Source organism: Vicugna pacos, chromosome 11 (assembly GCF_048564905.1).
Source record: "Vicugna pacos chromosome 11, VicPac4, whole genome shotgun sequence".
In the NCBI taxonomy this organism is placed as follows: domain Eukaryota; kingdom Metazoa; phylum Chordata; class Mammalia; order Artiodactyla; family Camelidae; genus Vicugna; species Vicugna pacos.
The window spans coordinates 27979757-28050975 of NC_132997.1; the positions used below are offsets into that span (position 1 = coordinate 27979757).

Here is a 71219-nt window from a genome sequence, read left to right on the forward strand (position 1 = left end):
GGAAACTACACAGTAAATGTTCATTTGGGGATGTTTTTCTACATGTTTTTATATCAGGCATCGTGAAGTTTAGCTGGTAATCACCACTCAACTCGTTCAGTAAACATTCACTGAGCATCTTCTATTTTGTTAGATCCTGTGCTAGGTGCTGACTGGGCCTCCCTCCCGAAGCCAGCACAGAGGCACACCAGCTGTGACCTGCTACCTGTTTTGTATGGCCTACAAGCCAAGGATGGTTTTTATAGTTTTAAATGGTTTAAAAATTTTTTTTACCACATGAAAGTTATATGAAATTCAAATTTCAGTGCCCATAAGTAGAATTTCATTGGAACAGAGCCACACTCAGAGCAAGAGAGACTATGGCCTGCAAGCCAGAGAGTCTTCCTCTCTGGCCCTTGATAGAAAAAGTTTGCGGATCCCAGAACCAGTGAAAACACTTCAAGCGTTCCTCACTGCTTGAAGGATGTTTAAATTGCACTGAAATTTAGAGTTAACTCACAGAGTTCCATTGCCACGAGATAAGAACAAATGGATGCTTTGCTTAGACTTGAGAGCTACTGCCCTACACTACCCTTTCTTCTGGATTTCTAGTGTAAATGGCCACACTGGATAAAATAAGGTAAAAAGGTCGATAAGGAAATGGTAGCCACCAGGAAAAGGTGGAACCCTGGGGGGGAGGGGGTGGATAAAGAGGCACTTACGCTGCCCCAGGGCGTTTGTCGTCCATATCTTCTCTTCCGCTTGCCTCCATCATACACTCCAGGAGGTGGGCTGCCAGGGACTGTACTCTTGTCCTCTTCCCTCACACTCTGGCCTCCGCAGATGGCTGGAGGGCAGGAGAAGAGTGAGGTCACCATACTTACAGCCCCAGTCCCCTTCTGGGTAGCCATGAGTTGGCTGCATCTCCTGACCCAAGGCCACAACTCTGGCAGGTGGCCCTTTATCACAGGTTCTGGTGACGCCTTCCTTTCTTGGCCCATCTGTTGTTAGAAGTCTCAGGGCTCTATGCAATCTCTGGCAGTCCTTTATTAAACTCTCTTTACCCAGCTGGAGGGTGCTGTTCCCTCTGGATCTTGTTTGATAGTCTGACAAAGCCATCATGGGCCTTATTTCCCCCGTTTCCCCTTCTTTTAGTCACTTGAGGTTAGTTGGCTTGTTTAAAGTCCTTGGAATGAACCAAGCTCTTTGCTGCTTCAGGACCTTTGCCTGAGGATCTGCTTCAAGCGCTCTTCCTCCTATTCTTAGCCTGGCTGACTACATGTCTTGGTGAAGATGTTCTTTCCTCTCAGAGACCTTCATCAATCTTCCCCAAAATTAGGTACTCCAGTCATTCTCTGTCAGACACTCTGCTCTTTTCTTCCATAGTACACATTCATACTACATTTGAAGTTGTGTACGTAAATTTGTGTTCATTTGTTCAGTACCTGTCTTTCTCATTGGCCTGTGATCTCCAAGAGGGCAGGGCCCATGTCTGATTTATTTACAGTTAATAAACCTTAGCACTTAGCACATAGCCTGGCACATGGTAGGGACTCAATAAGTCCAGAATGAATGAGTGACTCATCGTGTTGTGTATTCACCAGCCTTCAGTATTCATACTCAATAGTCAGACTAAAGGGAAGTTCCTTTGAACACAAAGGTGCTGGCGAGTTGCTCCAGCTCCTGCAAATAGCAACTTTTATAACTGGATGGTGGGCAAACTACTAACCAGTCCATCAAAGCCCAAGAACAGATTTTTACTCCACAAATACCTTCTTAGACACAGCTACTCTCATACCCCGTTCCCTGGGTAAGAATGAGACAAGGGGGAAATGCACTGGGCTATAAAAGCTATGACTCAAAGATGAGGTGCAACTTTGGGTTATAAACCCAAGGGGAAGGAGCAAAGCGGCTTCCCTGTGTGACTTTGATGAGCTGACTGCCCAGATGCTGCTAATGTGCACAAAAGAATGGCTTTCCTGGGTAAACACCAACAACTGACAGCCATATTGTGGTCTCCCACATATGCACATGACAGTGTTTACTTAAGGATTCTTTATTTCAACAAATATTTAATGAAAGTCTATGCACCTGTTACGGTGTGCACAAAGGTAACAGCTGTTAAGACCTTCAAAAGGAGCTATGTGAGAGACAATTATGTAAACAACTATCATGCAGAATAAAAATATTATAAATAGCCCACTGGTAGGGGCACAGGGGGCAAAGGATAAAGGGATACCTCCCTGTGGAGGGCTTCACTGAGAGGGCAGCACTGAAGGAAGATTTGATGTAAGAGGCAGATGCTTGCGGGCAATGTGGGAGGGACGGCAGTCCAGGCAAAAGAAGTAAGTGCAAGGGCACTGGAAAGGGATGTGGGTTTTTCATTCTTGGAATGTCAAGTTCAAGTGAGAAGTGTTGCAAGTAGAGGAAGGACAGAAAAGGCAGCCAGAGTTAAATCGTCAAGACCTTCTGTGGGAGCTTAGCAAATTACATATGGGCAACGGTCGCCTACCAGAGCATTTAGAAGCCCAAGAGCAGCTTCTGGTTTGCCTTAATTCAGGATGTTGGCGGTGTTGTAAGACTAGATAGAGGCAAGGAGACCAAAGAAAAGAGGCTAAAAGTTGTGGGGGGGGGGGTGGCGAAGGGAAAAGGTGAGCACCTGAATCAGTGTAGAGACAGTGCAAATGTAGTTTCTACTAGAAATACTCAGGAGAACAATGTACCAGGACGCTACAGCGGACGTTAAGTGTGTAGAATGACTCTAGGAAAGAGCTCTTCTTTTTGCCTTGGGCAATTGGCCAGTTTTACCATTGTCAGTTTTACCAAATGGGGCAGGTGTCCTAAAGGAAAACATGAGTTCAGCTTTTAACGAGTGAATCGTTAAGAGTCTGCAGGACATCGGGTGAAAGCAACCACTACGGAGCTGTCAGAAGCCTGTGGGTTTTGAGCAGGATCTGAGTTAAAGATACGGACTTGTGGCATCACTTGCATGGATGAGGCTGTGCAGAGTTGAGTGGGAAAATATCTAGACAATGATATATATAACACTGAGTGTGAAAACCGCTGTCAGCTTTAGTTTTTCTCCCTCCTCAGCTTGGACCAGGGAACGAAAACTTTTCATTTCCCCAGAGGCTCTGGGAAGAGCAGCGTACACAGGCTTTGCGTTCAAGCTACTGGAGGGCCAGTCCCGCCAGCCGGATTGGAGATGGGGACGTGGGTTTTCTGGTTTCACTTTCCTGGGAACTCCGGACTCCTGCCGCTTCAGTCTGGGGTCCACCTGCCACAGGCCTCTGGGCCCCTCCAGGGACCAGCGTCTCGACCACGCCCCACGGCCAGGCGCCGCGCTTTGACGTCATCACACCGCACCCTCCCCCTTTACGCTGCCGCCCGACCACGCCCCACGGCCCGGCGCTACACTTTGACGTAATCACAAAGCGCCACTACTTCCCGGTAGCCTACCGCTCCGACCACGCCCCACGGCTCGGCGCTGCACTTTGACGTCATCACCGCGCATCTTCCCGCCCCTTGGGTGTTCAAGCGACGCGCGCCGGCCGCGCTGCATCCCGGAGTTGGAGCGTGCGTTCCTTTTCTTCTCTCCCTTGCGTCATGTTCCCGGCCGTCTCTTCTCCGCGGACCCCGGGACCCGGAGCCCGAAGGGGGCCTCTGGGCGGAGTCGGGCCTGGCTCCACGCCCCGATCGACAAGCAGGAAGGGCCTGGCCCTGGGGTCTGTAGTGAGCTCCCCGGCGCTCTTCTCGCCGGTCGGCCGTCGTAGCTCGCTGAGCTCGCGGTAAGTGCTCGTCCCAGGTTGGGTCACGGGCCTCCGGAACCCGCCGGAACCCGGGACGGCGCCGAGAATTACGGAGTGTTAGTGAAATAGACCTCCGCCACCCTTGCGTGTTGTTATTTCATCCTCTCTGATTAGCTGAATCTTCGCGTTCCACTTTTCATGAGATTACCTTTGTGTAGAGCTGAAGAACAAATTGGGTTTGGATTAGTGGTTACCTGCCTCACTCTTAGTACCCCTGTGATCTTGAGTAGGTCACTCATGACTCTTCATCTATGAAATGGCGAGGATACCTGACAGAAGCCTGCCAAAGGAGTCAACGTGAAATGCCTTGATGCAGTTGTAAAGTGATGATGGGAAAGAGGACCTCAAACCCTGCAAAGTCACGTATACCTAACATACTAACTGCCATTCTGCCATTAATACCTGCTGATTGATAAGGAAAGAGATTTTAGCTACGGAAGTTAACTTTGGAGCTAAATTAATAGGGAAAAGTCTTTCTATAATGAGTGAGATAAGGATAGTAGTTTTGTTACAAATAAAAGCGTGGCCCAACCAGTCTACATCATTCGGGAAACCATGCTTGTCGTCTACTCTTTCATAATTAATCTAGATATTAGAAGGAGCTAACATGTTTCTTGAGTGGTTTCCTTTGAATTCCTCTATCAAAAATGAATTCTCCACAAGGAACTATATTCAGTATCTTGTAGTAACTTATGCTGAAAAAGAATATGAAAACAAAATGTATGTTCATGTATGACTGACGTATTATGCTGTGCACCACAACACAATGACACAAACATTGTGAACTGAGTCTGCTTCAATTAAAGAATACTGATATGTACACACAAAGGAAAAATGAATTCTCTTCTGCAAGAAAATGGTAATGTTGGGTTTTGAACTTATAATTAAGGTGTATATAGAAGTTAGCAATACTTTAAAGGAGAAATGATTTTTTAAGAAATACACTATCCTTGGCTTCTGCATTTTGTAACGTGTTCTTCAAATGGTGGTCTTGTCATTGTTTTCTACTCGTTTTGAGAAAAGTCAGTGGATAAAAGGCATACTTTAAAAACTTGTTTTCTTCTTACTTTTCGATAATTTAAAGAAAAACCTTTGTTACAATACTGTCAGGAAACAGTGCTCTCATCCACTCTGTATGTGCATCTCATTTAAAAGATAGGATAATTTTTATACTAATAAATTTACATTGTTTCTCTGAATGTTAAGAGGAAAGTGAGAAGGAAACGTAATTTCTACTGCTATATCTGTTATTGAAGACCAGGTAATAGCACGTACTCATAATTCTATTTAATTTCTTTTTTGATTGTGTAGATCTAGTAGATTCTTATAATTCTACATCTGATGAGAGCTTAGAGATAATCTAACCCAATGCTTATAAAACTTTTCTGACCACAGTGTATGTATGATAGACTATATTCTGTTTTATTTTTCCAAAATGTTGATTGAGACCCTCAAAATGACCCATAATTTGAAGAACACTGATCTGTTCCAGTCTTCTTATTTCACAGCTAAGGAGGGAGAGTTGTAAAGAGCCTAAGTGAACAGATCATGCGTCTAATTACTAGAGCATAAGAGTCTGAAGCCAAGTTTTCCTGAATCCTATCAGTCTTTTTTTAATGAAAAATAAATTTAATTACCCAATGTACAAGAGGCGGAGTTTTTTTTTTCACTGTTATACTTTGTCTTTCTTCTTGTTTATCAAAGAACTTTTCTTTATTGTGAAAATATATACATAAAAATTATAATGGATAATGGAAAATTTTAAGTTCCAGGCGAGATAACATGATCTCATTTCTTTAGAGGAACACCTACACGGATCTTCCCACACCACTCCATAACTGAGTCTGTGAACTATGATGTGAAAACGTTTGGCTCTTCTCTCCCTGTTAAAATCATGGAAGCCCTAACATTGACTGAAGGTGGGTGTCATTTTCCCTTTGCCTCTATTAGCAATTAAAAACGGAGCCTAGGTCTGGCATCGAGATTGAAATTTGTGCTTTCTCTGGTATATCCTCACGTAAATGGGGTAGAAATAGGTAGCCTATTTGGTTTTCACTGTAATTAATTGTGAAATATGATACATTTGAGAAGCAGAATGAATTCATTTTAGCACAATTCATATACGCGTTTGTGGTTGTAAATACTGTATATGCAAAACTCGGTCCAGTTTCAAAAGTTGATGGAGTTTATTATGTTTAGCTTTTTAAAAAAATCCAAAAAACTATTGCCTCACATTATTTGGTTTAATAATACAGTAAAGTCAAGTCTTACCTCCATTTCTGGATCCTCTGTAGTGTCCCAGAGGCTCTATGCATGAATATATGTTATCGGTTTGGTGTGCCATTAGAAGATTCTCTTGGCAGAGAATTAGAGTGGAAGCTTGGGAGGTGCAGTCAACACAGGCTTCAGAAAGTTGATGTTAAGGATTAGTTGGGGTGACTAGAAAACAGAGTTCAGTGCAGCCTGTGATCTTCTGGAACAGTGTTTTTCAAACTGCAGACAGTGATTGAAGTCAGTTTAGTGGTTCATGAACAGCATTTTTAAAAAATGAAATAAAATAGGTTGTAAAATATCAAAGTGCTTCTCATTGTGTTTGTTTTATTTAAATTGCATGTGAATGCATCATGACATAAAATGTCTTTCATTACTATGAATGACAGTCAGAAAAGTTTAAAGTGCTGCATTCTACAAGAAGGAATATTTCTCATCAGTCTGAACTAGCACATCTTGCCTATAAGTCTAGGAGCTTCAGGTATAGTTGTTTCCAGACACCTAAACTTCCACTAACCTCTGTCATCCATTGTTCCTGCTTTACATACATATTGTATTTTATTATCCTCTAACAATTTCAGCTTAGATTGCATTTGAACCTTTTGACATACTCCTGGTTCATGCCACCAGATCATGTTAGCAACAAATAGTACACAGCGTCAGGAGAGAGCATCTAGAAATCAGGATGTGTAAACTGAAGAAGTGTGTAAACTTGAGAATTGTTCCCCACGTGGAGTCGAGCTGGGGTCCTCAAGGATTCACCAGTAGAGGATTTGGAGCAGCTGTAGTGCTTTCAGGAAAAGAAAATACTGAGCAGATAATCCAGTTCAGCAGAAAGCCCGCATTTAGCCTATGTGTGGGTTTGATGTTTTAGCTTGTACATTGTCAGTGCCTTTCATTTTGCCCCTCTAGCCTACCCTTAAGCGAAGAGCAAAGCTCAAGTTAGTTAAATTTTAGGACTGTTAACACATTTATGCAGGTTTACCACCAACACGTACAACAACCATAGAGTAGTCTTCTTTTATCCATGGGGATCTCTTCCAAGACCCCTAGGGGATACCCAAAACCACGGTTCGCACCAAACCCTGTGTATACTGTGATTTTTCCTGCACGTACTCGTGGAAAGTTTAATTTTTATAAATTAAACTTATAAAATCTGCTCAATAAGAGAATATTTATAAATTTATAAAATCTACACACTAGGAGAATATCCAAATTGCCAGCATCACTTCTCTGTGCTTTATGGCCATTTTTAAGTAAAGTGAGCATTACTTGAACACAAGCACTGTGATACTGTGCCAGTGAATCTCATCACCTAGACTGCTACCCAGTGACTAATGGGAGGGGCTGGGCATGGTGTGGATACCCTCCCCATCAGAATGCAGCAGGGCAGTGCAAGGTTTCATCACAGACTTATGAATTGTTTACTTCTGGAATTTTCCATTTAACATTTTGGACCACAGTTGACTATGGGTAACTGAAACCATGAAAAGTGTACCACAGATGAGGAGGGACTGCTGTATACTTACTTAGTTTTATCATTTTGTGCGGAATGTTACCCTTTATGTTGCCATATAATGAAGTAATTTATCATACTTTCAAAGGGCTCTTATTTGAAAAGCTTGTTCTTTTAAAGGAACATGATTTTTTCCTTGAAATATTTTCTTTATTTAATGAGAGGGTTTATTATTTGTGTTGCTTTATCAAGATAAAATTACAAATGTTACTAAATGTTATAAAAAGTAAGATACCTGTTTACAACAAAAGTAAGAAATATTAAACCTAGGCTCAAAATCTACTCTTTGTGTTAGATATATTTCTATAAGTGGTTATCAAAGTTAAATAAATCTCTTGCTTTGGATATTAGTAACTGTTGAACTATTCAAGAGTATTTTTCATTGTGAATTAATCTCTTGCATGTCTGGTGATTACTTTTTTTTTGGTGAGGAATCTGGCAATAAAGAAGATTTTAGTATGAGGAATTTTAACAGTTTTTCTTACCTGTGCCTCGCTTGTTTTCTTTAGTTGATGATCAGCTGACTGTTCACATAGACGAAGGTGGATGGGCCTGTCTGGTCTGCAAAGAGAAACTCATTATTTGGAAGATTGCTCTGTCACCTATTACGAAGGTAATGGTTCTTTAGAGAGCTGGAAGGAGATAGAAGATTCCTAATTGGCTGTTAATTTTCACCCTAAATTTTTAGAGTGGATAGAGGACAGTAATTTGAATCTACTGAAGCATTATGGATTTGCATGTTTATAGTAAGATGAAATACTGAGCCTGCATACACATTTGTGTGTTGGGAAAAAAAGTTTCTCCCTTTATAATAATTTTAAACAAGATCCATTTTATTTACATTTGATAAAATTAGAGATATTGACATCTTTAATGAATGCATGCTAATCAGTCTGCTTAATGAAGTCTAAGACTAAATGAGCTGAGTTTATTTCTAAGAAAATAGGAATGTCTTTCACTGAATCTTTTTTTTTTAATTGGGATCATATCTGATATATTATTTTATATCCTGTTTTTCTCACTGTATATATTGTGAACTTTTTCCATGCATTAAATATTTCTACAGCAACATTCTACATAGTTGCATGGTATTTCACTGTGTGAATTGTTTTTTTGGTCTTATTTTTTTTAATTGAAGTGTAGTCAGTTTATAATGTTGTGTCACTGAATCTCTTGGATGATGCTTAATAAAATAGGAAAAAAATGATATCAATTTTACAAGTGCTAGTTTAACTTTCAGTTGTCAGCTTCTCACCTAGGGCTTGTCATTTGTGTGTCTACATACCCTCGGCATCCTCTTTTCGTGTGTGCTCCAGATCAGGCATTGTCTCTTGCACTGCCTGTTCCACTGGGATTTGGGCTCCTGCTTACCTAAATCCTTCGTGTCTGCTGGCCTCTGCACTGTTGCCGCAGAGAGAGCAGTGTCTGTGGTCAGGAGCACAGGTGAGGGAGGAGTCCTGCGGGGGCATCCGGAGTTAGCAGAGGAGGCCTGATGTGTGACTGAGTCTAAGAAATGTTTTCTAGGCAGCTTGGTACACTTACTCTGCAGTGAAGCTGACTTTAAATGTCAAGTAAACAGATCAGGATTAAACTGGGAAGATTCCTTTGGAAGCCAACACACTTCTTTCAGCCAGTGGGCTTTTTTGGTCCAGGAAGAGATGGGCTAGTTGATATTTAAGGTCTCGTTTAGCTGTTGTTTTCCTGATTCTGTATCTCCTAAAAATTTTTTTCAGTTTTTTTTTTTTTTTTTGGTGGTGGAGGGAGGTAATCAGGTTTTTATGTGTTTATTTATTTGTTTATTATTTTCTTTAATGGAGGTGCTGGGGATTGAACCCAGGACCTCGTGCATGCTAGGCATGCACTCTACCGCTGTGCTACACACCCTCCCCCAAAATATTTTGTTTTGAATTCACTGAAAATGATGATGTAAGCCTGATCAAAAAGATGTGAGAAGAAAGAATATCTGTAGAATGGTATTTCCAAGAATGAATTAGAATCTAAAGTATGCAGAGAAAGGAAATAGTGAAGTCAGATGCATATTCAAAAAATTGGATTTGAAAAGAAAAAATAAAATAAAAAACTAAAAAGAAAAAATAGATTTGCTATGAAAGATTGTTTTGTTTGGCTCTGTTCTATAGTTATCTGTTTGCAAAGAACTTCAGCTGCCGCCTAGTGATTCCCACTGGAGTGCTGACTTGGTGGCTCTCTCTTACTCTGCTACCTCAGGTGAAACACTTTCCACTCAGGTAGGTGACTTACATGCTTAACTGAAATACATTTTTTTTTTTAAATAAGGGAGTTCTAAAGTTGGAGGAATCATCCAACCTGATTCTGAGATATAACTATAAAGCTGCAGGAATCAAGACAGTAGTAATGGCAAAGAGATGGACACACAGGGCAAACGGAGTAGAGAGGACAGATATAGACCCACACGGAGATGGCCCTGTGTCTTTGACAGAGGTGCAGACGCAGTTCAGTGGAGCAAGGATGCTCTTTTCAGTAAATGGTATTGAAATCATTGGCCATCCTTATGCAAAAAGAAAAAAATTCTTCTAAACCTCGTATGTTATATAACGATTAACCCAAAATGGATCATAGAGCTAAATGTAAAATGTAAAACTAAAAAGTTTATAGAAGAAAACAGGAAAAAAATCGTCGTGACCTGGGGTTAGGTTACGAGTCCTTAGAAATCACCAAAAGCATGATTCATATTGGACTTCATCGTAATTTAAAATTTGGCTCTGCCAAAGACAGTGATAACAAAATGAAGAGAGAACTACAGACGGGTAGAAAATATTGTAAGTCATGCATCCAGCAAAGGGCTTGTATCCAGAGCATGAAAAGAACTCTCAGAGCTTATTAAAACAAACCACCCAATTTAAAAATAGGTCATAGGACTGGAACAGACACTTTACCAAAGAGGATATAAGGATGTCAAACAAGCACATGAAGAGATGTTCGCATCATTAGCCATGAGGGAAATGCAAATTAAAACAAGTGAGGTCCCACTACACGCCCATCACAGTGGCTAACATGAAAAATACTGACACTACCAAGTGCTGACAAGGATGTGCAGCAACTGGAACCCCATACAGTGCTGATGAGAATGCAGGATGGGACACTACTTGATGTTCTCTTCCTTATAAAATTAAAATACACTTGCCATGTGACCCAACAATTCCATTCCTGGCTATTTAGAGAAATGAAGGCTTATGTTTGCACAAAAACCAACACACTAATGTCATAGCAGCTTTGACAGCCAATGGTGGAACCAGTCCAGATACCCTTTAACAAGTGAATACACAAACTGGGTCATCCACAGAATGGAATATTACTCAGCAGTGAACAGATGTGAGCTACTGGTATATGCAGTAGCCTGGATGAATTTCAAAGACATTATGTTAAGTGGGATAAGCCAGTGTCAGAAGGTTATATTTTATATGATTTCATTTGTTTGGCATTTTTGGAAAGACAGAACCATAATGATAGAAATAGTGGTTGACTATAAAGGGAAAGCACAAGGGAGTTTTGGGTGTTGTTGGGGCTGTTCTGTACCCTTACTGTGGCAGTAGTTACGTGAGTCTGTGCGTGTGTTAAAATTCATAGAACTGTACAACAATAGGGGGAAAAGGTCAATTTTGCTATATGGTATTTTTTTTGCATATGAGAGGAAGGACTTTTTATTTCTGATTTCTGTTAATCAATAGTAAATTGCCCTGGTCTCTTTATATCAGCATCATCAGACTCCCCGTTTTGGGGTCCTTCTTTTCTTGTGATTGTTGACCATCGTGGTCCTGTTTCCAGGCTGTTGCCGTCATGATTGCCACCAGAGAAGGATCCATCCGCTACTGGCCGAGCCTTGCCAGTGAAGATACCTACACAGAGACTTCGCTAGATTTGGGAGGTGATAAGACTTACAGCTTCCTAACAGCAGTGCAGGTACACGATGGGTTATAGTTGATTCTTTTATATTAGAAAGCTATGATTTGGCTTGAAAGTGGGATTTGAATGACTAAAAATTCAGGATTTTGAACAGAACATACAGGCTGAGGGGGATGAAAAAAAGTAAGAGAATGGAAGGATCTAGGATTCAAACACACAGAGCGAAGCCCTTCTCCTGGGACTCTGAAATATCTGTGGTGCAAGGAGCCAGTGGTGTGCATTTCTTTCAGAACCATCTTGTGAGAGTGACTTTACAAACTCAGACACTATGCGGAATGGTTTGCCAGTACATACCCTGCAGATTTACCAAAGATCTAAAATCTGATACTTGATTTGTTGATCCTGCAATATGGTGAACCTACAACTTGAACATCAGAACTTAAAAAAAAATGTAATTAAAAAAAACTGCAACAAAGTTTTTCTATGTAGAATTAGTAATATTAAGTCAATATATTCATAAGTAAAGTGTTTTAATAATGATAACAGTTCTTTTTTTATTCTCTTAGATTTGTTTTAAGGTACAAATGATGTCCCTCTGTATCAAAACAGTTTGTGTTAATTTTCTTTTCTTATTCTTACATGCTTAACTAAACTAATTTCACAACATTTGTTCACAGGGAGGAAGTTTTATTTTGTCCTCATCAGGAGGCCAGCTGATTAGGCTGATACCTGAAAGTTTAGGAAAAATTCATCAGCATGTCCTGCCTCAGGGGCAAGGCATGCTTTCAGGAATTGGACGGAAGGTTTCTTCTCTTCTGGGAATTCTATCTCCTAGTAGTGATCTCATGGTAAGTGGATAAAATGACTGGTTCACACGCTTCTTTCTTAGTGAAATCAGGTTGGAAGTTCCCTGTGAAGCTGTTACTGCCTCTGTGTGAATGGCAGTGTACATGACATGAAACCTTTGATCTTTTCAGTGAAGCGTTTAGATTGTGATGATAAATGAGTTCATACTAACCCTCTGGCATACCCTGTAACATGAATATTCTTAAATCACACAGATGATCTTATGAGTACATGTTTTGAATTAAAACTGCGATGTAAGTGATGAGTGTGGTGAAGGACTGATTTTGCTTTCTGGACTTAACCAGAAGCGTGTCCTCCACTCCCACGACTCCAGCTGTCTGAGTGGGTGGCTCGGATCTGTCCTGGCTGGGCTTCTGCCTCCGTGTCCGGAGCACATGTGGAGCTTCTGCTCTCTGCTGGGTGCCCCGTGTTTGTTACCTCATGGAATTATTAGATGGCCTGTAATGTAGAGAGCTTTCTCTCCAATTCGTAGGGGAAGAGATGGCCTCAGTGAGGCTGCTTAAACTGCCTAAGGTCACAGAACTCCTCAGCGGCACATTCCCGCCCAGGCCTGTTTGAATCAAAAGCGTGTCCTTTTCTTTACTGTGCCATTTCCCTCCAGTTTGAGGTTGCTCTCTGCTTCCTTAAATGGTTCCTTGAACCTAAAACTTACCATGTCTGAAATGAATGGCTCATACTCTCTCCTCTCCTACTGACCACACGTTAAACTACAAAACTTGTTTCTCTTTTGACCTGTCTGTTACTATTGGCACTGCCCCTGTTTTTCAGAGACCCAGGCATAAAACCCTGATTTTTTTTTTTTTGGTGTCTCCTTCTTCTGTAGCAAATTATTTACCAGGTACTGTAGATTTGCCTTCTGTCATCTTGTCTCACTGCCATCCCCATCTTTCTGCTTCCATTGTTACGCCCTAATCTACACGCTTGGTAAATTTCCCCTAAACGTTTAATGCCTGTTGACTTTACTCACTTTTGGCCCCTCCTATCCCATTAGTGGCCAGAGTCATGGGGACAGGAGAAATGGAGACAGTTAGGGTTTGAACTTGATACAGTCATGTATACCCAACTTAAACACATCTGTACTTCAGAAGCAAGTTGTACTTAAAAGACGAAAAAATGTGCCCATGTATAAGTACACACATCCCTGCCAGATTCCTTTTCCTGTAACACAGCCCATGTGTTCGAAAGCCAGTGAGAATATTTCTCTGGCTTAATAGGTTTCTAAACTCACATTCTATACTCTGTGTCCCTCATTTTTCATTTGAATCTTACGTTTGCTTCTTTTCTTGTTATAATCTCAGTTCCAGTAAAGCAGGACTGCTGCTTGTTCTCTGAACACCTTATGACCTCCCCACCTCCCAGCTCTGCTCTTTGTGGACCCTCTGCCCTTATATTTCTGCCTTTTGAAATCCTCCTGACTTTCAAGGTCTGTTTCAGGGTCACTCCTTCCCTTGAATCCTAAATGAAGATGGCTGCTAGGATTACCAATCAAATAGTTGTAAAATAAACATGAATTTTGAACTTCAGAAACATAGTTCATTAACATTAGAATTTAATAACCTGTAAGCTTTTTTCTCCTCTTCATACAGCTTTCAGGTGTCCTCTGGGATAGAGAAAGATCCAGCTTTTATAGCCTGACAAGTTCAAGCATCAGTAAATGGGAATTAGATGATTCTTCAGAAAAACAGGCACATAGTTGGGATGTAAACAGAATCCTGAAGGAGAACGTCACTGATGCCATCTGGGTAAGGAGCGGTGCCACTCATCTCTGCAGCTGGCGCTCATGGCTATATAAGGTTGCTAGCTCCTTTAGTTGCTTTGTGTAGAGCACATGTGAATGTAATATGCAAACAGAAAGCTTTAGCCATCAGACAAGCAGAAATGGAGTGTTCAGTAATTGGAAATTTTGGAACTCACTGCTTTAGTTAGTGTTTCAGAGGCATAGATTATTCATTCAGTAGCTGAGCTGCTGGGGATGATGCACTTCAGAAGGTGCTGGGATATAAAGGTGGAAAGAAATGATTCCTGTGCTCAAGGCGCTTACGTCATTGATGTTTTCATGCAGGGATCTGAAAGTAACTATGAAGCTATTAAAGAAGGGGTCAACATTCGGTACTTGGATTTGAAGCAGAACTGGTAAGCAATTAATTTGTCATAAAGAATAAGGGTAGTTGTTTGGAAAAATAAATTGATGTTTATTATACAGCGATGAGCAAACTTGCTATCTGTTCTTCTTATGCTAATCTCAGACTAGTACACCTTACCAAGTGGTTTTGTGTTATCCAGTGATGCTAATTCATTTGAGAAATATAGGCAGTTCCCAGCCTTCGGCTGTGTATCACGTTAGTTTCTGCCCAGTTAGGGCTTCCTCTCTCCTGCTGTCACAGCTGGAGCCGCTCTTCCCTCACTGCTAACAGATGCCTTCCCTGCTGCTGTGGGGGCCCCGTGCCGTCATCTCCCTCATCTCAGTGGAGATCCCAGGCTCTCTTCGCCAGTGCTTTTTCTGCTGCTGACAGAGCTTTAGTAAACCTGTGTTTGTGGCTGTATTGACTATACAGAGGGTGGAGTGAGGCTTTGTCTTGGCAGCACAAGGTAGAACTCAGTCATGGCTTGTACATAGAATTTCCTCCTAGAGACAGCGCTCTTAAGTGGCACTTAAGGTTCCCAGGTTGGGGGGAGGGTAGAGCTCAGTGGCAGAGCTCATGTTTAGTGTGCACGAGGTCCCCAGGACCTCCCCTAAAAATGAATAAACCTTATTACTTCCTCCCTGCCAAAATTAAAAAAAATTAAACAATACAATAATAAATAAATAAATAAGTTTTTAAAAGGATCCCAGGTTAGTCTGATGAAGCTAACTTATCCCATATTATTTAGCTTTGATACCAAAGGTCATAAGGAACTTAGAAACCATTTGTAACATGGCTTCTATGACAGGATTCATAATGAGTACAAATGCATTATTTGTAACTCTTTCAAACACAACTTATCCGAAGTCAAGGATGATTTTTATGTGCTCTAGAGTAATTTAGTAGAACAAGTTCTGTGTTTTTCTGGGAAGGACACTGCAGTTCTGCTGTGTAATTTTTCTCTTGGGCTGTTGAGATTATCAGGATCTTCCCTTACAGTTTCTGAAAACCTTATAAAAACTATCAAAGAGGTAAAAATAATAGTATATATTTTAATTTCCAAAAACAGTTTAACTAAGTACAGTTTATCTTGTTTTCATTTACCTTTAATCAGACTTTCATGAATTTAGAGCTGCTGCCGGGACACTGTGGGCATGTGGCATGGACATTTTTTCCACATTCAGTTTTCAGAATGGAGATATGGGTTGAGAACAGAGAAGAGAAACATGCTTAGGAATTGCTAAACCTAGGTTTTTTTTAAACATAAATATTTTTTTATAAGGGTGTCAAATGAAGCTGGTCCAAGCATCACTCCGTAAGGAACCCTATCTTCCAGCTGTGTCTTCACTACTCAGTGGGCACCTCTTGTCACACAGTGATTCAGTCTTCAGAGTAATTTCAACACAGAGCCTTATAGGTGTGACTGACCTCGCTCGGTTCCTTCTTACGTGCCATCTGTTAGCGCTTTAGGTCACTGCCCGTGTGATCCAGGCTTGGGCCCGTGTCCTTGAGTTCTCAGGAATTCCGGTTGGGGAGCTGGGGGAAGAGAACAGTGAAGGAAAGTGAGAGCCACGTTGGGACTGCTTGATTTGAAGTGGCGGGTCGTTTAGTCACTAGCTTGGTTTACTATTTTTAATTATCAGTAGAGTTTATTGTTTTTAGCTTTGCCACCCTGTTAATATGTCTGAGACTTGAATGAAAGCTGCTGAATGTTTTGGAGGGGTTGAAATTAGGCACCATTTAATTCTATGTTGGGGGCAGCAACTTTGATAGACTTAAGAGGAGCATACAGACTTGAAGGTGGAGAAGGGTTTGTTTTCGCATAAACAGCAGCAGTTCTAGAACTGGTTGTTAAGATTAAAAACAAAACGTTTTTCCTCTGGACAAAAGTAAGCTTTATTTATTTTTGTTTGAGGGGGGTGGCAATTAGGTTTATTTATTTTTGGAGGAGGTACTGGGGATTGAACCCAGGCCCTTGTGCATGCTAAGCATGTGCTCTACCACTGAGCTATACTTTACACCCCGCCCCCCACCCCCAGGTTAGTCTGATGAAGCTAACTTATCCCATGAGTCTGGCTTCTCTCACTTAACGTGATGCATTTGACATTCACTCAGTGGCTTCTTCCTTTTTACTGCTGAGTAGTGGCCTGTTGTATAGGTTTACCAGGGTTTGTTTATCTGTTCAGCAGCTGAAAGATTCCTGTTTCCAGTTCAGGCGATTGTGAGTAAAGCCACTGTAAATGTTCACACACGGGTGTTCATGGGCACACAAGTTTTTCTTTTTCTTGGGTAAATATCTGGGAGTGGGATTGCTAGGTCATATGGTAAAGTGCGTGTTTAACTCTAAAAGAAATGGCCAAGCTGTTTTCTAAAGAGGCATCGTGTCTTTTTTACTGGTTAGTGACGGGCTGCTGATTTTGGCAGCAGCGTGGCACCCCGCAGACAGCCCGTGTCTCATCTACTACTCTCTGGTAACAGTAGAAAACAATGGCCACCAAGTGTCAGACGCAGTCACCGTAGAAGTCACTCAGTATAATCCACCTTTTCAGGTAAGATTCCTGTCGCCAAGTTAAATTACAAACTGACAGTAACTTACTGAGTCTTTTCCTCTGACCATCGCAGGATCAGGTTCTTTGCGAGACTCATCTGCGGGGCTTGGAAACTTACTTCTAATAGCTAGTTTTTAGGTGTTGTGTTCTGTTTGTCATCTCAGCCTCCTTCGTTTGCTCAGCCTTAGCTGAAGAGAGCTGAGAGTGACAGCAGTGAGAGCTGGTTTCTCCTACTGCAATAACTCTGTAAAGGGCATTTTTCTTTCTCTATCATTGAGTAGGAAGGAAATATTGATGATGAACTGCACAGTGAAAAATAAGGAAGACACTTGATGGGAATTGGGCTTTGGTTCTGAGCCCTGTTTATTAGAGAAAAATCCCCATTTTGCTTAGAGGATTACCTGTGTAGGCAGCCACATTATCTACTCAGCAAAGTTCCTGTAAACAATTAAAAGATCTAATTTTAAGCTTCCTAGTAGCAATTAAACATTTTTAATAACTATGATGTTTATGAGGAAAGGCCTTAACTGCTGTTAAGTGATTTCATTTAACCTTGTACAGTACCTAATTCTGTTAAACGCTTACTCTTAACACAACTCATGTAGCTGAATGCTGTAAGGAAATCTTGTAATTTGGTCTTTTATTTGTGATTATACAAGAAGAACATGGTTAGTTCTAAAATTTTTCAGGCAACATGAAATGGTATAAAGAAAACAGTGTAAGAATTAAAACCTCATGGGAGTCCACTTTTAATGTTGTGTTGGTAAAATTCTTTTTAATAACGAGCAGTCTATCCTTTTAGCTTTTGCTGATTTTGTCATTTAATTAGGTCTTATTTCTGTCTCTGTTTCTCATTTCATGTATGAACAGATTAACTCAGTTTTCTTGTGCTTGATATCTGGACAATAAAGTAGAAACTAAATGTTTATCAGGAATCATTTATAAAGTATTTGCCAATTCTAAATTAAATCACAAATTAATTATTTTATTTTCTTTCTCACATTTGTTATAGGCTTTTAGTTAAAATCTTGTGACCATGGAAGTGTTTTCAAAATTTGCTAATTATTTGCAACACAGCAAATGATTTCTATAATTGATGTTTATAAGCTTATTCTGTCATGTTTTATAAATCATCTCATGTTTAGGTTTTCACAAGGACAATCAGTAAATTATTTTTTTGTTTTTATGAGACAGTATTATATAAAAGTGTGCATTATAAAATCATACAAAGAAGTATTTCTGTTTCAATTCTCATTGATTGTAATCTTAAAATTAATTTTTAGTCTGAAGACTTGATTATGTGTCGGTTGCTGGTCCCAAACTTTTCAAACCAGACTGCCTATCTGTATACTGAAAGTGCTGTCTATGTGTGCTCCACTGGAACTGGAAAGTTTTCTCTTCCTCGGGAGAAAATCGTCTTTAATTCACAAGGTATGGCACCAGTTTTAGAAACCAGGATTAGTGAACTCATTAGTCATTCCTAGCGGTTTTTGTTCTCTGTCCGTAAGTGGTGCTTCGAGCATGATACCTACCTGCAAGGGTTACCGCAACACCGAATATCACACATACGGTAACTGAAGTCACAACTCTGCTGAAAAACTGGAAGGGAGATAGAGCTCCCAAGCTGTTACATTTATGAGCAAAAAATAGTGATGATTTTCCAAGAGGGAAAGAACCGATGCTAAGAGAAGTGATTGATTATTCTTAGTAAGAGTGGCTTGTTCTGAGCTGATGTTCTTGAAGCAAGATTGTCCAGATCCCTGGGTAAGAAGCACCCCAGGTGCTGGACTGCTGCATGGGGGCTGGGGGGCAGGGGAGATGGGGCAGGCAGCCTCATCAGGATATTATTTTAAGGGTTGGGCAAAGGGCAAAATCCAGGTGAGGCAATAGGATGGAACCTAGATTTTCTAGTCCCAGCACAAGAGCCTTGACTGTGTGGGTAGGATGCTATTAAGGCACCGAGCAAGCTTAAGCTTTTTTCCTTCCCCACTGGCTTACACCGTACGTGAAGCTAGAATTGAGTAAGAGGACTCCGTCAGATTGAAAAGCTGTTATTCTGAGTTTTGCAGAATGAAAAATGTTCATTTTTGGTTCACGATACTCAACTGCTCTTGCAAAGACTAGTTTTGTTGTCCTAAAGCTGAAGGGTACAGCCTGCTACTTGAAACAGTGACGAGCTCTAGACCTCTGATCTGGGATCACGAAGCTGAGTTCATAGTAGGGGTAATACGGTAAAGGGGTATCGGGGATTTTCTGCTTAAGGAGGTGGATTTTGAAAAGTCCTTTTTTGTTACGTGTATTTGTGCGTTTTCCTTTCTCTTAGGAGATAGTATTTTAGGAGCCGGATCCTGTGGTGGCGTTCCTATCCTTTTTTCTAGAAACAGTGGATTGGTGTCTATTACTTCAAGAGAAAATGTGTCCATGTTAGCTGAAGACCTTGAAGATTCCCTAGCATCTTCAGTTGCTGGACGAAGCAATGAGGTAACGTGGTTCCATAAGATTTAAACATTTTTATCGGAGTATTTGCCGCAAATGTTTAAAAGTCAGACAGTTCTGAGAGTTGCAGTGAAGGCATCAGTTCTTTTATCTCCCTCATCTCCTTTGTCCTCTTGTTCAGAAGCAGTTGCTTTTGGGGGAGGGTGTAGCTCAGTGGCAGAGCGTGTGCTTAGCATGCATGCGGTCCTGGGTTCAATCCCCAGTCCCTCCATTAAAAAGTAAATAAATAGACCTAATTCCCCCCTCCGCAAAAACAAAACAAAACAAAACGAAAACAGAAGCAATTACGTGTAAGTCCTTTAGTTGTTTCTTTTGGTATTTTCCTTCATATTTCTAAGTAATATGTATATGTTGTTACCTCTAATTCACCAGTTTTAAACATTTTTTGATTTCCTGTTAAAGAAGATGAGGACTGGGGTCTCTTACGCTCCTTTCTCTGCCTTTATCATCCAGTATAAATTTTTCCCTTTATAATGACCATGTGAAGATTGCTTACAGTCCAGAGTCAAGTGGTGCGCTGATTATGTTTCCCTTAGTGCACAGCTTCGTGTGATTCTTGGAGTGTGTGATGGACTGATTTTGCTTTTGCTACTTTGATACCTGGCTTAGTCTTCCCACCCGCTCCAGCAGCTCTGTAAATGCTTTTCAGTATAGCCTTCCCCACAGTCAGACCTCTAGAAACCCTACACCGACTCCCATCCTGGAACTTCCCCTCTCATCGTCCTCGGATCCTCATCAGAACCTGTCCCTGCACCACACAGGTTTGCCTGGTGTGCTCCCTGCTCTGTCGCTCGTCACTCCTGGTTTCCATCTTGGTGTTGTAGTTGGAACAACCGCAGGTGTTTGGGTGGTTGTGTTGCTTTTTCTGGTTGTTCTGGAACAAGTTTTGAGGGGAAAGTTGGATAAAAATCATCAATTTTTTTTTCTGTCCTCTTGAAACCCAAAAGCCTCTGACCCATAAGATTTCTATCATTCTTTTATAGGAGACTAAAAATTAATACTGTTTGGGGGTAATTTTTTATTTGAATAGTATGTGAAATACATGGACTGCAATTCTAAAATGGTTTGGTACAGTTTCAAGAGAAAGTGACTTTTTTTACTTTTATTCTTTTGTAATCATGTGGTTTTTGTAATACCGCTGTATATTCTGGAGCTATCTGACAGTACTCCATTTCTTTCAAGTTTTAAATTTTTCTTTAAGCTTGAAGTCAATCGTTACGCTTAGAAATATACGTTCTGATAAGTTGCGTAAGAGCAAACCTATAAAAAGGTTGTGTTGGTTGGGATAAAATCCCCAAATGATTGTGCTCACGATATAATCCCTGAATTATATGTGTGTTTTCTGTGGTGCTTCATTTGTCCTCTGGGGTGTTTTATCTTGTTTTAATAAACGTCTTAAATGCATAGACTGCTGGTGTGGAATACGGCAAACAGCGTGTGTGTCTGTGTTGTTGCCACTGTGGGTGAGCCCAGTTTTTAAAAGTCCAATAATTGGAAGTTTTCTTACACCTTCGCCTCTAAATTATAGTTTGTTATTTCACAGAGCGTGGTTTCTGAGGCCTCTGCAAAGAACGAAACCATTGCCCAGGAAGACAAGACAAAGTTGCTAAAAGCTGCTTTTCTGCAGTACTGCAGGTATAACAGATTTTTTAAATTACGGCTTACTTGATGTCCTAGGGCACGTTTTACTGACGTATGCTCCTCCGTGTTGGCCAGTGGGAGCAAGCCGGAGGGGGGGGCCACCCAGGAGGAAGTGTTTTCCTGAGCTTTGGCACTTCAACCAACTTGTTCTGAACTTGGTGGCCACAGGTGGGGTCCAGCTAGGCTCGGGTCACAAGGTACTGTAACATACCCTCTCCACTTAACGGAAACAGGGTCCCATTGTAAATGGCAATCATGAGCATAGCTTGCAAGCCTCTTTTCTGTATAACGTGAAGGCAGTTAAGTTGCATACAAAGTGTTATCATCGGCGTTTTAAAGGAATTAGACTTAGCCTGTTAGTTGAGTTTTGATGCATAGAAGTCACCAAAGAACTTAGTGGCTTATTCCGTGTAGCTCCTGGATCTGCAGGCTGGCTCTCTGGGGTTGGGTCTGGGTGATGGCTTTCCCTGTTCCCACTGGGCTCCCTCGTTGCCTGTGGTCAGCTGCCGGCTCTCTGGCTAGACTTGCTCCCGTACTGGGGCTTCCATCTGCTTCAGGGGGCTCCCTTCATCTAGCAGGCCGCCCTGCCCCTTTCCGCAAATCTCGGGGTTCCAGAGGTGACAAGACAGTAAGCCTCGCTGCACAAGTGCTCTTCAGGCCTCTGCTGGGGTCGCGTTTGCTCATGTCCCGCTGGCCAGAGCGAGGCACAGGGGTGAGCCCCCGGGGATGGGTGCTCCCGGGGAGAGTGTGTATGGGGTGGGGGGGAGAATTGTACTCAGTCTGTCACACTTGCGGACCTGTTACTTCTGGTTTTAAGGCAAATTCAGTCATTTCAGTTTGTCCTACACATATATTCAGCATATTATGTATCTGGTACCTTCCTTAAAAAGTGCAGTAAATTTGTATTTGAATGAACACTCAGGAAGACTGTGATCCAGCCCTTTGCTCTGCCCCTATTAACTGTGTGAGACTTTAGACTTGCTCACCACTTCTGGAATTCGGGGTTTTCCTCCGTGAAGTGTTGAGGGGGCTGGCAGTTGGAGAGCGTGAAGACTCATGAGTTTATCTAGCAGATCTTCGTTTTGAAGAAATATTCAGACTTTACTGCCTCCGTTTCCCCCAGTTCTCAGCTCACGAGCCTGCAATTCCACGCACAGTGTGTCTGATGCGGAGCAGCGCGCTCTCACGGAAAAGGCAGCAGGCTCTGCGGTGCTTTGCCGTTTGAAAGCTCTGTGAGCATCCACTGAGCTTAGCTGCTTGTCCAGGAGAGGGCACCGTTTGATAAGTGTTTCATTTCTGTTTTTAAATAGTAGCCTTTAAATCTGTTGCCTGGTGTTCAGCCTGGCTGCCGAGATTCAGATTAATACCGTGATTGTGTCTTGTATAAGTTTATCCTTTGATGAACAATTCTGTCAGATTTGTGGTACCTCAAAGGTTTAAGTGATAGTGGGAGTCATTGTGTCAGTTTCCTGGGCTGCTGTAACAAATTACCACAGGCTGGGTGGCTTAAAACAGTAGAGAGGTGTTCTGTCACAGCTCTGGAGGCCGAATGTCTGGAATCAAGGTGCCAGCAGGGCCACGCTCCCTCCGAAGGCTCTCGGGGAGGATCCTTGCTTGCCTGCCTCCTAGCTGCTGGGGTCGCTGGCACTCACTGGCATTCCTTAGCTTGGATATGCATCAGTCCGGATGTCTCCATTGCCACCTGTCTGTCTGTCTTCACATGTCCTTCTGATGACGATGCCAGTCAGTGGATTTAAGGCCCACCCTAATCCAGTGTAGCTCCCCCTCATAACTTAACTGATCATATCCTTAAAAACCTGTTTCCAGGTGAAGTCGCATCCTGAGGTTCTGGGTGGACATGGAATTTGAGGAAACATTACTCAGCCCAGCGTGGTCGTTTCTAAACATTTTACTGGGGAAGGTTATGAAGGGATCCCCGACCTTAATGCCGAGTGTAGTAATCTCTTAGGAGCAGTGTCGCTGGGCCTCTAACATGGCTCTGCCTTCTCCTTACCCCCTGTAGCATGGGTGAAGGACCATGAGGTTAACAAGTAATCATTTCTGGGGGCCTGTCAACCAGCAGTCTTAAAGAATTAGACTCTTCACAAATGGAACTGTGGTACCTTTAAAGCAGCATTTCTCAGCCTTACCACTGTTGACATTTGAGGCCAGCTAGTTCTCCGCGGTGGCGCCGTCCTGTGGTTTATAGAGTGTCTAGCAGCATCTCTGGCCTCGTCCCATTTGATGCCAGTAGCATCCTTGCCCCCAGTCTGTGACAACCAGAATCACTTTCAGGCATTGCCGGATGCTCCCTAGGGGTCAGTATTGGTAGATAGCCCTCTAAAGTGTTACCCGTTTAGTTTTTGGCTAAGGTAATGTTACCATTTTTATAGCATGGTTTCTTGGAAATTAATTTCTGTATTTTTATATTCATTTTACATAACTCAGTATAAATACGAAATTCACTGTTCATGAGAGTTTTAAGAAACGTGTTCTTTTGATTGAAATGATTCATTATTGACTGATCTTGCCGTAGTCCACTTTGTATTCCCACAACTGGTAGCGCAGCGAAGATTCCAGCTTCGCCTTGGTCTTTAACACTTTCCGGCAGGTTTTCTGTGTCTCTCTGGTCAGCCCTGTCTCCTGTTCTGAGGAGACCGTGTCAGCCCGCCTCTCGGCTCCTCCACCCTCCCATTTCTCTCTTCCTCTCCTGCACTGAGCAGATCACTCAGCCTGTTTCACAGAGATAACAGAAGCCATCGGATGACAGGTCCCTGTGCTGCCCACCTACAGACTTGCCCGCGTCCCAGCTCCTTTTCCCCTTTCCCTCCCTGCAGAGCAGGAAGAAGTGCTCCTCCTCCTGAGACCAGTCTCTCTGTCTTTGTTCTGAGTGCCGCTGTCTCCCGTTTCCTTGGAGACTGTACTCTCAGTTACTCCTCTCCTTTGTCTCTGGCCTTTCTTGAGCTGGCTTCTTCTCATCAGCCATTAATCGCACTTAATGTGCCATTTAAAAAAAATACCAGTCTTTGACTTTGTGACCCCTTTTGAGCTAGCACCCCTTCTGTTTGTTCTGTTTATAGCTAAACTGCTGGAGAAGCTGTCTACATTTGCTCTTGTCTGCCATGTTTTTCTCTCTCCGCCCCCTGCACAGTCTTTTCTCCTTCCTTGGCTTCATTTGTTGAAGAAACACAGCCCTTCCATACTCTGGGCCGTTATATACAAATGAAGAACTTTCGAAAGCAGTTGTACATTCCAGGAGCCCCTCGGTTTTAACCTGTCCGAAACTGTGCCTGTCTTCTCCAAGGCTTTTCTTTCTTTTCTACCTCCGTTCCCGTGACAGGTCCTACAGTCCATATTCATTTGTTCAGAGCAGAAACGTGGGAGTCATCCCTCTATATTAGATCCAGTCAATTGCCAAAACTTCCCTCGTGGATCTTTCTCAGACTTGTCTTGTCTCCTCCACTGCAGCTATTGCTAATGGAGACTGCCGCCACCCCCACGTGCCTGGATTTCTGCAGTCACTTCCTAACTGGATTTTTCTCCCTCCTGTCTGATCCCCGATCTTTGTAGCATTCTTAGAAGGAGCATTAAAAATAGAACAAATCATGACATTTCCTTCTCGGTGTCTTTCCACCATCCTTAGGATTAAGTTCAAACTTCATCACATGGCTGACCAGACTTCTTATACTCTCCCCTTTAGCTGGTGGCGTTTCTAAGCAGTCTGCCCTGGACCCTTTCTTTCCTCTCCTCCCTGGGTGTTTCCTCCCCTCAGGGATTCAGTTCTCTCCTGAGATGTGGGCATCCTTGCTTACAGGTGTGACAGGTGCTCTCTGTGCCACTGTGTGCCCCTTCCCGTCCTCCCCACACCTCTTCCTCCAGGAAGTGTTCCCTGCCCCCCGATGGCTTTGGTTTCCCTTCTGTGTGCTCTGTGGCCCTTTTATTCTCCTGTCATAGTGTGTGAGTAACTGCTTGTTCAGTTGCCTGACCCCTCAGGCCACTGTATGCTTTGTGAAGTCTTGGGACTGTCTTCTGATTTTTTGTTTATTGTTCTGTCTCCAGTGCCTGCATATTGTAAGTATTCAGCATAGATTTGTTGAATTACTGAATGCATAATGGTCCTCTCCCGTTTAAATAAATGTTACTAAAAATGATCAACTTGGGGCTAATATATGGCACTTTAATTTCACAGTCAACTTCTTCATGGTGAGTTTAATATTTTTACTTCTAATACTTTTGTTTTCCCATTTGATTTCAGAAAAGACTTAGGTCATGCGCAGTTGATAGTTGATGAGCTGTTTTCTTCTCACTCTGATTCGGATTCTGACTGTGAACTAGACAGAGCTGTTACGCAGATCAGCGTGGACCTGGTGGACGACTACCCAGCTTCTGACCCACGATGGGCTGAGTCTGTCCCCGAGGGTAGGGACATCCTCATTTTAATTTTATGGAATTACAGGGAGGGTGTAGCTCAAGTGGTAGAGCGCGAGCTTAGCACGCAAGAGGTCCTGGGTTCAATGCCCAGTCCCTCCTCTAAAAAGTAAGTAAATAAATAAATGTGATTACCTCTTCCCCTCCCCCTCGGAAAAAATAATAAGTTTAGTATTATGGAGTGAGCTGTCTTGAGAAGAATGTTCTGATTCTTTTATTAAGGCATTTCTCAGTGCATATTTTTTGTTTTCTGGAACAATTTTGTATTAATCCAGTACTTTTTAAAGGTTGTAACTTTCCTTGTACTAGATTTTTTTAAAGGGCTCAGAACAGATCTACACAGCAGAATAGAAACTGGGGGAAATTTGGAACAAACCCTGCTTGTTCTCTCTGAAGCAGATTCATCAGCCCTGCTGAGCTTTCTCAGCATTTTACCTCTGCAGGGAAATTGGTGGCATAGGTAGGCATTTGGCACTTATTAGACCCATATTAAATGCTGATTTTTACATAATTACTGTATTTGGCTAATAGAAATTATACATTTCTGTAAGAGCAGCAGCAATCACGTCTCAGCACGTAGAAGCAGGCACATTATGTTTTCCCGCCTGCCCTGGGTGACTTTTCCTCTTACCCGTCCACGCAGCAGCGTCCGGGCGCCCTGGGGACTCCCACGTACCACATACCAGGGAACTGTCTCCAACATTCGTCTCTGTCCCTGATTTCCTACCTGGCAAGTAAGCCTCGTTAGAAATTCAGGAAGAAATCATCAGTGCTTACCTTCTTTCTTTGACTGATTCTTTTGAGCTGTCAAGCTTAGAATGATGAAAATGATTAAGGTGATAACACCACATTTGTGTTTTGAGTAAATGGGATATGAATTGTATGGAATCCCCCAAATTTTCCTCTAAATTTTTAAACTCTTGGGTAACATTATTAATAACTGCATTGAAAGGTTGGTACTTCCCTTTTGTATAGATTTTTCTTAACTTTTTGTCTTAATAGCAATAATTATTGTAAAGCCAGTATGTTACTATGTTTACATTTTGTTACTGTTTCAACAGAAGCCCCCGGGTTCAGCAATACGTCACTGATTATTCTTCACCAGCTGGAAGACAAGATGAAAGCGCACTCTTTCCTTATGGACTTTATTCACCAAGTAAGCATCCCAGTCGCTGTGAACAGGGCTGGTCAGGACACTTGGCTTTGCTCTGCCTTTTTTCTCTCTCTCCAGGCCAGTGGGAGGTCCTTTCTCTCTTACTCTGAGGTGTTTTGTTGCGTGGGACCTGACTAGTGTTGTCCATTTTCTTTGCTGACTTAAGGTAAGTAATTCCAGGCCTGTGTGAAGGCCTGTCACTGTAAGAATCAAAGCTGCATTGACAATAAGATAAAAAGAAGAAAATAGTATATTTCAGCAGAAATATTGTTTTAACTTTTCTTGTTACATGCTATGACGCCCTGCTTTTCATTTGGATTCCTGGTGTGCTTCTATGTAAAACTTGGATTTTCATGAGCTGATTTTGTATTATTTAAGCAGGACAGTGAAGAGTCTGAAGGTGATGACAGGGTTTTGTTTGTGGGTTTTTAATTTTGAGGTGCCATTAGGATCAGATACTCACTTAAAGTGTTCTTTTTCATTAAGGGGTGGGGAAATCCCCATTTATATTAAGCCTAAAATTAGAAAATGTTTCTGCTGCTCGACAGAATTGGTACACAAAATCACCCATCCTTGCCTTGTCGATCAGTTGTTGGCTCCCAGGCGTAATTCAAGTGAATTAATTTAATTTCGTTTTTGCGTATTTTTTCCAAACTCAGTAGCACCTTTGTGTTGCACAGATTCTGGCCGGCGCTGCCTCACGGGACTTTCTGTGGCGGTGGGGAGGTTCTGTGTCTGTGCCACCTGGAATGGCAGCCCCTGGGCCCGTGTTGCTGCAGAGCCCTCGAGATGTGCTGGTGCAGCTGAGGAACTGAATTTTTTTTTAAATTTAAATTTAATTAGCTTACGTCACCATTTTGTTGAATAGTGGCTGCCTTATTGGATAGGGTAGTTCTAGGTGATTCCAGAAATATCTTGATTGTTTCCAGTCCTGAGTTCTGCTTCCATTGTAATGCACGACTTGCCTCCCGTCTATTCCTGTTGTCTTGGTAGGAGAACTTCATTCGTTCACTGAGTCTGTCCTTTTTTAGTGTTTTAAGGAGGCTGCAGATTAACAGGGGAAAAACACAGCATTTTCTCCTGATGTAACTGTGTAATCAGTCAAGTGTATCAGTTACCTGTTAACAAACCACCCCAAAACGTTGTGGGTTAAAACAACTGTGTGGGCGGTTCTTTGCCGATTTTACCTGGGACCACGCCTTGAACTGCACTTAGGGTGGGCTGAGCTGGAAGGTGCCCAGCTTCTCTCGTCTGGCTGGCAGTCGGTGCTGGCTGTCCACTGGGCCTCTTGGTTCTCCTGTTAGTCTCTCATCCTCTGTTAGTCTGGGCTGGCTTCCTGTGGTCTCAGGGCAGCCCTCCAAGGGAGCAAACTTAGAAGCTGTAGGCTTTTTAAGGTCTCACCTCAGACATCCCATAATGTCACTTCCACCAAAGTGACATTGGTCAAAGCAAGTCACAAGGCCAGCCCAGATGAAAGGAATGGAGAAATAGATTCTGCCTCCTGGGGGAGGAGTGGCAAAGCCACGTCGCAGACGGGTGTGCATGCTGGGACGGGGGGTGTTCGTGGGCCCGGTCTGCCCCAGGGAGGAGATGCTGATTTATTGGAGGATAGAGGGTCTCGGAGCTTGAGCAGTCACAGCATGTCTCAGCACAGCCTCCCTGGGCCTCAGGGACCCGCATGGAGTCACCCAGCTGTTGGCAGCAGTGTCCACTGCAGGGTAATGTCTAGCTAGACCTGAAAATCTCCTCTCTTCCTGTGCCTTCCTACTTCCTTTAATATTTACAGCTGATTTCATTGAATAAGTTGCATTAATAATCAGGGAAAGTGTTAAACTAGTTCCTGGCATCTAAGGAAACAGTTCTGCATAGAAGGCTCTCCTCCTCAAGCCCAGCTCAGCGCCAGCAAGGCCATGGCTTCGTTCTGAAGCGGGCCAGAAGTAACATCAGTGCCTCAGGGCAGCGTCTTTGCCTCTGGTTTCCTAGTCTCAAGGAAGGCCCGTGTCCTCACCCGTAGCATAGAGAGGCGGAAGCAGGGCATGCACGTGGTCCTCTTCATTGTGTGTCTAGAGTGATCGTAATGTCATTACCGCTTCACGGCAGTGCCACCAAGCAGGCGGTCCTCACGTAAAACTACACTCGACAGTGTTTGCGAGGGGTCCAGGAAGCGAATTCAAATCATGGAAGCCTATGCAGCTCTTATTTTTAAATAACCAGGTGAACAGGTTGAATAAATTAAGAGAGACTGATTCAGGGAAATATTCCATGGTCATTTAAAACCTAATTAGAGGAATATCTAAATGCGTGGTGAAAAAATAAGATGCTATCAAAACAAGGAGCAGAACAATATAGATAGTATGACTCCTTTGTGTTTTAAAAAAAGGTATCTCCTAGCACATAAATACCATAGCAACATAAAGATACGAAGGAAACTTAGCTGCAGCTGTAGTAGGGAGAGTAACGGGCTGGGGCCTGGGGACTGTCACAAAACCCTCTACTATTACCTTTCTAACTATGTGCATTTTTTACTCATATCAGTAGGAATTCTCTGGGGATTTGAATTACTGTTCATTTTTGTTTTCTGTGTCCTTTTCTATATTTAAAATAAACCTTAATATATAAAAATCAGGTCACTTATTAATGAATTATACTTAAAATGTGGAAGAATACTCATTATTTATGCTTGTCTATTGACTTCTTCCTAGTTCAGGTTATTGTAATGTTTTATCAAGTGAAAAGGCTTAGGGAAACTTCTAGAACCTAGCAACACACCAGAAATGGGCATCAGGCAAATCAGAGGACCAGAGACTCTCCCACCCTCCCTGTGGCTTTAGGGTTCTAGAAATCAGTCCTTGAGGACGGAGACTGCTGAGTTTCTAGTTCCCAAAGGTCTGGAATCTAGGGGAGTTGATTGTTGTGATAGAAAAGAACAATTTTACAATTTTGAGAGCCATAAACAATAATTTGAGAAATAAAATAGGGACCACAGTAGCTGAATCTCTGGGAAGACCCTAATCTCAGAACAGGAACTTCTGTTCTTTCTAGAAGCTGTCAGTGACCCTGGGTGAATTGTGTGTGTGTGTGCGCACGCGTGCATGTGAACATGCACGCGCGCATATTTGCGTATGTGTGTTTAGAAACGGCCCGAAAGAGAGACAGGGGAGGTCTGTCCTGGGTAGAGTGAGGGCCGGTGGCTCTGTACCCAGTGTGCTTCGGGTGAAAACGTAACTGCACTCTCCCGTATGTTGCTGGAGGTGTTTTCCAAGAACGTGTGTTTGTCTTTTCGCAAGGTTGGCTTATTTGGACGTCTCGGCACTTTCCCAGTGAGAGGGATGCCGATGGCAACGCGACTGTTGCTCTGCGAGCACGCCGAGAAGTTGTCAGCCGCGATCGTGCTCAAGAACCACCACTCACGGCTGTCTGAGCTGGTGAACACGGCGATACTGATTGCCTTAAACAAGAGGGACTGTGAGGTCCCGTCCAACCTGACCCCCGCAGACGTCTTTTTCAGAGAGGTAAGATGAGTCCTCTTCCTGCCCTGAGACGTGGCTCTGTGGAGCTGTGCCGTTTATTGAACAGGCCCCAAGGAGGAAGGGATTGAGGATGAAAGACTTCACTGAAATCTTAAATCAGACTCCTTGTTTTCTGGGTGAAAGTGTGACTCGTCTGTTACTTTCCCTGTGAATGAGGGCAGGGGAGGCTAGAAAGCCTCCCTGTGGCGTTCTGGGTGTTTCCTTTTGTTTCTCCACACCGCTGGTATTTTGGGGGATTTTCGGGTTTGTTTTTTCACTGTAATCCTAGATTTAGTCAACACAATCCTTTTACTCTACCCAACAAAGTACAAACACAACATTATCTAATATGCTACAAAGTGAACTCAAAACAGAAAGTTTATAGTACTGACTGCACAAGAAAAGCAACGTACGTGTGGCGCGGGGCCCTGCAGGACCACTATGAGTGCCAGCACAACAGAGGGTCCTGTGATGGCCCTGCAGGGCTGGCTCTCAAGCTGCTCACTGATTTCAGGGAGAAAGGGAGGTGTGGGGCGGGGGGTGTGTGCACGCACATCATCACGTGTAAAAAGAACCACTTTGGGCAAGTAATGGAGTGTTTGATCCTCAAGGTCAGAAAAGGACTCAAGCAGGTGAGCAGGACCAGGCTAACAGGAGCAGCAGCTGCAAAAAGGCACAGCCTTTCCTGGGGAAGCCTGCAGGCCAGCGAGTTAGAGCGTCACCAGGCCACCACATTATCCCCAGGATGTGCTCCACACCACTCTTGACTCTGTCCTGGGAGGACAGCCTTGCAGTGAGCTCCCTGGATCTCTGGCTTCCTGCTGGGTTTGACAAAGGGGAGGCACTATGAGGTCAGTTTGGTGCCTACTTCCACCAGTTTGTTGTGCCCTCTGTCAGGGACCTTGGCTTCTCTCTGACTGCCCTCTCCACTTTTCCAGTAACCGCTCCCTCCTGGTACCTCTTCAGGCCTGGACTTAATTGTGGCTCCCCTTGTGGCTGGGGGCTAGTGACCCCGGAGGCTGCAGCATCCCTCATTGGTCCCCATACTCCTGCTCACATCTTTGTAAACAGTCCCTTCACCAAACTCTCCTCAGCTGGAATCCTGCTCTACACCTCACCTTTAAAGTCAGATTTATTTTCAGAGAAAACGAAAAACCTGCAGTAAACTTGGGAGGGGAGAAAAGTTAAGGTGCTGGCCCGCTGGTGGCAGCTGGCCACTAGTAATAGTACACAGCTCTTGTGCCTGTGCGATGCCTCCTTACCTCGGGAAATGGCAGGGCAGACCTTCCTGCCTCCCTTTGCAGGTGCTGATGCTGGTAAGACTCAGAGGCTGATTGTCCGAGGTGAGCTGACGGACTCTGGCTCTGAGCCGGTGTTAAGCGCTCTATTTCGGACATACTGGCAGGTTGCTTCCAGAGTTCGTAGTCCTTAACTAGGACTGTCCTCCCTCCGTGGCACTGTTGCGGTTTAGGGACAGTGCTAGCTCTTCTCCTGGCTTCGTGAAATTTGGAATTGTTTTTGGCGTTTGGGAAACTTCTGTTTGGTGCCTCTAGTTTTATTTCCTTCCTCCTGCAGTCTGGCTGTCAGCTAGCATCGGATAGCCTCCGCCAAGAGACTCTCTTCCTTCATATTTGATGTACTGTAACCTGAGAATATTTAAGACAGGAACTGTTTCCAGTTCTGTTGACTCCATAAATATATGCAGTTTGAAGAAGGCCTCATTTTTATACATTTGAGGTTTTTTCTAGGGAATGTAAGGCAAAGCACTTTTTCGCTTCATTTTGTTTTTTAATGTAGGAAATATGCCTGAAATCTGAATGAAAACAAGGAAGTTCACCTCAAATTTCATGATCTAACCGAACTGTTGTAATTGTTGTCTTTTTTTGTCTTTTTTTATACATAACCTTACATGATAAAAAATTTTTTTTTAATTTTTTTTTTAAATTGTCAATGACAAATTGAATTGAGCAAGAGCCTGGTTCCTTTTTCTGCATTTGGCTCAAAGTGCAAACCATACTAGTTAATTAAGTTTATGTACGTTTTCTAATAACTGAAAAAAAAGGAAGGGTCTGGACATTATCAGTTGGATACATAATTCGTGAGTAGTGCCTCAGGAATATGATAGGAAAAGAAACTGAAAACGTGATTGGTTCCTCAGAAGAATGCTTCATATGGAAAATGGTAATCTTTAAGACTTGTGTATATGAAAACGAATATGTGTATGTTCGTGGATGACTGAAACATTGTGCTGCACACCAGAAATTGACACAGCATTGTAAACTGACTATGTTTCCATAAAAAATATATATGTACAATAAAAAAAGCTGTTTACATCACCATTTATCGTAATTTCTCATTACATTTACTGATCTTAAGCTTCCTTTGAGTCTCGTTCTAAAGGCCCTGCCACATGGCGTAACCATAATAAAAAGAGAGAGCTGAAGAGGGAATGCGTGAGTATAATGAGAAAATATATATCAATATATATGTATATATACACACATATTTTTTACCTGTCCATCCACTGGAGAGTAGCAAATTATGTTACCGACAGGCATTAGCATTTTACGAGAAGAGCTGGTTAACCCAAATTAGCCTCTCATTGGTGGGCTGTGGAGGGAGATGTGATCTGGCAGCCCTTGACAGACACCGCCCCCCCACCTTGCCTCCAGTCTTGGGTGGAGCCGCGCCCCTCCTGGAGCTCTGTAAAGCGAGTGAACTGCTTCAGGAACAGGCCTTGATCTGTGCTGGGTCAGCTTATGAGCAGTGTTTGAAACCACTGAACACATAGCTCACATGGTAAGGGTGTGTAGCAAGTGTTTTGGCATTTTATTTGCTTTTATTTTTTCTGCCTTTCAAAATAGCAAAATATGCTTCGTTATCTTTTCCCATTACCAGCATAAACAATTCTTCCACATTAAATGTGCCAGAGGTTTCTTGCTAGGGCTGTTAGGATGCCTTTGATTGGCATCAGAAATACAAAAGGAAGAACCAGTTTTGCGAGACAGAAGGATTTTGTTTGGCTACATTGTGCATGTGTGTACGTCCTATTCCTTCTTCTAGTTTGTAAGCTCCTTGAGGGCAGCAAATCTGATTTCTCTTTCTTCTCATCTTTGAGGGCCCAGTGCTATGCAGACTCTGAATACTAAGTCAATATCCACTTGAGAAATAAAGGGGAAAGGCTTAACTGTGGGCTGAAACTGGAAACAAATATTTCAGTGCTTAACATTTTTGCACAGTTACCATCGTGTTAATGACAAAAAACCAAAAGCAGCAGTTAGAAGTTACGTGTTTAGTTGAGCTTGTATGTAGCGACTGCTGTTCTCTGGACATTTCTGCTATGTGTGAAGAAGAGGGGTTCCTCAAAGAAAGAAATGAGCAAGTTTATTAGTTTGGGTATTATTTTAATACACTAGTTCATTAGTTTAATTCATTCCTTTGAGGTCTTACGTTGTGATGGGACACCGTTTGTAACCTAGTACTATTTGAAGGGGACATTGAACACTAATAACAATAATAAACAAATATTTCAGTCACTTGATATTTAAATAAAAAATCTACCAGCTAACAATCCAGAATTGCTTGTGTATCAGGCTTAGTTATTTGGAGTCTTTCCCTTTTAAAAGTTAGGAGATTCTAACATTTTTTGATTGTTAAATTTATTTTCACCACCAACTATTCCTCTGACTCAGGAGCAGAGAATGACTTCCTGAGAAAAGCCCACTGAGTTGAGTCTAGGGAGTTGTAACTGTCACCCATCCCCATGATTTGTTACACAGTGGTTGTCGTCTCTCTGCTCCCTTAGGTGTCCCAGGTAGATACCATCTGTGAGTGTTTACTGGAGCACGAGGAGCAAGTCTTAAAGGACGTATCATTGGAATCGGTTGAATGGGCTGAGGTGGTGATCAACGTGAACAGTATTCTCAAGGTACAAAAATACGGCGAAGATTTCAGCAAGTCAAAGGCCAGACTGTGGACATAGGATACAGTAGTGTCCATATTGCTACCTTGTATCACCAGTAATTGGTAATGGTTTGACCATTTGTTAATTCCACAGCGTTAGGAAAATGTCAGTCATGTTATCAATCAGCTAAACATTTTGAGTGTTTGCCTTGTGCATGTTAACGATTTCTGTAATCCTGAATTCTGTTTGGTAGAATAAACGTTTTATTTGGGGAAGGATATTTATATCATTGCAAATGTATTAATGTTAGTGTAACTGTCTAAATAACGCTCTACTTTTTATTGCTCAGAAGCTCACTGCTTGCATATTATTGATTAAAGTGTTTTATTTGATTTTCGCTAATGGGCTTTATAGTGACGGTTTTTGTACTTCTGGTTACTGTAGTTTCCTACGGTTGAAGGTAAATGACGGAGTCAAACAAAGCTCACATGCAGAAAGAACCCGAAAGTAACCCTACAGGCCTGTGCCGAGTGGTTTTTTGTAATAATAGACTTCGATGTTTCAAATTATCTTAGAAATCCCGGGATTCACCACTTTCTGCATGTGATAACATATTTCCTTTTTTCCCAGGACATGCTGCAAGCTGCTACTCACTATCGACAAAATAGAAGCTCCTTGTACAGAAGAGAACCATTAGACCAAGAACCTGAGTATGTTCCCTGGACAGGTGAGATTGCAAGCACTGAGCCCAAACATACTGATTTGTTAGCAGTTGTTCAAAATATATTTCTAATCATCTATTATTTTTGGAAGCCGTCTTATTCCCCTAATGCAGATTTGTAAGTGAAGTCAAAAATAACTCAAGTGCCACCTCCCGAATGAGCAGTTCTTGTGAAATTCATGTTATTCCCTTGGAATACTTTGTAGATCTCTCTATAATTTATTTTTTTAACCGGTACCTATGCATCAAGTAGGTTTTAGTACATACAGTTAGTCACAGAAGCAGGCTCTGGGGGTATTGACTGTATTTTATGTTGACTGAATACAAGAAATGACGTGGAGTAGCATTAAAGGAATTTAGAAACAGAAAGAATTATGTTTCCCTTTCTTTGCCGGGGACGTCTCCATAGAGAAGATGCATCCTTTGCACAGGACGTGGAGAAGTATCTACTGAACCCCTACTTGATTTCTTTTTCCAACAACAGTGCAGTGATAAGATTTTTAGGCAGTTGGTTTTTCCTGTAGCCATTATGGAACCCTTATTTACCATATTACATGATTTCACAGCGACGAGTGGCCCTGCTGGCATCCGAACTGCAATCGTGCGCCAGCATGGCGTTGTCCTGAAAGTGGTTTATCCCCAGGCAGACAGCAACCTCCGAAACGTTCTGACAGAGCAGCTGGTGGCACTGATAGATTGCTTCCTGGATGGCTATATTTGCCAGCTGCGGTCTGTGGACAAATCCAGTGATCAAGAAAGATACACCAGTCTGGAAGTGGAATACCTACAGAAAAGATCGGACCTCTTGTCTCCACTTCGTAAGTTCGTGGTATTTAGCAAGGGCTGTGGTTCTTTGAACTCGCGGAATGGATAAAGGAGCTAGATCATTCACGCAGTATGTCACTCAGTGTAATGTCACTAACCCGCTGTAGCTCAGGACTTAAAGCAGAGCTCTGGTCTGCTTTAAGACCACAATGAACACAGCTTTCTGTGTTCATTCATTCAGCCTCGTTGTCATCACTTACCAGGTACAAGTGTCCTAGACGATGCTAAAGATGATTTAAAAGTGAATAAATAAACAACATGTGGAGACTGCGCTCAAAGGGCTTATCAGGACCTTCACAAGGAGTAACTGGACTGCAAAGTAGAGCAGATAAGGGCCGTTAGATTGACTGCGTGGCTGTCCCGCAAAGGGCATGTGACTCTCACAGCCAGGATTAAGACAAGTAGCTTGTCTTGCTGGTACGTGATGGAAAGGAAATAGCATCTGAGGTAGGCAGTGATGGACAAGGGGCCGCATTTGCATCTGTAATGAGTTTATGTAGGTTATGAAGCTAAATGCCAGTAAACTGGAAAGGTTTCCATTAATTATTTTTAGGGTACAATATGAATAAAGGTAAAATTTTGAGTAATATTTTTTATTGCATATTAAATTTTCACCAACAGCATTTTTTTCCCGTCTGCTCTTATCTCTACAGTCACACTAGGCCAGTATTCATGGGCTGCGTCGTTAGCAGAAAAATACTGTGACTTTGACATCTTAGTACAGTTGTGTGAGCAGACTGACAACCAGACCAGACTCCAGCGCTACATGACCCAGTTTGCTGATCAGGTAACGAGCATTGGGATGTAGGCAGTAAGTCCTTTACCATTTCAAATCTTGCTTGGAGCTTTTGCAGTTAACGCGATCCTAATTTGTACACTATGTTTCTTTGTAAGTTGACAGAGAAGTCTTTATATAAACTTAATATAAACATTACTGAAAGATTCTTTGATTTGTGAAAAACATATTAAGGCTTTTCGTTTCTATTCATGTATTTTCAGATATAATTAAAAGTAATATATGATAGAAAAGTAATACATAAATGTGGGTCAAGAGTTCTCAAGTTTGAATGATGATCTTGGGAGCACAGGATGCTACTTTCAGAGAGCTCAGATTTTGATGCACCCGAGATTCATGTTTTCCTTGTTTGACATGCTTCTTTTTTTTTTTAATGCTTATTAATTTTTTAAAAAGTATCCATTATGACACTAGGTGAATTTATAGTTGTTCCTTAAAGCCAGTTTTATTCAATCAGTTGATCTTTATGTAAAAGCTGATTTTTTTTCTTACTATAAAAGTAACATTGCATAAAATCAGGAAACCACTGTAAACAAAAAAGAAGATTAAAAAAATCATTCATAATTCCATCACCCCAAAAGAACCCTTTTAAACATTTGGTTTACATTCTTGTCTTTTTACTCTACATTATTATAGATGAACATGTTTTGTTGACTGCTTATTTCACTTAATACATCACAGGCGTTTGTCCGTGTCATTAAATATCACACAAGTGCGTTTTTCATGGTGTTTTGCTGTTTCATGGACTGGCTACAACCTACCTGATTTGATCAGTCCCTGATTGTTGGACTTGGCTTATCTAGTATTTCACAGTAGCGCTAAACTAAATACTTTGTGCTAGGCATTTTTACTCTTTTTGAGGATTCTTGTTCTCTATATATTTTTCCACCCACTTTTGCATTTAAAATTTTTTCTCTAATATATTTAGTAGAACCGTAAAGATGGAAATCAATGCTCTTATTCCTCCTTGGAGGCAGATGAGAGGCAGCTAACTCAGCTCATCAAGAGCAGAGGTGGGCCAGGGCTTGGTTGCAACTTCTGTTACATTCATTTCATTCCTGGTTTCAGAAATCTTGCGGGACTGATGTGTTCCTGGCAGAATCTCCCATTAGTGGGAATACCTCTGAAGTACCAGACTGCAGGACACTTCTGTCTTCCTTTCCAGCCCAGCCTCTCACGCCACCCCAGCATCCAGCAAACTGTGGGGAAAACTGGCTGGATGTTTGTGTCCTCTCTAGATTCCGATTTATCATGCCAGCCCACGTAGCCACCTGGCACACAGTTCTTGCCCTGAGATCTCTCATTCTTGAATGACAGAGTCTCAGTACTGTCCAGTAGAACTTTCTGTGATAGTGGAAATCTTGTGCATATGTGCTCTCCCAAACAAGAGCCTCTGGCCACGTGCGGATGATCATTGAGTGCTTGAAACGTGGCTGGTGTGCCTGAGGGACTGAATTTTAGATTTTAAATTAAGTGTGAACAGCTACATGTGACCAGTGACTCCATATTGGACAATGCTAGATTCTGCGTGCGCTTGAACCTTGAGCAAGATCCCTTTTCTGAATCTAAATATCCTTGTTTGTCAAATAAGGTGATTGAATTAGGTGATTTGAGGACCGTACAACACAGGGAGTTAGTGCTTAAAATAGGATTTCTTTTCTGGAGTCTAAGATCTTTGCAAGAAATTTAGTACTTTATTATCAGAAATGTATTTTTTAAACTATTACTGAGTATTATTGGATTCTTGGCTGTGTTCTTTGTAGAATTTTTCAGACTTTCTCTTCCGTTGGTACCTGGAGAAAGGAAAGCGAGGCAAATTGTTGTCTCAGCCCATTTCTCAGCATGGACAGTTGGCAAATTTTTTGCAAGCTCATGAGCATCTCAGCTGGTTACATGAAATTAACAGCCAAGAATTAGAAAAGGTAAGAAGAATTTCAGTTATGTGGAACAGATTTAGGCTATTTTTTTTTATTGAAGTAGAGTCGATTTATAATGTGTTAATTTCTAGCGTACAGTATAGTGATTCAGTTACACGTGTGTGTGTATATTCCTTTCCGTATTTTTTTCATTAGGCTGTTACAAGGTATTGAATATAGTTGCCTGTGCTGTACAGTAGGACTTTGTTGTTTATCTGTTTTATATATAGTAGTTGGTATCTGCAAATCCTGAACTCCCAATTTATCCTTGCCGACCCTCTCTCCTCACTAGTAACCATAAGTTTGTTTTCTATGTCTGTGAGTCTGTCTCTGTTTTGTAAATAAATTCATTTGTGTTCTTTTTTAAAAATTCCGTATGTAAGTGATATCATGGTATTTTTCTCTTTCTGGCCTACTTCACTTAGTATGATGATCTCCAGGTCCGTCCATATTGCTGTAAATGGCATTTCATTCTTTTTTTATGGATGAGTAGTATTCCATTGTTTATGTGTATATATACATACATATATGTATATACACACATACATATGTACACACACACACACACCCATATCTTCTTTATCCAGTCATCTGTCGATGGACATCTAGGTTGTTTCCCTATCATGGCTGTTGTAAATAGTGCTGCTATGAACATTGGGGTACATATGTCTTTTTGAATTAGAGTTTCCTCCAGATATATGCCCAGGAGTGGGATTGCTGGATCATAGGGTAAATACTTTTGATAAACATGCTTTTTATTTATGATGTTATTGCCATTACTTGTTATATCTCAGTTTTTTAAAAAAAAATGGAGGCTATTGTATTTTGACTGTTATTACACTAAAATAAAGCACAAAAACTTTAATGTGTAAATAACAGTTGGCCTTTTTTTCATAATAAAAATGTTCAAATTGCCAGTGAAAACAGTACATGAATTAAAGCTTGTCCTGGACAGGATGTTGAAGTGCTCGTGTTTGTTATAGAGCAAATGTTTTATACATATCTTTTCCCAGTAGTTACTGTGGGTGGCTGATATTTTATTGTGTAATTACTTACAAAGTATGGTACTGTTCAGTTTTTTGCTAATGATGAATTGATCTTTCATTGGTGTAAGTTTGGGTTGTACTTAACTTTTATTTCAGTTTGAATCAGTACCCAGGATCTTACCCCAGTTTTCGTATTTTGTTTATTGTAGGCTCACGCAACACTTCTGGGTTTGGCAAATATGGAAACTTGTTACTTTGCAAAGAAAAAAACCCTTCTTGGCTTGAGTAAATTGGCTGCTTTAGCTTCAGACTTTTCAGAAGATATACTGCAAGAAAAAATTGAAGGTGAAAGATGGTATTTGCTGTGATGTGCCTTAGGGAATTTTCTGTCATCATTTTGATGCCCTGTAATTTGACAGGGGTCTGTTAAACTAGTGTCCACTTTTATCTAAACTCACAGAAAGAAATGCTTAATACTTGTGTATGTCACTGTATATAAATAGTACTTAAAATGTAAACAAATATTAAACTCGATAATGATTTTTAAAAAAAAGTATCTGAACAAGAAGGCATACAAATCAGCTGTGCTATCAGTGCACTCTCAGCATGCGTTCCCATTATCCGTCACGGAATCTGTTAGAAACAGGAGCATCTCTCCTTTAAGAGGGGTGCTTTCTATTTGGTGTTCTTAAACAATTACTCAGTTGTATAATTAGGGTTCTCTTTTTATAGTAAAGTAATCTGTGCTTTAAATAAGAATTCGTAAAGAATAAATTCAAATGATTTGAACAGAGTACTCTGATTACACCCTTAGTGACTCATATGCTAAGAACAAGAAGAGCTGCAAAGAAATCTTGACGTTCATTCGGTGGGTTTGCTGTAGGTGGTGGTAATTCTGAAACTGTTGATTTTAGGATTCAAAACTTTCTGATATCGTAATAGTGAAACTATTTTGTGTATATTGTAGATTGGGAAAATGATAGACTATATTGTTACTTTTGAGAACCAAGGAGAAAAGAGATACAAATATAGAAAGATGATGAGGAAGAGCCGTGTAGTATTGCATGTGAACTAAAGATATCAGATGGAATCATGATTGTTTAAAAAATGTGTTTCTTGGCTCTGTCCCCTGGAAAGACCTAAAAGCAGTGACACTCTGGTAGCATAAGTATACCTAATCCTGTATTTTGGTTTCAAGCTACCATCTCTTAGCAAGAGGAAATGAGGGCTTACCGAAGAAATTATCTTGTGGAGTCTTGTTGGGTCAGAAAGCAAGGTTAATGTCGAGATGTCAAACTGCACAACTGTTTCCACTGTCCAAATTTAGGAATAATTTGAACACCAAAAAGAATGATATTGGAGGATTTTATTTCACAGGTTCAAAAAGAAAAATCCATAAATCCATAGTGATACCCAAAAGGGAAGGGGTCAGTGAAATGTTTCTTTACAAAAGAAGAACCCCAGCTAATAACTGTAGAAAGAGTGACTGATTTGGGAAGTCAGCATTTTGCAATCATGAATAACTGGTCATCAAAGGGCGCTAAAGCCATTGAGCTTACAGGCTGGGGAAGAGGATATCATTACACAGATCTAGCAGATCCCATCGCCAACAGTGAGATAAACTCACGTTACATACTTCCTGGAGCGATGTCATGTGCCAGATACATAATAACCACTTGTGTTGTATTCCTGCCAAAGACGTTCAACTTGAATCTAATTACAACGGAACAATTAGATATATCCTGATATGGGGCATTTTACAATACATGTAATCAGCCCAGTCTCTTCAGAATTTAGCAACGTGAAAAGCAAACAAAAAAGACGGGAGCTGTGTTAGATTAAAGGAGCCCAAGAGCCTTGACAGTGAACTGCAGTGTGAATTTACTGATAGGCTCCTCAACCATCCCCCAAATAACCAAAACAACTATCACAAACATTTTGAGGATGGCTGGGGAAATTTTACCATTTGATGTTAAGTTCTTTGGGCCCATTAATGATATTTTGGTTAAATGTTCTTCTTAGGAGATACAGGATGAAGCATTTAGAAGTGAAGTGTCATGATGTCAGCAACTTTTGTATGGTTTAGGGGGGAGTAGGCAGATAGAGCAGAAGTGACAGATATTAACAGTAGGTGACCAGTATACAGTGCTGCACATTGTATTCTGCACAACTTTTTGTGGGTTTGGAATTTTCCAAAATAAAAATGAGAGGGGAACCTCGGCCATGTGGTCAGAGGTGAAGTGTGTGTAAATATGGACATTTGGCTGTAAGGCTTAGCCACAGAGTCCAGCCTTGTCTTATACATATTAAGTACTGAAAGCATGGGATTAGCATTTAACACTTATTATTAAAATTATTTTCCACTGTTTAGGAAGTCTCTTCCTTCAGTCCTTTATTTTTGAACACTAATAGTACCTGTTGTTCTAGAGAAGTGTGTATATATTCTGCAAGGCTGCCTGGTGATCTGAAAGGGGAGCCATATTTTAACTTGGCCACCAAAGATAGATCACGTTAATCAAAATATTTTAACATAAGGTTTATTATTTCTGGATTCCCCTACTTCAGATCATCATTTTGCATTTGATCACTTCTTAGCCTTTGCTTTCTTAACACAATGGGAGTATTTTCAGGTCTCAGTAATTTCCTACAGACTATTATTATAGTGTAAATAATTGAAGGGAGTAGGTTTTTAAAAAGTAACTTTCTATTGGATATATAAATAATTCCTTATGGAAATGTGTGAAGTATAGAAAAAATACAACAAAAAAATAAGTTGTCTATAATCCCACTGCCCCAGAGATAACTACTATTACTTTTTTGTGTATCCTCCCAGTCTGTTTTCCGAGGTATGGAAATTGCACAGAAAGATTTTATTTAATTTTTACAAGATTGGGATCAAGTGAAATGATGCTAGTATTTGAATGAGCGTATCTGTGCTGTGGTCACTCCGTTTTTCTGTGAATACTGTGTTTTTGAAGCTGCATGGTAGTTCTCAGCCCTCTTCCCCTGCAACTCACCTCACTCTCATAGGCAAAGCCAGGTAATGACCTGCAGCCTGGATCGTTCATGCAGCTCAGGAGCCCCTGTCACCTCATCCGATGGAGACCATCATTGCTAGTAATCGGTTTGGTGCACGATGGTCTGGGTTTCGTTTTTCCTGGAATGTATTCATGGTGGCTTTTAAATAGATCATTGCCCTTAGTAAATGAAATTAAACTAGAAAAACTCTGGTAAAGCAAAAAGAAGTACTTTACTGAGAAACCTTAAAATGGGACTGAGAGACCGCTCAGGTTTGGGCAATTTGTGAATCCTCATGAAATCACCATCTGCTCTACAATTGCTTCAATCACGAGGTGTGTTTTTTTAAGCTCTTCCCTGCCTTCCTAAATATTTCTGGTTGCTGTGATAATTCATGTGACTTGGATCAAACTGTGCATGTTTTTAATATAATTAGGAATAAAGATGAGAATTAATAACATTCTGAGATCATTGAATAGTGATGAGATTACCTTTAGAGTTCCTTTTTATTTATTTGTCTTTTGATTGAAGTCTCCTTGATGTACAACGTTGTGCTGGTCTCTGATTCAGTTACACACACGCATATACGTCTGTATATACAGAGAGAGTTCCTTTTTAAATTCTGATTTGTTTTATGACAGAGCAAAAGTGAAAGTCTCCCTCTCCCCCATGTTGCCTTCTAGAAATGGCCGAGCAGGAGCGCTTCCTGCTGCACCAGGAGACGCTGCCTGAGCAGCTGCTGGCGGAGAAGCAGCTGAGCCTGAGCGCCATGCCCGTGCTCAGCGCGCCGGAGCTCATCAGCGTACGTGCTCTTCAGATCCTTGCGCCGTTTCCCGGTCTCAAAGCAGCCACAGTGCTTCTTGGGCCACGTGGTACAGCTCCTAGAGTAGTCATCTTTCCATTTCCTCTTCTCCGATGACTTTCCCCTAGAATGGGTTGTTAGAAGCCGCTTGGGGGCAGGATGCCGGGTAGCAGAGAGCAGTGGATCAGCCGCTGCCTCCCCGTAAGTCCCCGCCTGCTCCTGACGGTGCTTATCCCCGTGACTCGAGGAACCTACTTGTGCTTTACATACGTAGGACGGATACGTACTGTGAGACATATTTCAAGTTCTTCTAAAAGAAAATGATCTTAAGAACTGGGTTTACAGAGCCTGTAAGTGCCATCCTCACCATTTTCCTCTGCAGATTCCTAAGGACATAGCTAGATTATGGTGATTCAGTTATACACGTGCATGTGTGTATGGAAATAAGAGTGTTCTTTTTTAAATTCAAACTCGTTTATCTGCAGCCCAGATAAGATGATTTTGTTGTTATGCGTACTTGTAGCCTTAACTCTGTTTCTCTCTTTTCCTTTCAAGAAAGCATTTCAAATGCAAGGGTGATGTCATAGGATCAGCTTGAATTTACTCCAACTGTATTAATGAGAAAGCAAACAAAAAATAAATAAAACAGTAAAAATTAAAAAAGAAAAAAGGAAGCAAACAATTAAACTTCAGTATTTTAGCCATTGTTTGTGACAGATTTCCTATAATCTCACAGCAGCCTCTCCTGATTTAGGATATTTAATTAAAAAATCTAAGAGGCTTGTAAGACTCACCACTACTGGTAAGAAAAAGAAATGGTGCCAGTTTTACTGGTACACCATCAATTTTAATACCACATTCCAGTTTCAGGGATGTTAATGCTGTGGAGAAAAAAGGATGTTCAGAAACAATGAAATAAAGTATTGTTAAGTGTTATAAAACAAGGACATGCAGATAGCGTTTTTTTTTTCTGAAATGGTTTGAGTAGTGTTTTTGATGTTAAAGGATTATGTACAGTGTTTACAAATGAAATTTGTTATGCTATAAATAGTTTTTGGGAAAAAATAGGAAAATTCAAATTGATATTTTTAATAAGGTAAACATTTTTCTGATTATAAAACTACTAGAAATTTATGATTATATAGTCAGCTATGAGCTAGCCAACCACTGGTAACTGTCGGTAACATATTGGTGTCTGTTTTCTTACCTTTTAATTAAACTATAGACCAACTGCAGGCTTCATCATAGGTCTCAATTTTTTAATTGCCTTTCAGGGCAACATTTCAAAAGCATTATATCCAGCTTAAAAATGCAAGGGCAGCAGTTTATTGCATAGTATGCTCAAAAGAACACTGAAATGTGTGTTATCTTGAACTTAAGAATATAAATTTACTGACGTTTAAGAAGTATATACACAGAGTTATACAAATGAATTACTGAGTGAACATAGGCACGTTTTAAATGACAGTTTATTGTGAGGTAGACAGTGTAATTTCCAAATGTGACACTGTTCTTTACTATAAAAATATCTACCACTTACTTGAAAGACATAATGACTTCTCTGTAAATCTCTCTAGTCTTGGTTATTTGATTACTTGAAATGATCCTCGACCTTATTTTAACTTGCCACAGCTATACATCTGTGAAGAAAACAGAAGAGCTAATGAATATGATTTTAAGAAAGCTTTGGACTTGCTGGAGTATATTGGTGAGGTAAGTAAAATCACTTGATTGCAGGCAGGTAACACAATTTGTGTATGGTTTTCTATAGAACCGAATACAGTTTGAAAATGTGTTATAAAAGACTCTCTGGTTCAGCTGCCCATACTCTGGGAATACCTACAGCTCTTTACAAAAGCTGCAAGGAGATCTCACTTCCTGATAATTCTCACACATTTCCGGGTGCCTTTTTCCCTGCACAAGTAAAAAATGCTGCTTTTCAAAGTCCTGACATTTTTTTCTCTTTTGTTTATTGAGTAATGACTCAATAGTTAGTTCTTCAGACTGATATGTCGCTCTGTTGATTTATTCTTCATAGTACTCGCCCTAAGAGAAACTATTTCTCAGCCTTCTAAAAAAAAAAAAGATTATAATGATAATTCTGTAGGGCAAGTAGTCAGCCTGCAATTGAAAGCAGTTTGGTGGATTATAAAAACATAACGTGTTGGCTTTTATGTTACTTTGTTTCAAATCTTGAGTCTCTGAAGCTTCCTGATAAAATCAGATCATCTTAGAATAATCAGAAATAAATTTGCACAACGTTGTTAATAGTCTTACTCTTATGAATAGTATTAACATCTTAGGCAGAATTAGGAATTGACATAACTCAAATTAAAACATGTATTTTTTAAAATCAGAATTTAATGAGGATTTTGTTTTGTTTTGCTGTGAAGGAGGAAGATGTAAATATAAATGACCTAAAACTGGAAATCCTTTGCAAAGCTCTTCAGAGAGATAAGTAAGTTCTCATAGCATGAATCGAAGATGCAGTCTTGGAAAGGGCTCTTTAGGAAGACTATGATATCCTGCATCAAATGGTTTTGTAACCTAATTGTATTGTCACGTATGTTATGAGAATGTTATTGGTTGCACTGGTAATCCTAATTTTTATTCAGTAATCAAGGAATTGCTTAAGGATTTAGGACCACTGGTATAATAAGTCTTTACTTTTGATCTTAAAATGTAGACTGTCAGTCTGCATGAAAGTAAAATGTTCCTTATTTTTGCAAAACTTAGGCCACTTCTGCCAAGCAAGACTTTTGAGGCTAGATTTCTTTTTAAATAAAAAGTGGTTATCATTTGAGAATCACTACCCTCTTCAAAGTTGTTGCTTCCTCTTTTTCACTGTAACCTCCCTGCAGGGGAGGATTTCTGTCCACTGAAATGATGCTGTCAGATTCAGTGGCAAAGAAAGACTGCGAATAATCAGTGGTAGGGATGGACTTTCCTGGGAAGATAGTTTTAAAGAGAGCAAGACTTGAGTGCTAAAGGCCTTCTCTACTCACAGTTTTTCTTTTCCTATAATGTTGAGAAATTACAGTAGAAACTATTTTTACTAAAGTATTTCCTCCTCTGGTCACTCCCAAACAGTTAAAGTTGTTGTGAAATCTGGTCTTGGAAGTCATCCTCTGAAGCATCTCACTCTGCCTGTTTGATTCACCTTCCCGGTCATAAAACATGTGTTAGGTCACTAGACTGTAATTCCTTGTTTTGGCTTCTTGTTTAAAAACTTCAGAGTTCCATGTAGGATATATCCATTTATTCCTGCAAAGCAGTGTTTCTGTGTGTGTGTATTTCAATAGTACATAATCTCAACTAGATAAAGAAAACTTCTAAATGTTACACCAGACACTAGTTGCCATTTTACTTTTATGAAAAATAGAATGTAACATATTCTAGCTACTGCCTGTGCTCTGGAAAATCATACTTTAGGCTCTTTACTAGGTTTGTTAACTTACTTACAGAATTTTCTTGGGAAAGATACCTCACTTCTTGGTTTTGACATCCCATACATGCTGGTTATATCGGGTGAAGAGCTACCTGAGTGTAGCATCTTATATCTGATATAAGACTGGATGTGCCCAACATTTAAAGCTCCTTTATTTAAATAATTTGCAACAGTATTACAAAACTCAAGATTCTTCCCCCTTCCCACCAAACATCAAACAAATCCACATTAGCCACATTAGCAAACCAGTTGTTTATTTCAGATTGTGTCCATGATTTCATTTTATCCTCACAGTGATTTTGTTTTCTAGCTGGTCCAGTTCAGATGGTAAAGATGATCCAATTGAGGTATCGAAAGACAGTATATTTGTGAAAATCTTACAGAAGCTTTTAAAGGATGGTAAGTGGTTTGTTAATATTGGAAATTACAGTATCACTCCTCAGTTTTAGAGTCTCAGAATAATGGGGATTTGCCCGGGTGTCAAATGCCAGGGGGCTTAGGGTTAAACGATGTGGCAGTTAGAGAGATTTGTGTAAAATAAAGGAAGGGCTTTTTCTTCCCTCTCCAACCCAGGGAGCTTTTATCATGGTGGTGTCCCGTCCACTAGGGTCCTGGGTGACTGTAGTGAGCAAAGTCTCCATGCTAATTCAGGATGGACGAGGAACGGTTACAAATGTTGGCACGACTCCAAAAATCTGTACTGAGAGAAGTAATCATTTCCTTTCATTTTTCAATTTGTGAAGATTTGAAACTTATGAAACTCTTGTGAAGATTTGAAAACTTGAAATGAGATATAAACTTTTTTTTTTGATATATCGTGTGCTAAACTTGACCATACTGTGCTTAAGAACAAATTACAAAGTGTTTTTACCAATCCATTTTGGACGTTAACACTCTAAGGTTAGTTTTAAGAACAAAATAAAAGGAAACAAGAAGGGAATATGTTTCATATGTTTTATACCTAAGACAGTGAGCAAAATTCCATTTGCTGATCAAGATGCAAACAGGTAAAGAAACTTATGGCTAAATGTATGCTATGAAAGTAAAGGGTGAATTAGAGGATACTTAACTTTGACTTCCTTTCATATTATTGGAGCTTAATACATGAAGAATGATAGACTAGAGATGAGAGGTTTTGTACATTTTATACATAAAGACAACTGTGACTCATATTGTAGAGTTATTAAATCAGAATATATGATGCTAAATCCAGGCAGTGTGCAAAATAAGCTAACTTAGTTTTTATCAATCTTTTCAAATATAAGGACAATCTCTTTAATAACAACTGGAAAAAAACACATAATGACAAAAAACGTATAAATTCAGCAGCCTTTCTAGATGGATGTGAAATTTATTCATAATGCTGACATTGACACACATTTGGAAATTTTCTGTAATGTATCTGCAAGATACATCATTTAATCTGCATAAAACATGCCCAACCCAGCGCCTGGCACGTAGCAGTCACTTAGTAAACATTTGTTCTCTTAATGCCTAGAATTATTTTACAGATTCACAGCCCCAGGTCTTCTGTACCAGATTCCACCCTGCAGTCCTCCATTTGAGGGTCACTGACTTAACTGAGTGAAACGAGGGGGGACCTCTGAGCGGGACTGGAACTAACCGCACCGACCAACGTTGTGAGGCGAAAGGGATGCAGACCCTCTCAGTGTTTCTGCGCCAGAAGCTGTCACTTTAGATGGAGCCTTTCTGCCTTGACCTCCTAGCATTACTTCTCAGATTTTCTGTCTCCTTTTGTAACTGATCAAATGTAAATGCAATTCTGTAACTTGGAACTTCCTCAGAATTGACCTGGTTTTTTATTTATGAAGAATGCATACTTGATTACCTCACACTGTCAGCAGGTTTAGTGGAGTGCTTTTATTTTCAGAGATGAACAAATAACACAAAGGCCTTTTCATTGTCAAAAAATAAATAAAAATTAAATAATGGAGGAAGGGATGTAGCTAAGAAAATATCTTTTGCTTGAAATGCTTGAAATTCAGAAGGAGTTATGATATATCTACGAGGCTTTCTCTTTTTTATATTTGGAATTGAAGAAATAACTGGATATGGTCAGTTTCTCTGTAGTTGGAGAGATTCTCCGGTTACGCCTGCTAGGTTATTAGAAAACGTTTGGACCCAGATCTGATGCTTTCCATGAAGTGAGTTCTTGTGAAAGTGCTCCTGAGCTGAACTGTGGCTGATCAGGTGTTTGGTGCTGTTTAAAGGTGGCTTTGCAGCTTTGGCTATTTTTAGATCATAAATCATAGATAGAAAACAGAAATAGAAAGCTGTAATCTTACAAAAAGAATTATTAAATTTTGACCAAAGGACAAAAACAAGTGGAAACTATTATTAAAGTTATGTATAGTAATATGATATATTACAGTATGTATAATAATATTTTATATATAAGAACAAGCCAAAGACATTTATTTTTGGAAGCTTTTAATAATATATGGCTTTCATGTACAATAGTAAATGTTTTTAAAGGACAGATTCCGAAGGAAGATAATAGAGAGCCTCACGTTGTATTTCATAGACTTGGACAGCCCAGCAATTACTCCAGCCTGTGGAATGGATTTAGCCTGCCGAAATATTTAACTTACCCACCTGGAGCTTTTCAGTTTTTGCACGTTACTGAATTACATTATACATACAGGGAAAAAAAGCACATGTCATCTCATAGAGTTTAAACTTTTTTCTAATTAGTTGCTGGCATTTAATAGTTGAGAAGAGTTCTTAACAAAAGTCTTCTTTTCTTTTTTCTTTTTCCTTTTTAAAACTTTTTTTTTTGAGGTACAGCTGATTTATGATGTGTTTCTGGTGTACAGCATAGTCATTCAGTTTTACACACACACACACACACATTCTTTTTCATTATAGTTTATTACAAGATACTGGCTTTAGTTCCCTTTGCCATAATGTAGGACCTTGTTCTTTATAAAAGTCTTATTTTCTGACTTCTCAGAAAATCAAAAGATTCACCCACACGAGACTAAAATACAAACCCGGCAGCTGTCAGCCAGAGCTAATGAGCACTGTCCAATTTGAATGAGGCGCTGGTTCTGTTTACCTAAACCCGTAGGCCGCCTTTCTCGGGGGACCTGCCAGACCTTTGCAGGCACTCGAGTTACCACCCCTGCTCTAAGAAGAAGCAATAAACCATCAAACATTAGTTCTAAATAGGAGGCATGCCCTGTGAAAATAGGAGACAAATAAAATGATTTGTTTTGTTTTGTTTCTTTTAGAGAATTGATCTTTAGGAAATTAATGTGGTATTTGCACAAGTGTAATACTGTTTTACAGAGAAAAAGTCTTTACTGAAAGTATGTTAATTGTAACAAATATTGCAGACTTAGGCTCATAACATTTATTAACCCAGATTTTTATTATAGAACAGTTAAGTACCAAAAATGGTGCTGGGCACTTTGAAGGTATTGAAAAAAATAAAACAGTATTTGATTTTGAGAACCTTACAGTAAAGTAATAAATTATAAAATGTTGCCATAATTTGATTTTGAGAACCTTATAGTAAAGTAACAAATTATAAAATGTTGCCATATTAATTTAAAATTTTTCCTCCAGTTTTATTTATCAAATGAGATTGTACATACTGTTCTGTAACCACACAGATGCTCGTTGGCTTTCCAGCTCAGTGGAGACTGAAGACATGCTGCTTCCAGCTATGTAATTAGAGTTAAACTGTAACACATTTGGAGGTCCCCGTAGCCAGCTTCCATGACAGTATGCCTACTAAGTTATTTCCCAAATAGGTGAATATGTAATTGTCTGAAATACTTGTTTTCAAGTTATGATTTCAGTTCTGCACTGAAGGAATGACTTAAGCTGTGGAGAAAAATGAAAATATTTCAGATCTTATTAAAGACTTTAAGCAGATTGACTGTTTTGACCACTAGACAGAAAAACACTCAGGCAACCTCTTCAAAGTGAAGAATGTCATATTGTCAGACCTGCAAGTGTGTCTGACAGGTGGGAGGAATTTAGAACAGAGCATTTCCCAACAGCAGAGTGACATTATAATTTAAATAGAAGCACAGGTGTTTTTATCATCAGTCATCTGTAATTCACTTCAGTTATGTCAAAATAAAAAATACCTTTCTGTGTTTGTGTTTGTAGGCATTCAGCTCAGCGAATACCTGCCAGAGGTGAAGGACCTGCTACAGGCAGACCAGCTGGGGAGCTTAAAGTCCAGCCCTTACTTTGAGTTTGTGTTGAAAGCCACTTATGAATATTATGTCCAAGGGCAAATGTAACTTTTTCTAAAAGTGGTCATTGTTCCCGAAAATTTGTATAAGCATGTCTCCTTACAAAACATTTTAGACCTGAAACGTCTGGAAGTTTGTACAGTTTTATAACTTGCATTACTGAGGGTTTCTTACACTTTATTTGGAAGCTACTACAAAATAGTTATGTGACGATAGTTTTGGTTTTCAGTCACATGATTTTTTTTTCTCCCTTTTTCCATCTGAAATTTATCAGTTGTCTGCATACTTGCTACCCTTCCTTTTTTATCTCGCTCCGTCCGGGGCCCTGGAGCTCTTGTCCTGGCTCTGGCCACTCGTCTGTACAGCTTACTGCTAGGCTTCAGCTTCTGTAACTCTAAAAATGACAAGATCGCACTGAATTGTCTGTGGAGTTGCTGCGTCTCTGGATATTATGCATCGGAGAGTCCATGGAATATTTGGTATCCTGGTTAGGGCTAGTGGGAAATGCCTAGTGAGGTAAGTGTCAAATTTTGCGAACTTGCGGAATGGAAAGGCAGAGCAGCCTGATTCACTGTGAGCTTGATAACTGGTTAGTCTGTTGGGGAAAATGTCAAAACTTTTCTATGTAAATAATCGAATATTAAAGTATTTTGGTGAATAAAACATATTAATGTGGCTTTCTAACCTGTCTATAAGTTACCACACAATAGGTTACAATCTTTCAGTGTTCAGTGTGGGGACTCAGTCAGCTTCATGGATTCTCCAGATGGTTGACACTGAATTCCCACCTTGCCACAGTCTGTCTAGCTAATCTAAGGTGTGTGTAATGCTAGAAACCATTGTAGGTTTTTTTTTTTTAATAAAGCAGCTGATTTAATTGAAAACCAGTGGTTCTCAATGCTTCTGTGTCCGGACCTATGTCGTCCTCAGTTTTTATCCGGCTTTAAATAAAGGCGGGGTTGCTGGCATGTTCAGACTTTGGCCCAGTTGAATGCTCACTAAACAGCTTGCTCTGACAGCTGAAAAGGTCAGAAGTTAAATACGGTGAAGAGAGTCCGGTTCCTGGCTTCACGAAGTACAGCCATCATGCCTTCTCCCCTCAGGCTTCACGTCCTGCTGCTGAGAGGTTTGGAGCTGTCTGCATCACTGTCCGAAGGAAGGAAAGGGGCAGCCTGGTCTTCCCATGTCTGCAGCGTGTGCTGTCAGGACAGCGTCAGGGTCCCGGTTAGGAATACACTGAAGGGCACTGAGAGAAGTTAGGAAGAGGAACTTGTCAGATGGGGTACGAAATTGTTGGATTCTTGGTAGAAGATGAGGCTTTGGTTTTACAGAGACATACAGGTCTCATCTGTGAGATCCTGCAGAGGACAGTGCGCTCTGGGGACACAGGATCCTGCCACCGTCACTTGCTGCCACAAACGCGGTTACCCCTGGTGCGACCAAGGCCAGTCCCATGACAACCCTGGCCACAGAGCACGTGGATGTAAAACAGCTGCTCTCACACCATAACAGCATTGTCTCATTTTGAGGGAGAAAAAGGCCCTCTGTCCTGCCTCTGTCCCTCAGAGGTGGTAGCCATGGTACCGAAAGGGTTGGGTTTTTCAAAAAGTAGTTTAACAGTAATTGTGAAATTAAGGCCTAAGATTTTGAATAATATTTTTCTTCTGAAGTTTGAAATTTTGCTCCACAACATAGTCTATCAAAGAATTGCTGATTTTTATATAAATTGAGTCGTTGATAATGTGTTAAAAAGGTGCTATAAAGGCGAGCATGTTTTCTAAGGAAAGAGAAACTTCACTGACGTGGAAAAGGTTTTCTTCACTCCTGTCTGAATGCTGCTGGGAAGCCCCAGCTCGCGTCAGTCATTAAATCGAACAGCAAGGCGGTGGTTTTGACCTTGAGGGGCGGGCTTTGTGATCTGGTGTGTTTCAGGAGTTTGTGAGAAGTGTCAAGGATTGAGACAGAACTTGGGAAACACAGCGAGAGGCTTGCTGAAATCCTTGGTGAGGAGAGGGCAGCTGGCACCCTCTGTTTCAGAGATTTTGTTTTTAAAGAAAACCTTAAACCTTGGGTTTGCTGCTTTTCTCGCTTTGGGGTCTGAGTTACGGGTTTCTTAAAGCATCACCCGCCAAGCGTCCGGTCTGTGCGAACTCGTGTGCGGCACGGCCCTCCTACGAGGTGGCTTGAGCCGAAGGGGAGCCCCTCCGGGGTGCCGTCCGCCTCGCTTCCCGCACGCTTGCGTGTTTTGAGGCTGATCACGACAGAAATACTAGTGGAGCCCCGCCTCCCTGTTCCTGGGCATTTTACTCAAGGAATGCCTCTAGAGAAAACAGCCTTATATATTTCTATATAAAACCCACTCATTAGATTCCAAAGTACATTTTTAAATATATAATCTTGTGTAATTCCAAAATTTTAAAAATACTGTAGGAAGTGTGAAAACTAATTTTTTTAAAAGTATATAAAAGAAAATAAACCCTTGTAATCCATTAGCCAGAAATAATTTCAGTTACCATTTTGAAACACATCCTAGAATGTTTCAGACTGTGCATACTGGTACATTTTGTAACCTACTTACTTTGATGTGAGATATTGTGAGTACGTCTGTGTATCTTTAATCCACTATTTCCGGACCTTTTTCATTATCACTCCTAAGGAGACTTTCTAGACAGCTTAAAAAAAAATCACTCTGCTCCCTTCATGCCACCATGGAAGTTTAATACCACAGATAAATACTGCATATCTCGATTTACCACAGCCTCTGGAGGCCACAGATCATCGTAATATCTAAGGGTTTTTTAACCCCCAAAGGACCAAATTTCCCCCAGAGAAGGCGTGTCTTCAGTATTCTTCACGATAAAAGATTTTAATGACTGCATGACACCTTCCCAAATGGCTATATCATTTATTTAACAGGTGTCTGTCTATCTCTCTTTCTCTCTGCCTCTCTCTCTCTTCTTAACAATCTTAAAACACTTGGGTTAATATTTTTGGGTTGTGTTGTGTTTTTTTTATCATTTTAAATAATACTGGAATAAATCTTTGTACAAAAATCTGTGTGTGTTCCAGACACGTGTAAAATTGCATCGCTCTTCCTGTTCAGTTAGCGATGACGTTGGTAGGTGCTCAGTGAACAGGGCTAATGATTTCTCGTGTCCTTTGCTCACCTCTCCCACCCCCTCATCCCTCCCACCTCCTCCAAACACTCTGTATTTCTTCTGTACCTCTTACTGAGTGTGTAAGACACACCTGCCTAGTTTCAGCCTTCGAGTCAGTCGTACAGCGTCCGTGGTGTCCTCAGCGGAGAAGGCGGCGTCTCAGGAGGTGAGCCGCCCAGGGTCCCGTGGCCAGGCGGAGGGGCAGGCGCTCCAGGTGCGCTCTCCTCCCAGGCGCACGCTTGTCACTAGTTCATTGTACCGGGTGTACGGAGGTGGCGGGAGGAGAGGGAGCGGCTCTGGTGGCATCATTAGGCCCTTAGAGAGGCCCAGAGCTGAGTGAGCCCCAGGGGGAGGAGAGCGAAGCCCTCTGCCTGACCGCCGTGTGCCACTGGACGTTTTCAGATGTGTGGCTTGTGAGGAAAGTGAGTTTCGTTTTCTCATTTACCCACCTGGTCACTGGTGTGTTTCTGACTCTGTTGCCACTCAGCCCCCCTCACTGTTCTTTTTGAGACGACGGTGACAGTGGCGAGTGAAGTCATGACTTCATTTAAGATGTCTTTGGCCGTTTTTTGGAAAAGATCCTTCGAGGATCTGTTATGTTCCAGAACGTACCAAGTGTTGGGGAAGATTAAAGGGAGATAGAAAGCAGTCCTCACCCCTCCCCAGGGCCACGAAGGGTCCCCCAAGCCCCTGTGTGTCCCCCAGTTGCTGGGGGGCCTGGGACGTGCTGCCTGCCTCATCGAGTCTTGGTTTTCTTACTCTTAAAGCTGGAATGAATAGTACTTAGCTCATCTACCCCAAGACATTACAGGATTAATGGGAACAACACAAAAGCATAGAAGGTGTTTTCCAAATTCACGTCTAAACAGGCAGAGAAGGCTTAGCCTGCAAGACTGGGGTACACAGATATGCGAGGAACAAGAGGGGGCAAGGCTGGAGGGGGTGGGTGTGAGCCCGATGGCTGGCTTGTAGGTGAAGGAAGGCCCTGTGAGAGTATCCGGAGCTGAGGCCGCACCTGAAAACTTAGAAGCAGGAGCTGTCTGCCGCGCATACCGTACAAGGCTGGCCTTTGCTCTGGTAGTTCTCAAAAGGCCATGCAGGCAGTGGCCCGCTTACTCGGCGTACATGTATGGACACGGCTTCCCACCTGCTCCTGAGGTCTGCTCCCAAGCCAATGAGAGCTCAACAGGACCAGAGAGGGACTGGGAGGCGCCCCCGGCGACCCATCAGGGCCTATTTAAACCAACCAGACCAGGGCAGAGAGCAGCCCGGCGCTCCCAGGCGGGGCCCACCTGTACCAGCAGGTCTCTGCCAGCCTGCAAGTGTTTTAGTCATAGTTTTTAACATATGTTTGAATCTAATAGGCTCAGCTTAGAAAAGCTTGCTGTAGGAGAGAGAAGAGTGGCCCTGAGCAAGAGTTTTGGAAAACAGTGATAACCTCATTCTCTAAAATGTCAGTAAATGCATAAGTGCTCAGGAAATGACAGCATCCTGTGTCCTGCCTTCAAGACCCAGATGCAGGCTGCTCCCCTTGTACATATTGTGCGCTTGCCAGGTTATTTTTCCCTAGTGTCTCACTCCCCACTGACACAGAAGGACACAAGGCCTTGAAAATGAAATGTAGTAGTCTTGTCAGTTATTCTCTCATTCTCTAACTGAAAACGCTGAGCATGAAACCACAGTAGCTTTACACTCACCACACAGGCCCTGTGTTAACCGAACTCCTTATTTTGTAATTGACTTATGAATTTTAGGAAGGGTGGTGTTGATGTGGGCTCTTCGGAAGAGGGTTCCATATCCTTTTTTCTTTTGTTTTTTTTTTGGGGGGGGGGGGTTAGGTTTGTTTGTTTAAGTGGAGGGACCGGGGGTTGGACTCAGGACTTGTGCCTGTTAGGCACACTGCCACTGAGCTGTACCCTCCCCTCATTTCATATACTTTTATATCCTTCCTCAGAGGACCCGCACCTGTCCGGGTTGCTGAGTCCCCCCACCAAATGTGAATGGGAATTATTTTGGGAACACTTAAGCACATCAGAAAAATGAGTGGTTCGATTCTGGCTCTCACCACATCACTGATGTACCCCTTTCAAGCATGTCACTGAGTTCATCACAGAAAATTTTCTCCTTGTGTCTTCCACAGCAAGGTTAGGACTCTTCCTGTCCCGAGGGGTAAAAAAAAAAGTCAAGAGGCACCAACTGGATAACCTCTTTTGACCCCCCGCTCCACCTTACCATAAGTAGTTGCAGCCCTTCTAGAAAATTAGAAAGGCATGGCCCATATATCAGCGGTATAAATAGAACCGCTTCAGCGGTGCCGGCGGCCGGTGACTCTCCAAGGTGGACTGGGAAGCAGCCTGGCCTTGGCTGGGCATCATCCTCTAAATATAAAGATGAGTCTGTTCAGCCCTTGCAGAAGGAAAAATGCTACCCATCCTACAGTGCGACCTCCTGTCCGCTTCGTCGGGAGGAAAGACTAACGCGGCTTCATCTAGTCAAATCACCTCACCCGTCCCCACCTCCCTGTCCTAGGGTGTGCCCCTTACCTTGCAGCCCCCGCAGAGGCACACTTAGCCCCACCAAGGATGTGGGGGCTAGGGCGCTCACCTCGGCCCCCGCGCCCCGGAGCCGGCCGGTCACCCCCCGAAATTCACGCCCTTCACGATCCCCCGAGCGCACTGTGCGTCCCCATGCGGACAGCTCCGGGTGCCTGGCTTTGTGCCCGGCGCTGCCAGAGCCGTCGCCTCGGCCTGTCCCCGGGAGCCCCGCGCCTCCTCCCCGCCGCTCCGCCCTCGCCTCCCGCCGCCAGTTGTCTGCCCCGCGACAGCTGCGCGCCCTCCCGCCGCCGGCGGCCCTCTCGTGGCGGGGGGGGGGGGGGGGGGACCGGCGGGGTCAGCCCTCTGGATTCGGGGAGCTCGGGGCTGGGAGGGAGAAATGAGGTTCGCTGGGGAGCTAGGGGAGGGGTCGCCTCCCTTCCCTGCCCGGGAGGCCGGGCGTGAGCGCCCCTCCTGTCCTCTGGGGCCCACCATTTGGACCTTTTCCCTTCTCCCTGTAGCCGCACTTGAGGGTTTGGGGGTCTGAGTAAAGGACTCAGAGAAGGGGTGAGACGTGGGAGCGCCTTCCGGAGGCCGGGTGCGCGCGGGGCAGACGCGGGCGGGGCGGCCGCGGACAGGTGCGGCCCCGGGGGCGCAGGCGCGCACGCGCACCGCCAGCTCGCGGTGACCCTCTCCCCACGCCAGCCCGGCCGCGGGGCCACTGGGCCGGGTCGGGCGGGGCCGCCCGGCCGGGGAGACACTCCATATACGGCCCGGCCCGCGTTACCTGGGCTGGGGCCAGGCCGCTCCTTCTTTGGTCAGCGCAGGGGACCAGGGCGGGGGCCCAGGCCGCGAACTGGCCAGCGGGGAGGGGGCTCTAGTGCCCAACACCCAAATATGGCTCGAGAAGGGGAGCGACATTCCTGCGGGGCGGCGCGGGGGGAGCGCCTGCGGGCTATATAAAACCTGAGCGGGGGGACCCGCGGCCACCACAGCGGACAGCGCCCAGAGAAGCCTCGCTTCCCTCCCGCAGCGACCAGGGCCCAGCCGGAGAGCAGCAGGTGTAGCCACCCGCCCAGGTAGGGCGGGAGTGGGATGGGGACAGGGGGACAGGGCCCCACCGAGGGGAGCCCGGACAGCTCCGGTAGATCCCAGTCGTCACACTCTATCTTAAGCCTTTAAAGAGGAGACAGAAACAACAACAAAAAAAGTTTCCAAATTTACTCCCAGCCCCTTTGGGCTGCTCCACCTGACGCTTAGTATGTGCCAAGGTAGATGAAAGCTTTTGCTTTAGCCGTCCTAAGGGCTATTCCCTCCCAAAAGAGCCAAAGGAAAGGAAGGGCCACTACTTTATGGGCTCTCCATCAGGCGAAAGGGCCCCTGGTTGTGTCTGGAATTCGTGGGGGTCCGAAATAGGCCATTCCTTCCTGGATGGAGTGCCAAAGCCCTTCCCACGGGCCGCCTCTCCCATCCTCACAGTCCCAAGGAGCAGGATTCGTGAGCCTTAACCTCCTACGTGAGGCCACCGAAGCGCAGCGAGGGCAGGCGCTAGCGCCTGACGCTTGCAGCAGGTGGCCTGCAGTGAAGGCAGAGAACTCGCAGGGACAATGTGTCTGGGCTCATTGGAGGACAAATTCTCATTGTGTTCTCTCCCCAGCGCACCACAGCCCCAAGCCCCGAACGAAGTTCGGGCCAGTGGCTTAGATTGCTCCCTTGGCTGGATGCGCAAAGGGCTTGGGGAGGGGGAGTCCGTAGATCCCGGGGGAGGGAAGGCGCTCGGGCCGGCGGGGCCTCCTGCCTGACATGCCATGTGTCTGCACGGCCTTCCCGTCCTTGCAGAAACCAGACACCATGTGTGACGAAGACGAGACCACCGCCCTCGTGTGCGACAATGGCTCCGGCCTGGTGAAAGCCGGCTTCGCCGGCGATGACGCTCCTAGGGCCGTGTTCCCGTCCATTGTGGGCCGCCCTCGCCACCAGGTCAGGCTGCCACTCGGCAGAGAGTGTTGGGCCGGGGAGCCAGCGCAGCCCAGCCCCGCGCCGCTCTGAGCCGCGGTAACGTGTGCGTTGTGTCTCCGCTCCGCAGGGTGTCATGGTGGGTATGGGTCAGAAAGATTCCTACGTGGGCGACGAGGCGCAGAGCAAGAGAGGTATCCTGACCCTGAAGTACCCCATTGAGCACGGCATCATCACCAACTGGGACGACATGGAGAAGATCTGGCACCACACCTTCTACAACGAGCTGCGTGTGGCCCCCGAGGAGCATCCGACCCTGCTCACCGAGGCCCCCCTCAACCCCAAGGCCAACCGCGAGAAGATGACCCAGATCATGTTTGAGACCTTCAACGTGCCCGCCATGTACGTGGCCATCCAGGCGGTGCTGTCCCTCTACGCCTCCGGCCGTACCACCGGTGAGTGTCCCGGGGCCCCACAGCCCGGGCCGCTGCGGATCCCCCGCCCGCCCGGCGCGCCCCCGCCCACCTCCCCAAGCTCCTGGCCTGCCTCCCCTGCCGCCGCCTAGGCATCCGTCCCCTGCGGTCCGCGAGGCCCGGCTCACCCCCTGCCCCGCCTCCGGCTCTGCCCCACGCGCAGGCATCGTGCTCGACTCCGGCGATGGTGTCACCCACAACGTGCCCATCTATGAGGGCTACGCGCTGCCGCACGCCATCATGCGTCTGGACCTGGCCGGCCGCGATCTCACCGACTACCTGATGAAGATCCTCACTGAGCGTGGCTACTCCTTCGTGACCACAGGTGCGCGGCGCCCCGGGCTCTCCCGGCGGGCGGGCGGCCCCCGGGCCCTGCGCTGAGGGGTCCTCTCCCGTCCCGGCCTCCCACAGCTGAGCGTGAGATTGTGCGCGACATCAAGGAGAAGCTGTGCTATGTGGCCCTGGACTTCGAGAACGAGATGGCGACGGCCGCCTCCTCCTCCTCCCTGGAGAAGAGCTACGAGCTGCCTGATGGACAGGTCATCACCATCGGCAACGAGCGCTTCCGCTGCCCGGAGACGCTCTTCCAGCCCTCCTTCATCGGTTAGCCCGGCTCGCCCGCCCCCTCCGCACCCACTCCCGCTCCCTGGGGCCTCGCGTCCGCCCTCTCACGCTCCTCCCCCGCCCCCAGGCATGGAGTCGGCGGGCATCCATGAGACCACCTACAACAGCATCATGAAGTGCGACATCGACATCCGGAAGGATCTGTACGCCAACAACGTCATGTCGGGGGGCACCACCATGTACCCCGGGATCGCTGACCGCATGCAGAAGGAGATCACCGCACTGGCCCCCAGCACCATGAAGATCAAGGTGGGCAGAGGCCCGCGCCCCCCGCCCGCAAGTGGGCCCAGGGTCGCGGCTTCCCCCACCTGACGCGCTGTCTTACAGATCATCGCCCCGCCTGAGCGCAAGTACTCCGTGTGGATCGGCGGCTCCATCCTGGCCTCGCTGTCCACCTTCCAGCAGATGTGGATCACCAAGCAGGAGTACGACGAGGCCGGCCCCTCCATCGTCCACCGCAAATGCTTCTAGACCCCACTCCAACAGCTGCGACTTCTCCTCAGGACGACAAATCTGCTCAAGGTGCAGGTGGCTGACCTCGAGCCACCGCGCAGCAACTCCTCACCAACCACTTGCGTTGCTGCCGCCGCAAACCGACACAATGTTTATAACGTGTACATACATTAACTTATTTACCTCATTTTGTTATTTTTAAAGCAAAGCCCTGTGGAAGGAAATGGAAAACTTGAAGCATTAAACTCAGCCATTCTGTTATGCTGCAAAAAGTTGTTTGTTGTCTTTAATTGCGGGGGGGGGGAGCGGGGAGCGGCGGGGATCAGGGGAGGAAAAGGGACCCCATCTTCCTACGTCACTTTTCGCAATATGAGTGCACTCCTTGCAAGACCATGAGTTAAGTCTTCCCATACCCACGGCTTTCCCCTCTGGATGGGGTCCATTCCCCAAACTGGCAGGCCCGCCGTGGCCCGGCCTGACCCTCGGGGGTGTCCCCGCCCTGCGCAGCGCTCGGGTCGGCAGCAGGCGCAGGGGCGGCCGCGCGCCGGAGTCCGGGGCGGAGTCTGAGTCAGCGGCGGCGGGCGCTGGCCGTGGTGCTGGGGCCCGAGGGCCGCCCCGCGGAGCGCCTTCCCGCTCCACCTACGGCGGGCGTGTCCTTCCCGAATCAGAGGTCCCCACCGAACCTCGGGGTCTGATTGAAAGCGCTGTGTTCTGCATTTAAGGAGCCAGTTTTCCTTTGTAAGCGAAGATAACCACTTCCCTTCCCGATTGGGATGTACTATGCTTGGTGCCGGGTGACGGTGGTATAAAGAAGCCGCTTTTCCAGGTGGGGGACTGGGAAGGAGAGCGGCTCCCAGAGGTGGGAGGAGGGCGAGGAAGAACCAAATGAACACTGCAGAGGAAAGACAGCGCATGCAAGGCGGGAACGGGGCTGAGGGCGGGCCGGCCAGGAAATGCCTGCTGGGGAGGGAGCCGAGACCGGCACCGGGCGTAAGCAGGGGCGAAGAAACAGCCCTATTCCACCCCGCAGTGTTTTAAAAGCACAAAACATAGTAACAGTTCGAATTTCTGTAAGAGAGCACTGTATCTCTCTTAACGTATTTTAAAGTAGTCTCATGTTTCTCTCCAGTCAAGACTCCCAGGAAACGTGGTCCTTAGATGAAATAGATTCTGACTCAAAGAAGGTAATAGACTCATTTGGAAATAAGTTTTTAAGTAGGGTTACCAATATAACTATGTTATATGCCACATTTTCATATGTTTACTCCCTCTTTTTATGACCTATTGAGAAGCTTCTGAAATCACCGAAGCCTCCAGTATAGGAATACTGCCCAACCCAGATATCAAGAGAATCAATCATTCAGTAGAACTTAAAATTTTAATAAAACAAGTATATGATACTGTGTCCACTGAAAGCCATGTATTTATCCACCTATGGTGGATTAAGGTTAAAAGTGGGCTAAATTCTAGTCTTTCAGGGGAATCCTGCTTTTATTGATAATAATAAATTTACACAAGCATTTCAGAGCAAACAACACACACACACAGCCTGAATAATTCATGTAGCCAGCAGCCAGGGGAAAAAAAATCAAAATTACATGAGTCAGCTTACTGGCATGTTAATCCTTTTCTAACCAAAACCCAAGATCACTTAATCAGGATTTAAGTAAGTATGTAAGGAGGAAATGACCCATGTCTGCTGTGATCTTAATCATCCAATGACTTATGATATTTTAGAACCAACGGAAGTTTTTGATGTAATCTGGTAGCATTTCCTTCTGCACCATCTTTGACATGGCTCTTCTACTGAAAACATGTGCAAAAATGATAAATTGTGTGGTTTCACTGGAAATGTGCCAAACCTAAAAATTACCTTTTCTTTCTGATACTTCTCTAAAAAGACAAGCATCACACATTTCATTAGTGCTCTTTACCTTTCTTTCTGTTAGGTTTCTTTCTATTAGCTTGTGATTATAGGTATTTGGTCAAGTGTGTTACTCATAGTAGGCTTGGAAGTATATTTTTTGGTGTGGTATAGTAAAGAATGAGTTTTAAATATATATTTAAAGTATATGTATTTAAAGTGTGTGTGTATGTGTGTATATATATGGGGGGCAGGGAGAACACATACATGTATTTGTGCTGAGTGAGGAGAGAGATATCTGTTTCCAGCAGCTCTAAGTGTGTGTACAATAGTAAGAAGCAAAAAAGCCCTGTGTGGCAGCAGTGCACTTGGCACGAGAGGGAATAATGTTACGGCTGATTTCCCATTGAAAAGCCATCTCAGAGAATCCATTTTTGGAGCTGTGAGAGAATTGAAAACAACAAAAAATTTTCCCTATGATCTGGGGTTGGGGTATACCCTAGGCTCTATGATATAAACCCCTGGGAGTTAGAATTTGACCAAGGAATATCAGGGTACCTCCTGGCTGCATTAGTCCCCTGACCTGTCACCCCAGATGCAGCAGAACCCATGAAGGGTCAATGGAATATTTTATTGCCCATCTACTATGTGTAAGGGGTACAGAGATGGCTAAGTTGTGGTCCCATCCTCGGGAGTTTGCTGTCACGACTCCACCATAAACAGGACCTTATGTCTTGGCTCTGATCACCACAAAGCCTGTGGGAGCTGCTGGCTGGGAAGGAGGCAGGGTCCACCCTGGACCATGAACTGTTGGACACTGTGGACATCCTGGTAGCTTTGCATTCACCACTATGGGGCTGGCTTCCCTCCTGCACAGTATTGTTTTCTGACAAGGCTTGACGGTCCCAGATATGGGTCCTTACAGGGAAATACATCCCTCATCGCCTTCCCCAGCCTTGAGGACACAGAGCAGCCCTGCTGTCACCCGGCAGCGTATCAGCCCCAAGACTGGAGGCGGAAAAGGGGTGAGGCCACAGACCAGCCCTGCCCCTGTGGGAGCCTGTGTGGCCAGTCTACCTGCCTCCCTTCCTCCCTTTCCTTTTTGCCCCATTTCTGTCACTTCCATTTCCTCTCTGCTCTGCACTGTCCTTTAGAGTCACCCCCTTCAGCTCTGTTGATGTCACAGTCCTTTTGAGGAGTTCCCACAAGCTGACGCAGCTCTCAGAGAGAGGCCAAGAGGGTCGGCTTTGATGGTGCTCAGCACGGTGGGTTCCAGTGTCTTGGTCCACCTGCATCCTGGTCACCACAGCCAGAGCCACTCTCCCCAGCAGGTTATGGCTGCAACTTCCAAAAGTGGCACGGCCAGTAAAGGCAGCTGGAGGTTAGCTGACTTGAAGGAGGAACAGGGGATGCCTCACCAAGGCTGGCCCTGTCACTTGAAGAAGGTGCCCTCAGCCTTCTGAGTGACCCTGCCCCTGCTTCTCAGCTTCTAAATGGCTTCTCCTGATCTTGAAGAGGTTCTGGGGATGGTGAGTGAGCGAAAGAAAGATTGTGAAATGTGCACAGATGATGTTGGCGGTTCTCATAGGGGTCTGTAGAATCAGGGTTGCCTTTTGCAAGACAGTCGCTGGGGTTTCCTAAAACTTGTCACTAGGCAGAGAATTCTGGTCCCTGGAGCTGGCCTCAAGAATAGCAGTCTCATGTGCCAAGGGTGGGATCCTTGTCCACCCCATCTATCTCAATTTCCTTCATGGGGCCTGTATTAGGCTCCTGTAATAAATTACCACACATTGGGTGGCTTAAAACAACAGCAATTTTCCCCCCACAGTTCTGGAGGCTTTAAACCCCAAATCAAGACAGGGTGGGCTGGATTCTTTTGAGGGCTCCCTCCCTGGCTTGTAGACGGCTGTCTTCCCCCTGTTTTTTCCCTTCATCTTCCCTGTCTCCATGTCTGTGTCCAAATTTCCTCCTTCTGGAACACCAGTCACATGGGATTAGGCCCCACCCAGAGACTTCTTAACCTAGTGATTTCTTCGAAGACCTTGTCTCCAAATACAGTCATATTCTGAGGTGCTGGGGATTAAGGCTTCAACATATGAATTTGGAGTGATGGTGGAACAAGTGAGTCCATAACAGGGGCAACAGTTCTACCCAGTGTAGCACCGAAAATGCACCCCCAACAATGCATTTTAATAGACCATGCATCTCATATGTTAATACTGTGTCTTATGCTATGTGAAGAACTGTCATGTACATTAGCTCATTTTATCTAAAAAGGTAGCCAGCACAGGGATTACTATTCTGCCTTTATAAGTGATAAAAATGAGGCTTCAAGACTGAGTGATTTGCCTAAATTTGTAAACTAGGAAGAGTGACAGAGCAAAGACAGTGGTGAACTTGTAACTCTTGACTCTATTTTTTTATTTTCAATTTTGATGTATCCTTATATTATACACACACACACACACACACATATTTCTTGTAAACAGTATAAGGCTAAATAGTTTTTCCAGCCTGAAAATTTTATCTTTTAATTAAGACACTTGGTCCATTTATATTTAATATAATTACTGGCATATATTTTTTAAGTGAAGATTTATTTATTTTTGGTGTGTTTTTAAAAATTGTATTATTTAACTATTTTATTTTGGCATTTGGGGGAGGTAATTAGGTTTATTTGTTTTTAGAGGAGGCACTGGGGATTGAACACAGGACCTAGTGCTCGCTAAGCATGTGCTCCACCACTTGAGCTGTACCCTCCCCCATTACTGGCATATTTGGGTTTAAATCTTTTTTTTTTATCTTGTGCTATTAGTCCGGCCCAATCAAAGTCTAAAATTAATCAATACTTTTATCCTCCTTGGACAACACAAGACCCTTTGCGGACTGCTGACTCATCCATTTACCTTCCTCCCAACTTGTCACACATTTTCATTCTATCTTTATAAACCCCTAGATATTATTATTTGTTGTACTGTCATGGTTTTAAACTCCTCAAGATACTATAATTGTTTTATAAAGTTTAGATTTTCTTGTATAATAACAGTTTTCTATGCTCACTTTTTCTTTCCTGTGGGTCCTTTCCAAGTGGGGTCATTTCCCTTCTGCCTGAAGCACAGCCTTTAGGATTTCCTTTCCTGATGACCTGTTGGTTGCAAAATCTTTCCGTTTTTGTTTGCTTATGTATGTCTTTATTTTTCCCTCATTCGTGAAAGACATTTTTTTCTAACACAGAATTCCTGGTTGGCAGGTGTTTCTTTTGGCATATTGAAGATGACATTTCTCCACTTTCTGTGTGCCACTGTTGCTGTTGAGAAGTCAAAGTCAGCCTATTCCTTCTTTGAAGCCATCTGCATTTCCTTCTCCCCACTTTTCAGCTTTTCTAAAACAATATTTCCCTTTGTCTTTGATATTCTGCAGCTTCTTTATGTTGCACTTAATTGTAAGTTTCTTTTTACTTATCTTGTTTGGAGTTTACAAGCTTTTTGAATATGTGGATTGGTATCTTTCAGCAGGTTTGGGAAATTATCAGCCATTGTTTTTTCAAGTTGCCTGCAATCCCATGTTTTCTCTCTTTCCATTCTGAACAATTGATGAATTGGGCTTCAGCAAATTTAAAGTAATTGCTCATCAAAGAACACAATTAAGAAAATGAATAGTCAAGCCACATACTGGGAGAAAACATTTGCCACACATATATCTGACAAAGGGTTGGTATCCAAACTATCTTAAAAAGCCTCTAAAATTCAATAAAAACAGACAAAAATGCAATAAAATGGGCAGATTTTTATTAAACAGACACTTCATAAAGAATATATAAATGACCAATAAAATAAGCATATAGTCACACTCATTACAATGGTTATTGACAAAAACAAACAAACAAGTAGAACAGAATAACAAGTATTGGCAAGAAAATAGAGAAACTGGAACCCCTGTGCATTGCTGGTGATAACTTAAAATGGTATAGCCAGTCTGAAAAATGTTATGGCAATTCCCCCCAAAATTAAAAATAAAATTACCATGTGATCCAGTAATTCTACTTCTGAGTATATACCCCAAAGAAATAAAAACAGGACTCAAAGATGTATTTGCACATCCATGTTCACAGCAGAATTATTCACAATAGACAGAAGGTGGAAACAGCGCAAATGTCCATTCATGGAGGAATAGATAAACAAAAATGTGGTATATACATACAATGGAATATTGTTCACCCTTAAAAAGGAAGGAGATTCTGACATATGGTACCACATGGATGAACCTGAGGACATTACATTAAGTGAAATAAGCCAGTCACGAAAGGACAAATATGATATGATCCCCCTTATGGGAGGTACCTAGAGGAGTCAAATTCATGGAGATGGAAAGTCGGCTGGTGGTTGCCAGGGGCTGGGGGAGGAGGAGGAAATGGGGAGTTAGTGTTTAATGGGAACAGAATTTCAGTTTGGGGAGATGAGAAGTTTCTGTGGATGGATGGTGGTGATGCTCGCACAAGCATGTGAATATACTTAACACCTCAGAACTGTACACTTACAGATGTTTAAAATGCTAAATTTGGGGGAGGTGGGTGTAGCTCAGTGGTAGAGTATGTGCATGCATGAGGTTCTGGGTTGAATCCTCAGTACCTCAATTAAAAAAAATTAAAAAAATAAAATGCTAAATTTAATGTTATGTGGGGTTTTTTAAAATCACAGTTGAAGAAAAAAGATAAGCACATGAAAAAGTGCTCAATGTTTTTAATGATCAAAGAGATGCAAAACAAGAGATCAGTCAGATGCTACTACATCGCCACTATTACGGCTATAATGAAAAGGATTGACACCAAATATTGGCAAGTATGTGGCAACTGGAACTTTCATACCCTGAGTGGGAATGTAAAATGGGGCAACCACTTTGGAAAACATCTGGCAATTGCTTATAAAATGAAATATACACCTGCTCTAATACCTGATAAGGTTATTCCTAGGAATTTGCCCACTAAGATTAAAAGACATAATCACAAAAGGACTTATATAAGAATGCTAATAGCACCTTCATTCATAGCAGTGAAAACTAGAAACCGCTGCGGCGTCCATCAATAGAAAAATGGATAAACAAATTGTGTACACCTGTTTGTTGGAATACCATTCCTCAATAAGGAGGGACAAACTGCAGATGAACATCACAACATAAATGGATCTCAAAAATGTCCTGTGTGAATGGAAATTGCACAAAAGCATATAGACTGTAAGACTTCTTGCATACGATTTCCTAGAATAGGCAAAACTAGTCTATGGTATAGAAAAAGAACAATCATTGTCTCTGGGAGTGGGAGTGGAGACTGAGAAATGGCATGAGGGAACTTTCTGGAGTTCTATATTTTCTCTATTTTGCAAATGTTCTACATTTTGGTAAAGGATTGGGTTACACAGGTCAGGTTCAGTGACTGTACAATTAAGATTTGTGCATTTCATTGTACGTACATTTTAACCAAAAGAAAAAAGTTCAAGCAAAGAGTAGAATGTCAGAACTTCCTATATCCTCTGCCTTTAAGAAGGTTTTTGTTTTGTTTTTGTATTTTTCATTTTAGAGGGTTTATCTGAATGGCACCGGGGGGTAATTTCCTCTAGCTGGTCTTCCAATTTACTAATTCTCCCTGTAACTTACTTAACCTACTGCTAAACCCTTTTGTTCAGTTCTGAATTTCTGTTATTGAATTTTTAATTTTCAGAAAATTTTAGAAATTATTTTATTACCTTTCAGATGAATTGGGTCATATTTTTATAGTTCTCTGCTTCTTGTGGATATTCGTTATCTTGTGTCTTACTCCTTTAACAGAGCAAGCAGAATTGTGGAATAATATGAATCTATTTGTGGGACACTTAGAAACCCAGAATAAAGGTGACTCTCTCCAGAAAGGACCTGCATTTGCTTCTGCCAGGGGTGTCCTAGGATGCAACTCATCTGAGACGATGTTAAATTAAGCTCACAGCCTGAAGTCTCTTGGTCCCCCCAGGTGGTAAGAATGTGGGCTGCAAATACGTGTGAGAACTCAGCTTGTGCTTACAATTTCCCAGGAACCTGCACCCCACGCCACGGCCACATGCTCAGTGCCAAGGCAACTGGCCTTGCAGATCCTTGAGTGTCCATGTGGGGCAGGACTCACCCCGTGGTGGAACCCTTCAGGGTCCCAGCCCCATGACAGAAACACCCCGCTTTGCAAAGCCGTTATCGCCCATGCACAAGGTGACTGAGATAAGCGAACGCTCTCAGCTGTTTCTAGATCACTGCGCGGCTGGCTCCCTTTAGACTTTGGCCTAGTAATTCGTTACCATCTTGTCAACCCTTCAGTGCTTGTAAGATGTTCAAAGTACTTTATCTGGCTTTTTAGTTGTTTCCAAAGGGAGTGTTGTTCCAAGACCTCAGCCTGTTCGTATTCCCTAAAAATAGAACACAGCCTCTCTCACTGCTCAGGTCTGGCTTTAGCCATCCCTGAAAAACAGCTCAAATCTCACACACAGGCTTAAAGAATTTTGCCCCAAATTCTATTGCCTTATTTTAAAGCTGTTATGTTTTCCCTGGGCTGAAATATGCACTGGGTCTGAAAATTCCCCAGGATTAGCGGGCACCAGCTGGGCGGCAGAGCTGCCTGGAGCCCTTCAGCTCCGCGCTAATGTGCCACGTGTCAGCAGGGATCTGCTGAACCAGGGGGAGAAAAAATAAAGGGCAAAAGAGACGAAGCAAGTAGGTCAAAGTGATAAATCACCACGAGGGTTTCTTAGGGGGGATGACAGGTAATTTTTTTCTGCCTTTCTTATATGGCAAAATTTTTCAACGTTTCTTAGGAAATATGTTATGTTAATATTAAAAATATTTAAGTGAAAAATGAAAAAAAAAAACAGAGAAGAAAAGACCCCAGGAACCTGAGTGGTATTTCCAGCCGGGGAGACAGATCCATTCACACCCACGCCAGTGACAGGGGCGGGAGGCGGGGCTCCTGAGGCAGACAGAGCTTAGGGCTTCTGGCTGGGCAGGCAGGCAGAGGACCGCTGCATCCAAGGAGGCACCTGCTGAGAGGACTAAATCTGCTCCTTTCATTTCTCCTCCCTGAGACTCAGAGGCGTCCTGAGTGAACCCGGTGGACAGCTCTGGCTCTGAGGATGATGGTGGGTTCCCATCTCTAACAGGAGGCAGAAGCCTGGCTCCAGGCGGTCCCTGTCCCTCTGACAGCCTGTGATCCTGCCCTCCCCACTCCTCCTGGTGGGGTCCCCGGGGAGAGGGAGGAGAGGCTGTTCTGAAGCCCCGCAGGAGGCAGGACGAGAGGAAGAATGAGGAGAAGGGGACACTCAAGTACCATCGATATTCCTCCACGTCCAAGTTCTGAAAAGGCTCCATTTACACTCTGCTCTTCCTAAGGCAGAGTGCTTACAATTCCGCCCCTGTCCCTCCCCCCCGGCCATGTTCATTCATCAGCACATAGTTAATGATTAGCCTTTTTATTGCAGGCACTGAGAGGCACTAGTGAGTGGAATAATTCGACTGCAATTAAACTTCTCCAATAAATGCTTACAAAGGGTGCCTAGTGCCCCTCGCATCTGTCTCTGGAAGGTTCTCTGGAACCCAGGTTTTCCTCTGATGTTTATTTCAGGCCTCTAGGGCTGGGTGCAGGGGCCACAGCCGGCAGGCATGCTAGCATCACCAGGGATGCCCAGGCAGGACCTGCATCCCTTGGGAGGAACTGTGAATTTATTTCTTCCTACGCAGCGCTGGAAATGGAGGCCTGGAATTTGAAAGCTGGGGATCTCAGCACCTCTGAAATTACAGGGAGTCTCTCGCTGACGTGGGAGAAGCACGGGGGTCTGCAGGGACAGGGTGGCCGTCCACGGTGGGCACTTCCTCAAGTCTCTCCTCCCTGGGCACCTCACTTGCTACACCCCTGTCCCAGCCCTGCACTGGGTGGTCATTTTTTCCCAAAAGGGCAATCCAGACACAGTGAGGAAAACAGATTTGTTCCTGGCCACAGCAGAACATAAGGTCATGGTTCACAGCCAGGCAAGTGTCCTTTTTCTTCACCCATCTTCCTGTTTATCCAAGGACACAGGTGTGGGGCTGTCCTTCCCTCAGGTGGAGGGGTCAAGACATCCAAAATCTAGTCTGGGTTCTTCTCTAGCTCAGTTTCCAAAAGCATCTGGGGCTCTGTCACTCCACTCTTGCCCTGCTCATTGGCACACCCTGCAGCCGTCCAACAATTTGCTAAAACAAAAGGTGAACCAGAGAGTCCAGGTCTCAGCCTCAGGGAGCCTACAATGCAGGGCGGGAGACAGAATTCATCCAATAACCATGTGAATCAATGTTAGTCTGTACGCTTAGCATGCGTTACAGGAGAGGCGTGGGGTGTGACGGCGATATAGAGGAAGCCAAGGGTCAGGAGAGGAGTTCCGTGAGCAAGCGCATTGAGTGAGCAGGTGAAGTGGGGAGGGAGCCGCTCCTGCCAGGCCAGGTGGGCTGGAGGTTCACACCCTGCAGAGAGGTGGGTGGGACTGGGGGAGTGAGGGTGGGGTAGGGCGGTGTCGAGTGAAGATGCAGGGGGAGGCAGACCAGCCTGAAGACCCTTCACAGCTGAGCCTACATTTTCCCTTGATTCTAAGAGTGATGGAAAGCCATGGGACTGTTTTAAGCAGAGAGAGCGAGAACCAGCATTGCTGGGGCAAGAGGGAGGACTCGGGTCTCTGACTCACCTTCAGATGGTCCCTGAAACAAGGGCGCCCAGAGCTTGTGAGCTGTGGCTGGTGTGGGGACAGGCAGACCGGCGGTCCCAGGCGGAGGGGGGTGCAAAGCAGTCCTGGCTCTGGGAGGGGCGCAGCCTGGGCCCTGCAGTGGGAGCCAGACGTGGGCTGCAGCCTTTTCGCCTCCTCTCAGCCCGTTCCCGCCATGAGCTGGCAGGGAGCTAGAATGCTCTCTGCAGAAAGTCCTTAACGACCACAGGGGAATGAGAGTTTGTGCTGTTTTCCTCCCAGATCAGGCCCTGAAGCAGGGAAATCGTAAATGATAAATGAGCCTTGAAGAAACTTGCCTCAAATAGCACTGCTTTATCCAGTGTCTGCTCTGAGGGGACTGGTGGGGGCAGAGGAGGGGGAGGGGGAGGGATGGGGGATAAGGGGGAGGGGTGGAGGGGAGGAGGGAGAGGGATAGAAGAGGGGTAGGGGGAAGGAAGGGGAGGAGGAAGGATGAGGAGGGAGAGGGGAAGGATGGAGGGGAGGAGGGGAAGGGATAGAAGGGGGAGGGGGAGGGAGGGGAGGGATAGAAG

The 71219-nt window shown here is 43.4% G+C and overlaps 2 protein-coding genes across 2 annotated transcripts; both read left to right on the forward strand.

Annotated features, from left to right (window-relative positions):
• The first annotated feature begins 3475 nt into the window (after window positions 1–3475).
• Window positions 3476–51555, forward strand: NUP133 (nucleoporin 133). The gene is made up of 26 exons (XM_006212371.4): window positions 3476–3767; window positions 5589–5707; window positions 8085–8188; window positions 9714–9821; window positions 11380–11514; window positions 12135–12305; window positions 13911–14066; window positions 14387–14457; window positions 16849–16996; window positions 18280–18427; window positions 19320–19477; window positions 21036–21127; window positions 25389–25552; window positions 26623–26717; window positions 30002–30226; window positions 34029–34151; window positions 34758–34854; window positions 35415–35666; window positions 36327–36460; window positions 38233–38391; window positions 39581–39716; window positions 43073–43191; window positions 44824–44904; window positions 45585–45649; window positions 46950–47038; window positions 50783–51555. The coding sequence occupies exons 1-26, from the start codon at window positions 3586–3588 to the stop codon at window positions 50917–50919; spliced, it is 3468 nt and encodes a 1155-aa protein (XP_006212433.1). The 5' UTR covers window positions 3476–3585; the 3' UTR covers window positions 50920–51555.
• A 5978-nt stretch (window positions 51556–57533) lies between these two features.
• On the forward strand, window positions 57534–60338 carry ACTA1 (actin alpha 1, skeletal muscle). Its single transcript, XM_072972283.1, has 7 exons — window positions 57534–57639; window positions 58400–58540; window positions 58647–58971; window positions 59153–59314; window positions 59401–59592; window positions 59681–59862; window positions 59941–60338. Exons 2-7 carry the CDS (start codon window positions 58412–58414, stop codon window positions 60082–60084), a joined length of 1134 nt encoding a protein of 377 aa, XP_072828384.1. The 5' UTR covers window positions 57534–57639; window positions 58400–58411; the 3' UTR covers window positions 60085–60338.
• The last annotated feature ends 10881 nt before the right edge of the window (window positions 60339–71219 follow it).

Coding starts and splice junctions, on each gene's coding strand:
- NUP133 (XM_006212371.4), top strand. CDS start 3,586: ATGTTCCCGGCCGTCTCTTCTCCGCGGACCCCGGGACCCGGAGCCCGA. Junction 12,306..13,910: donor CTCCTAGTAGTGATCTCATG/GTAAGTGGATAA, acceptor CTCTTCATACAG/CTTTCAGGTGTCCTCTGGGA. Junction 39,717..43,072: donor ACTGCAAGAAAAAATTGAAG/GTGAAAGATGGT, acceptor GTTGCCTTCTAG/AAATGGCCGAGCAGGAGCGC.
- ACTA1 (XM_072972283.1), top strand. CDS start 58,412: ATGTGTGACGAAGACGAGACCACCGCCCTCGTGTGCGACAATGGCTCC. Junction 58,972..59,152: donor CGCCTCCGGCCGTACCACCG/GTGAGTGTCCCG, acceptor CCCCACGCGCAG/GCATCGTGCTCGACTCCGGC. Junction 59,863..59,940: donor CCAGCACCATGAAGATCAAG/GTGGGCAGAGGC, acceptor GCTGTCTTACAG/ATCATCGCCCCGCCTGAGCG.